This window comes from Mustelus asterias, chromosome 3 (genome assembly GCF_964213995.1).
Source record: "Mustelus asterias chromosome 3, sMusAst1.hap1.1, whole genome shotgun sequence".
Lineage (NCBI taxonomy): Eukaryota > Metazoa > Chordata > Chondrichthyes > Carcharhiniformes > Triakidae > Mustelus > Mustelus asterias.
In genome coordinates, this window is record NC_135803.1 from 108,469,161 (window position 1) to 108,541,249 (window position 72,089).

Sequence of the window (72,089 nt, forward strand, 5' to 3'; positions counted from 1 at the left end):
CTTATGGCCTTGGGTGACTGGAGTTTGCACATTCTGCCCATGTCTGCGTGGGTTTCCTCTGGATGCTACAGTTTCCTCCCACACTCTGAAGATGTGAGGGTTAGGTTGATTGGCCATGCTAAATTACCCCTTAGTGTCCCAAGATGTGAGGGTTAGGGGGATTAGTGGGGCCTAGTAGGATGCTCTGTCAGAGAGTCAGTGCAGACTCGATGGGCCGAATGGCCTCCTTCTGCACTGTAGGGTTTCTATGATTCCATGACTGTTAGTAATCTTCGAAAAATCTTTAAATTCTTGAAAAGTTCCTGAGTTTTGGAAAACTGCCAATGTAACACCTTTAGTTAAAAAAGGAGGGAGACAAGATAAACTAACTATAGGTCAGTTAGCCTAAATTCTGTCATTGGGAAAATGTTAGGTTCATTATAAAGGATGTAATAACAGAGCATTTAGAAATGTATAATATAATCGAATAGAGTCAGCATGGCTTCATGAAGGGGAAATTATGTTTGTCAAATTTATTGGAAATATTTCAAGAGCAGGATAAAGGGGAGTCATTAGATGTAATATACTTGGATTTCCAAAGAGCATTCAGTAAGGTACCACATAAAAGGCTGCTTAATAAGATAAAAGCACATGGTGTTGGAAATATTATATTAGCATGGATAGAGGATTGGCTAACTGATGGAAGACAGAGTGAGGATAAGAGGGGCATTTTCAGCATGGCAACCTGTAACTAATGGAGTGCCACAGGGATCAGTGCCGGGCCACAATTATTTACAATATATATTAATGACTTGAATAAGGGAAGTGAGTGCCAAGTTTGCAGATGACACAAAAATAGGTGGATAGGCAAATGTTGAGGCTAACACAAAGAGCCTACAGAGGGATATAGGTGAGTGGGCATAAACTTGGCAGATGGAATATAATGTAGGAAAATGTGAAGTTATGCACTTTCGTAAGAAGAATAAAGGAACAGAATATTATTTAAATGGAGACTGCAGAAAGCTGCAGCACAGAGGAATTTGGTGGTCCTCATGCATGAATCACAAAAAGCTAGCATGCAAGTTCAGCAGGTAATTGGGGAGACAAATGGAATGTTGGCCTTTATTTCATAGGGAATGGAGTATAAAAATAGGGAAGTCTTGCCAAAACTGTACAAGGCACTAGTTAGATTACACTTAGCATACTACGAACAATTTTGCTCCCCTTATCTAAGGAAATATATACTGGCATTAGAGGCAGTCCAGAGAAGTTTACTAGATTGATCCTGGGTATGGAGGGATTTTCTTATGAGGAGAGGTTGAGTAGGTTGGGACTGTATTCATTGGAGGTTAGAAGAATGAGAGGCAACCTTATAGAGGCATGGAATCTTAAAGGGCTTAACAGGACAGATGCTGAGAGATTGCTTCCCCTTGTGGGAAAGTCTAGGACTAGAGGATATAATCTCAGAGTAAGGAGTCACCCATTTAAGGCAGAGAGGAATTTCTTCTTTAAGAGGGTAGTGAATCTATGGAATTCTTTACCACAGAGAGCTGTAGAGGTTGGGTCATTAAGTAGGTTCAAGGCTGAGATAGGCAGACTTTTAATTAGTAAGGGAATCAAGGGTTATGGGGATAAGGCGGGAAAGTGGAGTTGAGGATTATGCCAAATCAGCCATAATCTCATTGAATGGTAGAACAGACTCATAGAATCCCTACAGTGCGGAAGGAGGCCATTCGGCCCATCAAGTTTCAACTGCTTCTCTGACAAACTATCTTACACAGGCCCTCTTTCCTGCCCTATCCCCATAACCCCACACATTTACCATGGCTAATTCCCCTAACCTACTGTTTGGATACTAAGGGGCAATGTAGCATGGCAAAAAAAACCTCGCTGCACATCAAATACCACACACAACATGGAACTTGATCATTTTGAAAATTTGGATCTGGACGTTGGATCCGAATTGATTATTTTATTCTACTTTTGAATGAGTCTAATGTGTTATACATAGAAGGTTACAACACATTCGGCCCAGATTTTTAATACATCTGCTGTTTATAATTTAAAATATGCCATCTTCATTCAAGAACTTTATTGGGATTGATATTTTACCTCTTTTGCCTCCTTTTTTAAAATTAGAATACAACCAAGAAAAATCTGAAATGAATCAAACAATGGCACTATTCAGAACATTGTTCCTTGGTGCTGGTGGATTAAACTCAACATAGTGATCACAAATTTGTTAAATGAATTTCCAGTTTTAACAGGGCCTTTAAGTCGAGCAGTAAGTACAAGGGAGTTGTTTTCTTCTGTCAGTAAAGGGAGGAACATTCCATGCCTTTTGTGCTAATCTCCTCGCCTCTGGTTCAGGAATCGAACAAGCTGAAGCATAGAAACAGCTTGTACTCTTTGTTGTGCAGAACAAGGAGGTAGACCTTGAAAAGTGACAAAAGAGTCTAAAAAAGTACAGTTGACATATTGTCTTGATGAAAAAAATAATAATAGTCTACTTGGTATCATGATTTTTGATTACTCCTTGTTCTCAATAATTGTGGTCACTCTTTACGAAATAGTGTGTATCTTTCAACATGATTTTCAGGGGATCATAGAATCCCTACAGTGCAGAAGGAGGCCATTCGGCCCATCGAGTCTGCACCAACCACAATCCCACCCAAGTCCTATTCCCATAACCCCTCATATTTACCCTGCTAATCCCCCTGACACGAGGGTTAATTTAGCATGGCCAAGCAGCCTAACCCGCACATCTTTGGACTGTGGGAGGAAACTGGAGCACCCGAAGGAAACCCATACAGACATGGGGAGAACGTGCAAACTCCACACAGACAGTGACCCGAGACTGGGATTGAACCCTGGTCCCTGGCGTTGGGAGGCAGCAGTGTTAACCACTGTGCCACCCCACAGATGACAGATAAATATGTAAGTTAAACTCACAGGTGAACTCTTTTAGGGGTCAGAAAATTCATAAATTGAGTAATTTGAGTTCTACGAAACATGAGGTTTTCTCACTTTATGTTTGGATCACTTTTACTGTAATAAAGGAATGTTATCATCAAAAGATGCAATACAGAAGGTGACCATTGGGCCCAACCTGCCTATGCAAACTTAATGATAGAGCTATGCAATTAGTGCCACTCCTGCATCTTTCCCCATAGCCTAAGTAATTTCCTTTCCTTCAAATAATTAGGAAGTTCCCTTTTGAATGTTACCACATAGTATACTTTCATCACACTTTCAGGCAGTGCTTTCTAGATCACAACAACGCACTGCCTAAAAAATTATTTTCTTACATTGCATCCAGATCTTTTGCCAATCATCTTAATTGGTTATTTTGACCCTTCTGTCATTGGTAGTAGTTTCTCCTTATTTAGCCTAGCAAAACCATTTCCTAATTTGAATACCTCTATCAAATCTCTTCTTAGTCTTTCTTCTCAGTTCTAAAGTGAATAAACCCAGCTTCTCTGGTATCTGCTCATAATTGAAGTACCCCATCCCTGGAATCACCTTCCTAAATCTCTTCTAAAACCTCCCGAAGGCCTTGACATCCTTTGTAAAGTGCAGTGCCCACAATTGAAGACAATACTCACGCTGATACTTCACCAATGTTTTATGAAGGTTTGTGAAGGCATATCTTTTGTGCTTTTGTACTCTATACATCAGTTCATAAAACCAAGGATTCTATATGCTTTTTAACAGTTTTCTCAACATTCTGCAACTTTCAAAGATTTATATATATATATATATATATATATATACACACACACACACACCCCATCCCTCTACCCTGCATCACATTTAACATTGAACCATATGGTTTATGTTGGCTCTCCTCATTCTTTCTACCAAAGTATATAAGTTCAAATGGCTTTTGTTACTGTTGTTGTTGTCAATTCGTTGATCAAGGATAATTCCCATGATCATCAATTACTCCATTAACATTGGATCATAAGACAACCAGAAGGGAAGAAGGTAAATTAAATGGATCTCAGTCTTCCTTCCATTTCTGTTTCTTTAACCATTAACATTGGCAAGGCCAGCATTTGTCCCCCATTCTGAATTGCCCTTGAACTGAGTGTCTTATTAGGCCACTTCAGAGGGCAGTGAAGTGCCAATCACATTTCTGTGGGTCTGGAGCCACATGTAGACCAGACAAGGTAAGGATGGCAGATTTCCTTCCCTAAAGGGGCATTGATGAACTAGGTGAGTTTTTACAATAATTGATGATAGCTGTTGTTCTCAGCATTACTGAGATTGGCTTTATATTCCAGATTTATTAATTCATTGAATTCAAATTCTGTCATAGTGCGATTTGAACCCATGTCCCTAGAGAATTATCTAGGCCTCTGGATTACTACTCTGGTGACATTGCCAGTATGCCACCATCCGCTCCCAAATGATGTTGGTGTTTATCAATCCAACAATATTTATCAGGCAACTTGATGAGAATAAAGATAAGTATCTTTATTTTATCTTTATTTTCGTGTCCAGGGAGGTGCAGGTTAGGTGGATTAGCCATGGTAAATAGTTACGGGGGTTGGGTGAATGGAAGGCACCTGGGTGGGATGCTCTTTCACAGAGTTGGTGCTGATTCAATGGGCCGAATGGCCTCTTTTTGCACTGTAGTGATTTTATGATTTATCTAATATGTAATGTTTTAGTTTTCCACTGCAGGCATGAATCACCTTTAGTTAATGCATCTTTCAGCATAATTTTATTAAGGGGCTGAATAACCTGTTTCCAGTGACTGCATGGTCACTTGGCACATCTTGCGGATGCATTTTCATGACTAGAAATCCCCAGAACATTCATTTCATAATTTAGCCATTGTATTGACAAGGTTAAACTGTTTCAGTGAGTTTGTGACAAAAATAAAATACCAGAAGCACAAAACTTTTACCATATTAATTCCTGTATAGACTGATATTTCTGAAAAAGAAAAATACTGGCGTATTTTAGGGATGCATCTTATATATGAAACATTTTTAATGCTGGGAAGAGTGGCAATCTAAATGGTTATCGATCCAGTAACAAGACTTACATGTGGTGTTATGGCAACAGTACACATGATGACGACTGACTTAGAGTCAACACATTGTTTGCATTACCTTTAAGGTCATTAGCAGAGAGTTGTTATGAGCTGGAATTAGCTTTGCCAACTCTGGTTGGACATATTGCTGGAGTTTTAATCACATAACCTCCCACCTTCAATTGCCCCAAGCAGACAACCAGATTATGTTTCCATCACCAAAATTCTTAAAATTCAGAAAAGAAATCAAAGAAAATTAAAGCAACACAATTTTTAATGCCCACATTTTTTTCTGCTTGGTTCTTCATTGCAGTGTCCAGGAGAGATTAATCTTCAATTCTTGGAGAGTCCAGGACAATCCTGGAGGTTTGGCAACTCCATGCTTTCCCTGAAAGGGAGCCAATTCAATATTAATTTTCAAAAGGAAACTGTAAAGCTTTAAAAATGAAATAATTTCACGGTTGTGGGGAATCAGAGTTCTTTCAACGAGAATGCACCATGTTAAAAGTGTCTCATAGATTCAATCAGAACCACAGATGCGCCTATTGTCTTTGGCCCTCCATGGTTGTAGCTGGAGAGTGGGGTTTGCAGCACGCTGTCATACCCGGGACAACCTCTTGGGGGCGCAGGCAATCCCCGCACATCTCTGCGCATGCGCGCCGCGCTCCGAGTGCGTGTACCCCCCACAATGCACTGCGATAAACAACCAAGATGGCGGAGGAAGAAGACGGAGGAGGTGATGAGCGGGACAACCGGCTGCTGCCGGTGCCGGGTAATGACCGCCGCCCCGGGAGCAGCAACAGGAGGAATGGGGATGAGGGGAGGAATGGGGATGAGGGGAGCACTGGGCCCCCGAGAGATGACAGAGGGTTTGGGACCGAGTGAGGCTGCAGATACCGCCGACAAAGCGAAAGGGAAAGTGCTTGAGGGGGAAGGAAAGATTGGGGAGAGGGGGAAGGATCAGAGTGGGACGGGAAGGAAAGCGGGGTGGGGGATCAGAGACAGGGCATTGGCAGGAAGGGGATGGAGAGAGAGACTGGCGGCATTGGAAGAAGGGGAGGGGGAAGGAAGGAGGCGACAGATGGGGAAAGAAGGGCAGTGGAGGGGGTCAACAACAGCAGGAGGGACAGGGGATGGAGACAGGCAGAAAGGAAACGGGAGGGGACAGAGGTTGGGGAAGATAGGGTGGTTGAAGGAAGGAGGAGGGCACAGATAGGATGGGAAAGTGAAAGGATGGAGGGGAGAAGAACAGAAATGGGAAGGATGGAGGGGAAGGATGGCTGAGAGTGGGGAAGGATGGGGACGGGGGGATAAAGAAGTACTGGAGAGTGTGAGACAGGAGGAATGGTGTGGGAGTAGTGATGGAAGAAAGATGGGGAGTGGTGTCAGTCTGGGGAAGGAAGGTGAGGAGGGGTGGGTTCTGGGGAAGGAAGGGGGAATGTAAGGAGTGAAGGTGCGAGTAAAGGAGAGGGGATTTGGAAAGGGGAGAAGTGCATTGGGGTGAGGGAGAAAGGCAGTCCTTTGCTACTTGCTGCTAACACATTAATTTGTGTAACCATTGAAATATTTCAATGCTAACAGGTCTCGACGCTCAAGGAATTGGTCAAATTCACAGTTGATTTTATTAGTGATAATGAATAATTTTGTCTTCAAATTCATTGAGGTTTGGAGATAACCATGTCTTATATTTCCGAATATGCTAAGAAGAGGATATTGTGCTAAGGCAGTCCATTGATAACTGGTGTCGTTACATTGCTCATTAAGATCAAGCATAGCTCAGATGGTAGCACACTCACTGTGGCTAGCAACAGTGGAAGTTGAGAAAACCCTGGGATCTAGGTAAACAGATCATTAAAAAGTCATAAACAGGCACAGCAAATAATCGGAAAGGTTAGAAATGTGCGGGTTAGGTTGATTGGCCATGCTACATTGACCCTAGTGTCAGGGGGATTAGCAGCGTAAATGAGTGGGGTTACCTGAATGGGGCCTGGCTGGGATTGTGGTCGGTGCAGACTCGATGGGCTGAATGTACTGTACTGTCGGGATTCTATGAATGCTGCCCTTTATGTCTAGAGGGACAGAGCACAAGAAGGTAGAAGTCATGTTTCAACTACACAAATCCCTACTGATCAGATCACATGTATGGTATTGTGAGCAGTTCTGGGCAGCACAGCTGAGGAAGCATATATTGGCCTTGGCGGGAATGCAGTGTGGGTTTATCAGAATGATACCTGGACTCCAAATATTAAACTGAAAGTTTACAAAACTAGGGGAGTACTCCGTGGAATTAAGAAGGTTTAAGGGCTGATTTGATTGAAGATTTTAATCTGAGGGAAATAGAAAGGTTGGAGAAACTATTTCTGCAAGTTAGGAAGTCTAGGAGCCAGCCATTTCAAGATCACGGTAGGAAATGCTCCTTAGAGGGTGGAAGTAATTAGGAACACTCTTTGCACTTAACAATTGATCTAGTATCAATTGTTAACTTTAAAACTGAGATTGATAGATTTGTTTTCAGCCAAAGATATATGCCAAAGGAATATGGGGCATGGGCAGGTGTTGAATTATGGAGCATACTCGAGAGGCTAAATGGTCTACTCCTCTTCCTATGTTCCCACTTTGGAGTCTTGAGCACTACTGTGCTGTGTGTGCACTTTCAAGGTGTCATCTTTCAGATTGAAGGTTGACAGTGAGACCCTTCTCTTGCTCAGATCAATAGAGAAGGTCCTCTGATCAAGATCCCTCTAATTTTTCCTTGTTGTCTGACATTATTTAAGTGCACTGGCCCTTCACATTTTTTTGTGCGGCCATGCATGCTAATTTAAAGCGACTGATTTCTGTTTGGTTTGCACAGAAACGTTTGGGTTGCTGCACGACTGCGCCACCTTTTCTCCCTCATTCAATGTTGCTAAAACAAAGATAATCCATTCGTTATCACTTTGTCAATATTTGTGTGGAAATTATGATTCCACTCTCAAACATGTTGCTTATGACTGTAAACTTGTTAAGGCATCCTAAAGTTGTTTATCACTTGGTGTTCAAGTTCTATCAGAACAGATATTGGAGCACCAGAATTTATTGAATTGCCTTGGCTAAAATTGAGGAAAAAATCAACTTGTTCCCAAATCTAATTGCTTTAAACATTGACTGAAGATAGAATTTGGATGAATGTAATCTGCATTCTGTCAAAAAGATAGCTAATTTGGTCAGAGGTTGACCTGTGAAATTATACTACAAAGTTCAGAGCGGAGGACAGAAAATATAGTCATTTGTAAATTATTGCACAAAAATCTAGGAGTTCTTTGTTTTTACTGGATTCTGTCTATATTTGAAGAGCTGGCAAAAAATACTCAGATTTAAATTGTGTAATAATTTAGGGTGGCACATTCAGAATATTAAGTGTTTTTAGCAAATCAATGTGATTTCAGCCATGCTTTGTTTCTACTTAGTTACTTCAAATTCGGACTTTTTGCCCCTCTCCATTTCCTTCTGAACTCCTGTCTCATTTCCTCTGTTCTTGTTTTTTTAGTCTAGATCTATCTCCTCTTCTCCTGTACAGTTTTCCCAACCAAAAGGTTTGGCATTTTGTGACGTGCATGTGTGTATGTCTGCGTGTGAGTGAGTGGGTGTCAACGGCTGAAGATTTGAAAAAAAAAATTTCAATTCTTATTCTATGCTGCACATAAAAGTACAGCTTCAAGTCATTGTGTTTATAAGAAAGGGAGAGAAAAAGGGAACTATTGCCTAGAAGTGCAGCAAAAATATTTCAAGGGGGAAAAAGACTGATGTGCAAGGCAGTACTTTGGAAAACCTTGAACATTTTGATCTCACCATAAAAACCCATTGGAAATGAAAGTTCAGTTATTATGCTGACTATGTTGGGGGAGGGTTATCAGTGGGAAGTGAAATCTCACATATTAAACCTTACCTGGAAATTATCAACTTAAAAGGAACCATTCCATGAAGTGTAGTTTGCTGTAGATAACTTCACCTATATTGGAAGCACAGTTTCCAGAAATGCCAGTGAGATAGCAAATATAACTGTTTCTGCAAGAGACTGTGAAGAAAATGAGATATTAAATTTGCAATACAATGGACTGTGTTCAAATCTGCAGTAATATCTACCCTCTTGTAAGACATGGACTACCCACTCCAGACATATTAAGCTGTTGGCCAGGTTCCAAATGAGGTACATTGAAACATCATGGGCATGAAAAGAGAAGACTAAGTGCTCAACACTGAGGTACTTCAACGAGCAAAAATGTCTAGAATTTAAGCAGAGCTTAAATAGAGTGATCATAGGACAAAAGACTGATGATAAAATCCCTAAGGTGGTCATGAATTCATCACTTAAACCTGGACTTCTTGTAAGGGAGGCAAGATTAAGGTACTCTGAAGCTGAATCTCAGGAAATGTGGCATTTCCACGAGACTGGGAGAAAAATACACAAAAAAGGACAACCTTGGAAGTGATTTCAAGTAGTGGCATTGTTTCCTTTGAACAGTAAAAAATACAGGCAGTTAAGGACAAAAGGCAAGCTAGAAAGACTGGGAAGTCCCAACAAAATCAGAGTTTATCCTCACCCACACTGAAAAGCCATGCAGGTCTGCAATTAGGCTCCACAACCACATTTGAACACGCAACAGAATGACTGCGCCTGCTTTGACAACAAATGGAAACTGATAATGGTGAAAAGACCATGAGGCAGAAGTATACATCGTAAGCAGATTGTGATTTTCAGTAGATTGCATTGCTGATTTGACTCTAGCAGTGCCACTTTCCACCTGAATACTGCTGTTGATGCTTATTCCGAAACACCCCAGAACCTGAGCATATTTTCAATGGCAGGAAGAACAGGCTCACCATTATGTAAAGGGATCGTCACCCACTTTCAGGTTAGTTGCTGATTGATTTTCTACTGGCTGTTGCTGAGCTAGTAAAACTTTTTCAAGATTTCTACAGTTAATTCTAAATTGCTAAAGCCTATATGGAGTGTTGTGGCAAGCAGAGAAGGTTTGGATCATCTTTTAAGGATTCTGCTCTCACTACTTTCTCCCAGTCAAGGGTGGTGTAGTTTTTCCCTGGACTTAAGCATTTAAGGGAGATTGAGCAATGGCAACACGAGGATGGCAGGCTGCTCAAAGAGCGAGGGGGAGGAAGGCTCTCAATAGAAGGCCATATTGACCCAGGATTTTCCGGAAAGAATTCTTCTTCCGCAATGACAAACAGGAGATGTATGTAACATCTCGCTTCATTAAGGAGGTATCTAATGAAAACCACCTTTTCCAAGCAAATCAGCAGCCTTTGAAGATGGGACTGTGTGTGACTGGCCATGATGTCTGGCTTCTTCCAGACTGAACACTTCCAACACTTATTCAATATTAGCACATCAAATAATTGAGGGTAGATGTTACAAGTATAGTCTTGTTTCTAGTATTTTATGTAATGCTAACATTTTGGATAATTGAGATGTGATTTGTAGTTTGCAACTGCTGCAATCACAGTATTCAGGAGTGATTACATCAAAGTCTCTGTATTCCAGTGTTTTCTGGGTACAACACGATGAATTTATAAAGGAAATACAATTTTTGTGATTGTTTTAAAATCAAATATTAGTTTCCGTCCACTAAAAGTTTGTTGAATCTTTTTGCCCATGCTGCTCAGTATACATATTCCTACAGAAGGTTTGTGGAAATCTTTCTGAAGAAGTGACAGGGCCTAATTAGTTATAAAAACACTTTGGAATGATCTGTGGTCACAAAAGGTGTGATTCTAAATGTAAAAATGTTTTTTCCACCCATCCTGTTTCTACCTGGATGTAGCCCCAGTATGAGGTTTTTCCTGATCTGTCCTCTGGTTTGCATATGTGAAGCATCATCTATTGCTTAAGTAACAATGAGAGACGGTCTTATTTTACGATGGAACGACAGTTAATGTGCAATTTGAAGAACTGGAGGGAGAAATTAGTTGGAAGGAAAGGCTTAGAGTGTCGTGTTACTATCTAGTTTAATAAGGATTGGCTGTTCTTTACTGGATATTTCCATTACTGTAGCTGTGTTCCCATCACTTAAAATTGACACATCAGTTAAAATTAACTTGTGTTGAGGATTGGGATGCAGTGGTGAAATCACAGCTGACAAATCTTTACCATGTACATGAGGTAAGGTGAGGATGTACCAATTCGAATATTACTGATGTTCTGCAAGAAACTGCTATATCCACAGTAGCCACTAGATGAAGTCGGTGTCATTTTAAACAAAATATTTTAAAGCTGTAATTGAGCTGTTAGAATGCATTAAACCCAACAGCTAAGTGTATGAGATAGTGGCAGTGTTGCTTGATGCACAATTCAACCCTTTCTTTATAATACCTGTTTTCACTTCAGTCATGTGTGGATGTGTTCTCTTCAAAAATAAGGTTGTATATTATATAGAAACTCTGGTACAATAGATGCAGCTGGCTTATACTTAGCTTATTTCCTTCAGGGGTAGGTGGTTGGGGGGAGTGCAGCTGATCTTTTTGATGTTCCCAGGTAAGGAAATAGAAAATCAACCAGAATTTTCTCTCTCATCGCTACTGTTGTGGAACAGGTTATTATATGAAATAATCTCTGGAGACCCAGCGTAGAATGATCATTTATTAGCCAACTTGTTGGGAGAGCACAACCTCCTGAGAATGATCTTCTGAGGCAGGCTCTCCCTAGCTGAAGAACCATATGATATTTATACATTGTAAGTCATGGAGGCAAGACATTATATGCATTCCAATATTGTCTGGTTTAGGTTTTACATTAAACAATTTGTGGATGTTTATAAGGCAGGATGTCTACTATCCCAAGAACTATGTCTGTCTTATCTCCTTTTGGTATCTCTAAACCTTTTCTCAAGTGTTTCTTGCTACCAGGCTTGGCCTTGCACTGCTAGCTTTGTTTGTGAATTCAGGCCATCTAAATATTACAGAGGTCTTCAGGCATACTAGCTAGCTGTTCACCCACATAAGCAGTCTTTGTTTATATCAGCATGTTATTTTCCCCTGATTGTGGAATTTTGAGGCCCCATCGACTGTGAGATTGCACCATAACCTTTTTGCAAATTATTGTGACGTTTTGGTACTTTCACTGGGGATTTTATCTGAAAATTATTTTATGTAGTCTTTGCACGTTTCAATTGCATGGTTTTTGCAAGCAGAATACATTAACACTTTTTGGTTTGCATTTGTGCTTGCTTGTTTAAGCAATTTGTTTCCGCTCTTAAGTTTTGTTTGGGTCATGTGGGCAAACACAACTCCAATCTGCTTGCAGCAAGGTCCAACAAACAAGATAAATGGGCAGTTAACCACAGTGTCTCTTCCATCCATCTATACAACTGGAAGGGATTTTGGTTTCATGTCTCATTCATGGAACACTTCTGACAATGCAACATTTGAATTTCTGCATTTAGGTGTCAATCTGAATTTTGTGCTCAAGTTGTGGAGCTTGAGCCCACCATCCTTCTGATTAAGTAGCCTATGTTTCTACCAAAGAAAAAGAATTGAACAAATTAAAGCATTGTAAGATACCTACTTTTGTGAATTCCAAAGATAAGACCATAAGACAAAGGAGCAGAATTAAGCCACTCGGCCCATTGAGTCTGATCCACCATTCAATCATGGCTGATATTTTTCTCATCCCCATTCTCCTGCTTTTTTCCCCATAACCCCTGATCCCCTTTTTAATCAAGAACCTATCTATCTCTGTCTTAAAGACACTCAATGACCTGGCCTCCACAGCCTTCTGTGGCAAAGAGTTCCACAGATTCACCACTCTGGCTGAAGAAATTCCTCCTCATCTCTGTTTTAAAGGATCACCCCTTTAGCCTGAGATTGTGCCCTCTAGTTCTAGTTTTTCCTACTAGTGAAACCATTCTCTCCACGTCCACTCTATCCAGGCCTTGCATTATCCTCTAAGTTTCAATAAGATCCCCCCTCATCCTTCTGAACTCCGAGTACAGACCCAGTGTTCTCAAACATTGCTCATACACCAAGCTCTTCATTCCAGGGATCATTCTTGTGAACTTCCTTTCCAAGGCCAGCACATTCTTTCTTAGATATGGCGCCCAAAACTGCTCACAATACTCCAAATAGGGTCTGACAGAGCCTTATACAGCCTCAGAAGTACATCCGTGCTCTTGTATTCCAGTCCTCTCGACATGAATGCTAACATTGCATTTGCCTTCCTAACTGCCAACTGAACCTGCACGTTAACCGTAAGAAAATCTTGAACAATGACTCCCAAGTCCCTTTGTGTTTCTGATTTCCTAAGCATTTTCCCATTTAGAAAATAGTCTTTGCCTCCATTCCTCTTTCCAAAGTGCATAACCTCTCACTTTTCCGCATTGTATTCCATCTGCCACTTTTTTGTCCACTCTCCTAACCTGTCCAAGTCCTTCTGAACCCCCCGTCCTTCCTCAATACTATCTGTCCCTCTACATATCTTTGTATTATCGGCAAACTTAGCAACAGTGCCTTTTTCCAAATCGTCAATGTGTATTGTGAAAAGTTGTGGTCCCAGCACTGACCCCTGAGGCACACCACTAGTCACCAGCTGCCATCCTGAAAAAGACCACTTTATTCCCAGTCTCTGATTTCTGACAGTCAGCCAATCCTCTATCCATGCCAGAATCATACCCTTAACATCATGGGCACTTAACTTATTTAACAGTCTCCTATGCAGCATCTTGTCAACGGTCTTCTGGAAAACTATCTAAATCACATCCGCTGGTTCTCCTTTATCTAACTTCCTTGTTACCTCCTCAAAGAACTCTTAACGGATTTGTCAGACGTGACCTCCCATTGATGAAGCCGTGCTGATTAAGTCTTGTTTTATCGTGCACTTCCAAGTACTCTGCGATCTCATCTTTAATAATGGACTCTAAAACCTTGCCAATGACCAAAGTCAGGCGAACTAGCCTGTTTGCTGCCTCCCTCCCTTCTTAAACAGCGGTGGTACATTAGCTATTTTCCAGTCCTCTGGGACTGCCCCCCCCCCCCCGCCTCCAGTGATTCCTGAAAGATCATCACCAATGCCTCCACAATTTCCTCAGCTATCTCTTTTAGAACCCTAGGGTGTAGTCCATCTGGTCCAGGTGATTTATCCTTTCAGTTTCCCCAGAACCTTCTCCTTAGTGATGGCCACTATACTCACCTGTGTCCCCTGATTCTCCTTGAGTTCTGGCATCCCACTGGTGTCTTCCACCGTGAAGACTGATGAAAAGTAGATGTGCAGGTTAGGTTGATTGGCCATGCTAAATTGCCCCTTGGTGTCAGGGGGACTAACAGGGTAAATACGTGGGGTTACGGGGATAGGGTCTAGGTAGGATTGTTGTCGGTGTAGGCTCGATGGGCCGAATGGCCTCCTGCACTTTAGGGATTCTATGAATTCTACCAAAACATACTGAATCATTCTTTTGTGCACCAATTATCAATGAAAAACAATTGCAATGAAACAAATGAAAGTATATTTTCCATATCTAATGTGGATTTGAGAGTTTAGTACTGAATAGGCTTAAATACATTTGGGCCAATAAAATGCTTCTAAATTCAATGGTTATGATTACTGTAATCTTCATAAAATATATTCCAAAATTTCAAATTGCTGCTAACTTCTCTAATTCCTACAATCTTAACAAACAATTTAATTGTAATACTGCAGTCAAGTAACTTGGAAAAGGAGAAAAGGTTCACTTGTCATAAAGGTTAGGCAGGTAACTTCTGTTCAATCTGGGTGAGGAAATCTGGAATGAAAATAGACCATTCAAATTGAATTGGACATTTTTACAAATCATAGGTGAATTGCCACATTATGGTAGTCTCTTTAAGGAGAGCTTTGTAAAGTTCTGTCATGTGGTTTCCACCAAAGCTCAATACAGTGAAGCCCAGAAGATGTATTTTACCATTTACCTTTAAATTATTCAGTGACTCATTGCCTTCTGTGGATGATATTTCTGTGGCATACCAGTGCTATTATATCTGTGTTTGAGCATTGCTATCAATATTTGTCCTTATAAACTGTTATTCCTCACCAAAAAATTCTGTTTTTTTTCCTTTCCTCATTTCTTTCATCTATAAGTTTGTTTGTTTATATTTTCACCCGCAGATCTCTGTGAATTGCTTTTACAAAGAAAGTTAAGTCTTATAAAGCACCTCAACTCACTTTTAAAAGGTGCACAGGGTGACTTGCCAAGTAGCTGCCGATTTGTTGGAAAGAGGAACTCGGCACAGAGATTGATGATTTATGGTTTACAGTAGTCGAGACCTTAGTTGTTATCACCGAAGGCCAAGAGTCCAGTGTTCACAAGTTCAAATACCACTGTGACGAGTTGTGAAATGAACTAATACCATATGCAAACCATGCCATGTTGCTTTAATGGCCCAGATCTTCCAGTCAGTCTAGACGTATCCCAGATGATGTGCTACAGGACCCCTCAGTAGTCCCAACACATTTACCCTGTGAGAATTGTCGGCCAATTTTGAATTTCTGAGGGAAATTTCATGGGACACCCTGAAAATGCTCCAACTCAAATTAGAATGTGAGACTCTGGACAGATCCAAGTTAGTTTCCTGGATGGTTACTCACTCAGGAAATGTTGGATGGATTGAAACCTTGTCAAGCCCCTGGGTAATGACTGAACTGACCATTGCGCCTCTCTTTTAAACACACCCCCCCCCCCCCCCCCCGGCCCAAAACATCCGGCTCTCTGTTTGACCTCCCCCAATCTGGTGAGACCACATTTGGAATATTGCGAGCAATTTTGAGCCCCGTATCTAAAGAAGGATATGCTGGTCTTGGAGCGGGTTCAGAGAAGGTTCACGAGAATGATCCCAGGAATGAAAAGCTTGACGTATGAGGAGTGTTTGAGGATTCTGGGTCTGGAGTCGATGGGGTTTAGAATGATGAGAGGTTTTCTCTGTGAAAATTACAGAATATTGAAAGGCCGAGATAGAGGAAGATGTTTTCATTAGTAGGAGAGACTAGGATCCGAGGGCACAACATCAGAGTAAAGGCGCAACCCTTTAGAACCGAGATGAAGAGGAATTTCTTCAGCCGGAGGGTGGTGAATCTATGGAATTCGTTGCCACAGAAGGCTGTGGAGGCCAGGTCATTGAGTGTATTTAAGAGAGGTAGATAGGTTCTTCATTGGTAAGGGGGCCAAAGATTACAGGGAAAAGGCAGGAGAATGGGGTTGAGAAACATATCAGCCACGATTGAATGGCAGAGCAGACTCAATGGGTCGATGGCCTAATTCTGCTCTTGTATCTTATGGTCTTATTCCTGGATCCATTTTCTTAAATCTTTCCTGGAGCCTCAAAGCCTTCACACCCTTCTTAAAGTGAGGTGCCCAGAATTGGACACATTGTTCCAGTTGAGGCGGGACCAATGTTTTACAAAGATTATCTTGTAACTGTTCAACAATATTGTGAAGTTCTCTCTTTCTATTATTAGACGAAGAAGATGACTTTGCTGAAATGGAGGTGGAAGACCATGACAGTGAAGAGGCTGAAAAACCAAGCACCATCAATTTTGATCCTAGCTTACCAACTGCACATGCTGTATGTACAAAAATGCAAAACATTAAAATTGTAAGAGTGACGGGATTTGTTTCTGTAAACAGCTGCTTTCAAGCTTGCATCCTGCGTTGTAATATTTTGAGTGTGGGAAACAATGGCCCAAAAGGTCCTGACATTGAAAATCCGTGTAAGTCCCTTGTATTACTGAGTAAAGTGAGCAAGAAAAGAATGCCTTACTGTATCCTCAGCATGACCCCAAATTGCTACAACTAGGTTGTTACTGACTACATGACTTGAGATTTTTGCCGTAATTCATTGCTGGCAGTGATCTAATTATGAATCTTGTCAGTTTTCAAGTGGGGAAAAAAATCAAATTAATACTTTGTGTGCAATTTCTGTTGAAATACAATTTTTCCACTTTCTGCATGGTTTGCTATAAATTGGATTGAAAAATTAGGAAGTAAACTGCATTGAGAATGAAAATCCATGTGGCGTATTAACAATCATTTGGAAACATCAACTCTGAATTGCTCATTAGCCTGGGTCACTGATCCAGTGACATTACCACTATACCACCTCCAATTGGTAAACATAAAGTAGGCAGGGAATAACTTTGATCAACTTCTGTTTCAAAAGTTATGTGCAAGTGGAAAAACATAATGCTGATTTTACCCAAGGTGCAGTCTAAGGAGGCTTGGTGAGTTCCTGCAGTGCATTTTGTACATGGTACTCCCTATTGCCAATGTGTGTCGACACGGAAGGAGTGAATATTTGTGGATAAATTGCCAATCTAAGTGGGCTGCTTTGTCCGGGATGATAATGCTTCTTGAATATTGTTGCAGCTGCACCTACCCAGACAAGTGGAGAATATTCCACCACACTCCTGACTTGTGTCCTGCAGGTGGTGGACAGGCTTTGGGGAGTCAGGAGATAAGCTAATTGCTGCAGGATTCCCACCCTCTGACCTGATCTCATAGCCGCAATATTTATATGGCTGGTCCAGTTGAGTTGTCGATCAATGGTAACTGCCCCAGGATGTTCACAGTGGGGAATTCAGTGATTGAACGTCAAGGCATGATGATTATATTCTCTCTTGTTGGTGATGGTCATTACCAGCAATTGTGTGGTGCAAATGTTACTTGTCATCCCAAGCCTGGATATTGTCTACGTCTTGCTGCATTTGACCGTGGCCAGTTTCAGGATCTGAGGGGTTGCCAATAGTGATGAACAATGTACAGTCATCATAGCCACTTCAGACATTATGATAGAAGGAAGGTCATTAATGAACTATGATACTACCCTAAGGAACTCCTGCAATGATGTCCTGGAACTAAGATGATGACTGACCTCCAACAACCGCAAACATCTTCCTTTATGTTAGATACAACTCCAACTGGAATTGATTCCAGTTTTGTCTGGGCTCCTTGATGCTGCACTCAGTCAGATGTTGATTTGATGTCGAGGGCAGTCATTCTCACCTCACCTCTGGAGTTCAGCTCTTTTATCCACATTTGAACCAAGGCTGTAATGAGCCAAGAACTGAGTGGCCCCGGAGCAAGCCAAACTGAGCATCAGTGAGCAGGTTATTGCTATTGCTGACCCCTTCCATCATTTACTGATGATCAAGCATAGACTCATGTGGCGGGAATTGGCCAGGTTGGATTTGTCCTGCCTTTTGTGTACAGGACATAACTGGGCAATTTTCCACATTGCTGGGAAGATGCCAGTGTTGTAGCTGTACTGAAACAGCTTGGCTAGGGGTTCAGCAAGTTCTGGAACACAAGTCTTCATGCTGGAATTTTGTCAGAGCCTTTGGACTTTGCAGTATCCAATTACTACAGCTCTTTCTTGATATCACATGGAGTGAATTCAATTTACTGAAGACTGACATCTGTGATGCTGGTGAGATGGATCATCCACTCGGCACTTTGGCTGAAAATTGTTGCAAATGTTTCAAATGCTGCAAGTTATGATTCGGTGGGTATAACAATATCAGGCTTTTGCTTGAATGGTCTGTGGGACAGCTCCCAATTTTGGCACAGGCCCCCAGGTGTTAATAAGAAGGATTTTATAGGGTTGGGTGTTTCTGGTGCCAAAGTCAATGCCAGGTGATCTGTTAAGTTTTATTCCTTGACTTTTCTGCAGCTGTTTGGTACAATTGAATGGCTGGCTTTGTAAGTCACTTTAGAGGGCATGTAAGAGTCAATCACATTACTGTGGATCCAGAATCACATGTAGGCCAGACCCTAAAGAATATTGGCAATCTAAATGGATTTTTACAATAATTAATAATAGTCTCAGTTAAGGTTGCCATGAAGCTATCTTTCAATTCCAGATTTTCTTCTTATTGAAAAGTTGAATTAATTAAACTTTGTTTCAAATCCGACCACAGCTGCTTGAATCGGTGTCCCAGCTCATTAGCCTGGGTCACTGATCGACTGACATTGCCACTATACCACCTCCAATTGGTAAACATAACGTAGGCAGGGAATAACTTTGATCAACTTCTGTTTCAAAAGTTATGTGTAAGTGGAAAAACATAGTGTTGATTTTATCCAATCGTTACTAGCAAATGAAACGGGCAAAAGAAATGATCAGAATTTTATTTGCAAACAACAAAAAATGTAAATGTCCTCATAACATATAAACAATTGTTAGCATTTTCATGAATAAGTGCATCTTTACTGTTGAATTTTGTGGGAGTGCATTAGAAATATAGCATTTCAGAATGTAAATTTAATTTTAAATGTATAATTTTTTTTTTGCTTCTTAGTACTTGGGGACTGAAATGGAGGAGTTTCACGGCCGGACCGTGCATGATGAAGATAGTTGTCCAACCTTCCCAGTTCTCCCTCATATTGCAGTTATTCTGATTCCTGGGCAAACCTTACCACTGCAGCTCTTTCGTCCTCAGGAAGTATCCATGATGCGAAACCTGATTCAAAAAGACAGGACATTTGGTGTCCTTGCCTACAGGTTAATTCTTGCATATTCATTAAGTTTTAATAGCTGATCACTGCTAAGTTTGATGCAACTCTAGAAATTACAGAACAGATGCTTTACTTAATTTGGAGGAAGAAAGATCTATGAAATAAATTATGGCAAACCACCACAGCACACCAACACCTGAAATCCTTTCACAAATTACTGAAAGAGCAAGCTATCTGTTGGTTCTTCCAAAACATTGCAAAAATTTACATTACAGATAAACAAATTATTTTGGTTTCTGCACTTAATGTTTCCCAGCTGAATCATTGTACTTGAGAAAGATATAATCTACTTTTGAAATTGCATATGTTCAGCACTTCCTCCTAGCACAGAATAATTTCCACCCGCATTCAGTTAGCTTTTTTATAGCTGGCTGTTTTTTTTTAAAGATCTGAAGGCAGAAAATTATAAAACGAGAACAAATGCCATTTAAGAAAATGAAAGTGCGAATGATGCTCAAAATATGTATTTACAGAATACCTTTTCAATCAGAAATGTTCTTAAGTGCTTTAGTTATAACTAATTACTTTGAGATTCAATGACTGTTATGCAGATAAACACAGCAAGTTCCTAAAGCAGCAACTACATAAGCAGTGAAATTACCTATAAGGTTTTGTTTCGTAGATGTTGATTAATTGAGGAGCATTGGCCAGGACACTGGGAAAAATCCTTTCTCTTCAAATAGTATCAAGGGATCTTGTAATTACAAGAACAGGCTGCTAGTGTTGCTGTCATACCTGAAGATTAGCAAGACTCCCATCAGTACTGCTTTAAAACATGAATGCTCCCAAATACCGAAATAGATTTGGAATTGGCACTTTTTATTTCACAGGAAAGTAACTAGCTAAGTCGAACTAATGTGCAAAGTCAATCGATCTGATATTCAGGAACATCACACAAGGAAGGTCATTAGGGGATTTTCACAGTAACTTCTTTGCAGTGTTAATGTAATTCTACTTGTGACTAATAAATAAACTTTAGTTTTCTGTTATCATAGAAAACAAGGTTGTGGAATGCAATTGCCAATGTACAGGTAAAGTTCCAGACTCATGTAGTTAGAATGGAATTTTCAGCGTTCTGCTTAACTGTTCCAAGTGATAAACTGACAACTATAAATCCAGATGTTAAGTTGCACATACATTACATATTTTGTTTCGGGCCAAACTGTCTTTCTCCAAAATAGTGCAGGGAAAGTGTAAAATCCACATATTTCTCATTACATGCTATGTTTTGTAAATGGTTTATTTATATAAATCTATTCTGCCTTAAAATTTCCACATGTAGCATGAAATTTTCCTTTAGCATAATGTATCTATGCAGTGCTTTGTCACATGAAGTTTTCACCAGTAAATCATTTTGTATTTTATTGACATAATTATGACATTACTTTTGTACCTGGTAGCTCCAGGGGTGGCGTTATGGCTAGTGAATGGGTATTGTGACACAAAGGGCTGCATTTTAACACCCAAAAAAGGTGGGTTGCGGTTGAATTTGAGGCTAAAATTTAAGAAATCTCAAACCCACCTCCAAGCTCCCCATTTATGGATTTAATGGATGTGAACCACGGAGTAGGAAACGAACCTAAACGAAAAGATAATTTGTTGAAGTATGTCCTTGCATTTCTCGGTATCCAGGAGATGGGTTGGCAAATTAAAGTTTTTAATGAGGCTGGCAGCCTCGTGATTGTTGCGGATTTGGCTGTGGCCTGTTGGGTTTCCCAGTAGCTGAAGGGAGAAGAGAACAGCTTCATAGAGACGTTAAGTGCCTTTACGTCACTGCTTGTAGCCCTGGAGGAGGTTGTGGATTAGACATCTGATTTTCCAATCTGCCCCAGAGTTGTTATTCCCAAAGGAAAGCCAATCCTTTCAAGCAGATTTACTTAAGTTAGGAATCTGTCAAGGACAAAAAGTGCACGCTGTGAAGCATGAAATTCAAGCTCCACAGCATGCATGGAAACTCATTTTATATTCCCTATCCGAAACTTTGATCTTCTATACCCACCTATGCAACTCCTCCACCTTAATATCTCGACCAAAGTTCCATATCTACTGAAGTGCGTAAGCACACACTGTACTTCAACATGTGATCCTTTAGCTTCCTTCCATTCCCCATTCAACTAGATCAAACTGGGGAATTGACCCTTCAATTTGAGGCACCCCGGTGTCAGTTCATTTTACTTGGGGGTCCCAAAAGAAATATGCGTTCCATCAGTTTAGGCAAGCGTTGAACCCAAATCCCAAAGGTGAAAGACCACTCTAGTAGCAGTTTCTGCTGCATTGCTTTCCATGAACACAACTGAATAACAAATGCTCCATTGGAATGCATTGTATGTGAAACTCTTGAAACAGAGCAATTGACACATTTATCCTACTGTTCATTGTAGGGCTAAATTGATTTTTTTTTTCTTCTGAGAATTTTTTCATCAGAATAAAGAAGCTATTCTACTGTCTTAATGTTCATGTTCTTTTTTAGTGATCCTTCTGACAGAGCTCCAGAGTTTGGAACAACAGCAGAGATTTATGAATATCGGGAAGAGCAAGAATATGGCATTGAAACTGTAAAAGTGAAAGCAATTGGGCGTCAGAGATTTAAAGTTCTTGAAACAAGAACGCAAACTGATGGGTAAGATGGTATTTTTGAGGCTGCCTTTCTACTCTTTTTACCTTTGTCTCTAGAATGAGTTTAAAAGTGGTGCAATTAGTACTTGAATAATATTTTGGGTGCTAAGAGAAAACATTGATATTGTTAAATTTCCAGTTTTGGTTGTTAGTGTTTCTCTAAATATTTGGAATTTGTTAATTATTGACTGCCTTTCAGTGCTGAAATCCAAATTGAAAATAAAAAATACTCATAGAAAATTTACCATTGCAAAAAAAATTACCTTGTAGATTTATGCCTAATAAAATATCTTAAAAGTTTCCCTGATAACACACCTGGTTAGGGCAATAATATTCAGGCTTGATGTGCTGATTTTAGCTAATGGGGTAGAGGTAGGAGTGCTGGTATTATTGTCACAGTGTTTAATTGGGAAATTTAGCAGATTTATCATTAACATGCAACAGTAACTTGCATTTATATAATGCCAAAAAGAGTGAAATGACCCAAGGCACTCCATGGGCCTTATCAAAATTTGACTCTGAACAACAACATGAGGTATTACGGCAGATGACCGAGAACTGGGTCAAAGAGGGCGATTTTAAGGAGCTCCTTAAAGATAGAAAGCAAGCTGGTGAGGTTTAGGGATCAAATTCCAGGGCTTGGGGCCATCACGTTTGAAGACACTAATAGAGGATATATTGAAATTGGTGATGTTCAAGAATCTAGAATTGGGAAAATGCAGATATCCCAGACAGTTGTAGGGCTGTCGGAAGTTGCAAAGATGGGGAGGGGCAATGCCATGAAAGAATTAGAAAACAAGGATGAGAATTGAAGTGTTGCTTAATTAAGAGCCAGTGTAGCCCATCGAGCGCGGGGATGATTGTTGTAGGTAAAAAACCTCTGACACTATTAGTAGATCAAAATGCAGGTTTATTTTCACAATTGTGGGAGAAGTGAGGTTCCTAACAGTGGACCCCCAGCCTTCTCATCGAACACAAGTAAGAACAGAGTTTATATATGTCCCTGTTCCCGCCCTCATTACATTGCAATTCTCTAAGATGCCTGTCATTGTTCATGGTGAGATTCTTGTTGGATTAGCAGTATCTTCCTCTGCGTAGTTTGTTCGATCTCCAAGGCCACGATTGTTCGTCATTTATATCCTTGAAACAACATCACAGGTTTTGCACAAACAAGTTAACTAATATACATACAGGTTTGTATAATACTTTATATCAGGATAAGATGAATAACGTATGATGAATATATATATATGAATCTATGGTTATACGATCACAGAAGGCACACATGTCAACTCCATCGTGTTAAACAAAGGTACATAAAAATGGAGACTGTTTAGCTTATTTCGAGCTGGGTTAATCACATTTCTTAATAACAAGTGGAGACAGCAAGAATAGCTGTTCCTCTTATCTGGCACAGACATGGAAAACACTGAACTCTGACGAAAACATGAACTCTGCAGTGTTCTCAACAAAATCACAGAGTTCGGGTCTTAATGCTTAAGTGTGACAAAGTTCATTAACCCATTCCCGACTTCACTGATGGATGAATGGAACATGGCACAAGTTAGGATATGGGCAATAAAGTTAAGGATAAGCTTCAGTTTATTGAGGGTGGAAGATGGGAGGCCAACCAAGACTGTGTTAAGTCTACAAGTAACAAAGGCCCAGATGAGGGTTTCAGGAGCGGATGGGGAGCTGGGGCTGGAGCAGCCACAAGATGATGGGGAAATAGGTGGTCTTGGAGGTGCTGCAGATATGTGATCAGAAGCACAATTGGGGTCAAATATGATGCCAGAATTGCGAGCAGTCTGGTTTAGCTTCAGACATTTGCCAGGGAAATGAATAGAATTTATAACTATGGAATGGAGTTTGACAGAATGAAGGCAATGAATTTGGTCTTCCCAATATTTAGAGAAAATATCTGGCTGGTCAATAAGCAGTCTGACAATTTAGAGCCAATGGAGGGGTCAAGAGAAGCGATTGTGAGGTTGTGCTAACTACAATCAATGTACATGTTGACCTTAATGTGTTTTCTGAAGATGTCACCAAGAGGTAGCCATGCGGGAGGAGTAAGGATGTATTCTTGCAGGAATTCCAGAGATGATGATATGGGAGCAGGAAGAAAAACCATTGCAAATGATTGTCAATGACTGGATAGATAAAATTGAAATATGGCAAGTCTACTCCCACACATCGAGAAAATGGATATGAGGAGTAGGAGAAGGTAGTGTGGACAACCACATCAAAGCCTACAGGTCAAGGTCAAGAAGGAATATTCAGAAGATGTAGTAGGTTTGTAATGTTTTGGTAGTCCTTGAGCTGATTTTTAAAATGAAGCAGTGGGATTGGCCTATCAGGTTGCTATCAAGGGCTGAGGTATGTTGTGCAAATTATATAAAGCTGTTGGTGTTGCTACTTTGCCACTTTCAGATGTATGAGGTGCTATTAGTGGGTAACGTAGAGCAGCAGCTTTTCATTTTTCTGAATATATATATATTTTTGTGGAGATGAAAGTTTTGTTGCAGGTTCTGAACCGCCGTCAGGCGTTCAAGCATGACACCATTTGTGTTTCTGTTGTCTGTGTTTTTGAATCTTGACTGAGTGATACCAAGTGTAAAATGACAAGAATTCTTCCCTTTTTCTTTCCCTCCCTTGTCCATTCTGCATTATGTAGATATCACAACAGAGGCAATTTATTGTATGCTGACAAATATTATTTAAATTTGTTCCTAGAATTCGAGTGGCAAAGGTTCAGATTCTACCAGAATGGGTCCTTCCTTCAAGCATATCAGGAGTACAGCTTAATTCACTCAACAAACTTCACATGTTTGTCTCAAATAAGCCCCCTGCAAACAGGTTAAAACAAAATCAGAGATGGTGGCAGAAATATCAGAAGGTTGGTTCGATATTCTATTTAAATGTATCACTGTCCAAGTAGTCGTTTTCACCAGCAAATGTGAAGCAGGTCTCAACGGTTCTTGGATGACTTAATTTCTATTAATGATTGACTTCATACAGATATTGATTCCGTATCTGAATTGAAAATTCTTTGTTTCTGCAGCAAATGCAACTTATGTTCTTTGCATATTGCATAGCATTTGCATTATATAAACAGACCATTTGACCCAACAAGACTGTAATAGAAACAGAAAAGGCTGGAAATACTCAGCAGGTCAGGCAGCATCTGTGATGAACAAAACAAAGTTAATGCTTCAGAATCAGATCAGCCATGATCTTGTTGAATGGTGGGGCAGGCTTGAGGGACCAAGTGGCCTACTCCTGCTCCTAATATGTATGTTCATGGCAATATTTATGTTGTACTCAAGCCTCATCTCTATTTACTTCAGCTCAACATGTCAACATAAACTTCTTCTGAGACTGAGTAGACTTTGACTATACATTGGAATTTAGAAGAATGAGGGGGAATCTTATAGAAACATATAACTAGGGAGCATGGCCTCAAAATAAGGGGGAGCAGATTTAGGACTGAGTTGAGGAGGAACTTCTTCACACAAAGGGTTGTGAATCTGTGGAATTCCCTGCCCAGTGAAGCAGTTAAGGCTACCTCATTGAATGTTTTTAAGGCAAGGATAGATACATTTTTGAACAGTAAAGGAATTCAGGGTTATGGTGAGCGGGTAGGTAAGTGGAGCTGAGTCCATGAAAAGATCAGCCATGATGTTATTGAATGGCGGAGCAGGCTCGAGGGGCCAGATGGCCCATTGCTGCTCCTAGTTCATATGTTCTTATGTTTTTATTTAGTCCTTTCTACCTCGTATTTATTTAGTTTCTCCTTAAATATATCTCATGTTACTCACCTTAACCTCTCCCTATGGCAATGGATTCCACATTCTAACCACTGTCTGAGTAAAGAAGCTCCTCCTGAATTCCAGAATGGATGAAATCTTATTCTAAATCTTATATTTTATAGACTCTAAATTTGAACTCTCCCAAAAATGGGAACAGCTTTTCGATTTTTACCCCTCAAACCTTTTCATAATTTTAATGGCCACTCTCCAGTCACCTTTCATTGTTTTCTATAGGAAGAACCTCCAACCTGTTCGGTCTTTCCCAATAGTTGTACCCCGTCCATTCTGGTATCATCCTAATAAATCTTTTCTACAGTATCTCCAGTACCTTCATATCTTTTAGATAATATGGAGACAAGAACTGTGCTCAGCACTCAGAGTGAGGTCTGGGCGGCACAGTGGTTGGCACTGATGCCTCAGCGCCAGGGACCCTGGTTCGATTCCCGGCTTGGGTCATTGTCTGTGTGGGTTTCCTTCGGGAGCTCCGGTTTCCTCCCACAGTCCAAAGATGTAAGGGGAGAGATATAAAAGGGTCCAGAGAGGCAATTCTTTCACACAGAGGGTGGTGAGTGTCACGAGCCACCAGAGGTAGTAGTAGAGACGGATGCAAGTTTGTCTTTTAAAAAGCGTTTAGAAGTTACATGGGTAAGATGGGTATAGAGGGATATGGGCCAAACGTGGGCAATTGGGACTAGCTTAATGGTTAAAAAAGGGGTGGCATGGACAAGTTGGGCCGAAGGGCCTGTTTCCATGCTGTAAACTTCTATGACTCTATAACATTGGCATTGAGCCAACAAATGGGCACCGAGCCTGCCGGTGTGGGGAATGGGACTGGCTCAAAAGTTTTACCCCCAGTGGCTTCCTAATTGGCTGCCTATGGGCTCACCACTCAGTTAAGGATACGAGGTGAAATCGTAATGCGGCCGGCCAAAAACAAAGGACCAGCAAAACCACCAGGTGAAGTGGGTGTATTGAGGCAGGCATGAGACAGATATGTAAGAAGTTAATATTTTGGTGATCAAAAATATGGTCCATAACTGGGGCCTTAATTATGAAAATCAGCCAGCCTCTGTCAAATGAACACCCGAGCCTCTCCACTGCCTGCTGTTTGAAACTTTCCAGGGGCCAGGACAGTGATGGGGCACATGTTCTCCACTATCTTAATGGCCAAACTGAGTTTGTTTCATTACCAGGTGCTGGTAAAATTATGCCCAGATATTCAGATCAATCATCTTATGTCAGAGTTCTCCATGTTTGTGTTCCACACTAACTTCCTCATACTACTTTTCTACCGTCTTTGACATATCCTCCTTTTCTCCCTCGTATGTTCATCTAGATTCCCGTTAAATGCAATGATTTTCATAGGCCAAGGAGTTTCTTAAATAAGACATGAACAGTGGTTTTGATGTCTGTCGTTAGGTCATCTTAATAGGGCTCAATATCTTTATAACCTTATCATTTGAAATGGACTCTCTTTGTAAATGAGTGTTTGAGCCGAACGTTTGTCGGTGCTTAATAGGGCAAAATCTCACCAGCTTGACATGTACAATCTATTGATTCTTTAACATTGCAATAATTTTCATAGGCCAAGGAGTTTCTTAAATAATACACTATTATTCTTGAAGGCTTCCAGCTCAGCAAGGTCAGTCCTGTCAAAAATGTTGACGAGTATACGAGAGGAACCCAGGATGACTCTTCCACCAGCGAAGCAACAAATCTCTGCTTGGCATCTCTGTTAAACAGTTCCCATCAAAAGTTCAGCAAAACATTTTGGATGCAAACTAACCTCTTCCGATCATACTCATCCCAACAGATAGTAAATGTATTATACTGATCACTCACTCAGAAAAGGTTATACCAGTGCAATCATATATGTTAAAAAATCCATGCCTCTTTAAATACATTTTTCCTTAAAAATCTTATTTTAGTTTACCATGTTTGGATAAATTGAATGCAAGTTACAGTGCTGCATATTCCACAGATAAAGAATGTGAATAGAACAAACGCAAAATAATTTTCTTGACCAGAGCATGATTAGGATGTAGAACTTACTAAAAGGAGCACTAAAAAGCTAGTGTGTACAAACATATTTGTTTTATTCACATTCTTTATCTGTGGAATGGCTGGGTCAGTAACTGGTCTTTGGTTATTGCCTTCTCTCAGGTACCCTTTGACTGAGAGATCTGTCATTGGCATATCCCTGCAGAAGGCTGGCTCAGTAACATGTTATACTATCCAGTCAAGCTCCAAAGCTCTACCTTTCCTGAGTAATCTTATCAACTATGAGAAGATTCAATCCATCCCATCCATTGACTCTGTCTACACTTCCCGCTGCCTCAGCAAAGCAGCCAGCATAATTGAGGACTCCACGCACCCCAGACATTCTCTCTTCCACCACCTTGCGTTGGGAAAAATATATAAAAATCTGAGGTCACAAACCAACCGACTCAAGTACAGCTTCTTCTCTGCTGCTGTCAGACTTTTGAATGGCCCTACCTCGCACTAAGTTGATCTTTTCTCTACACCCTAGCTATGACTATAACACTACATTCTACACTCTTTCCTTTCCTTCTCTATGAACGGTATGCTTTGTATAGCACACAAGAAACAATACTTTTCACTGTATACAAATACATGTGACAATCAAATCAAGTGTTTGTTTTGGGGATTAATTTTACATAAATTCTCATGAGTTTTAATTTTCATTGTTTGCTGTCTTTAGAGAAAGTTCCACTGTGCAAATCTGACTTGGTGGCCTCCATGGGTGTACTCTTTGTATGATGCAGTGAGTATAAATCTAAATTTCCTTTATGTAATTTTGTAGTAATCAAAATGACAGATGTCAATATTGCAAAGTGGAATGCTATTTCATTTTAGTTATCGATTGTTGGCATGAAGAATCCTTAAATCAGATATATACAGTGTAAAGTTCCCTCTGTACCACCAAGGCTACCTCCTGTGCTGTAAGTTTCTTTGATTTTATAAGTTTCTATGTGCCTTAAAGTCCTGTGGCAGCTTTGTTTTTTCACTCAAGTCATCCATTGTGTGTGATTGTTGTGAGGTTGTTCCTACTGCAAATTAAATTAAAATATTCTAAAATAGTCTCGCACACTACAGCCAACAATGCAAAGACTTGTCTTATCATTCTGGGCAGGACTCAGGAGATGTCTTAAAGCTGAAGGATCTGTGTACTTAAGGCAATGATATACAATCTGTTGTTTTCAAGCCAAGTTCTTATGTGGGACAGGTTGAACGTATTCAAATGTCTGTACTGAAGTCTAGTAGAGTTTCTGAGGTGAGCTACAAGAATGTTTAAAAGCATTTACCTTTGATAGAAGCAGAAAAATTGCCCATCTTTGAACACCTGACTGGTGTTAAAGACTGAGTCTGATCTTTGTAGTTAGCTGAAACCAAAAAAGAACCTTTGGACTCTATCCCCAATACATAGTTGTATCATGAACATTGCTTCCCACTGTCCCAGACACCTTAACCATCTTTAACCTGGCTACTCTCTTGAGTCTGATTCTACTGCCAGCTGATGCTTCTGACTCAGCCATTCAACTGAGCCCTATTATGTTATTTTCACTGTCTGCTGAAAGAGAAAGAAAGCATAAAACGTAAAAGAGCAAGACAGCGATAGGCAGTAATGAAAGCAGATAGAAGAGGTAGAAAGCACAGGGATGTGAAGTTAAAGCCTAAAATGAAGTCAAAGTGAACAATTTAATGTTTAGAGATTTTTTTCCAATACGAGCAAACCACGCTGAAGTTGGGGTGTGTGCACCCTTACTCAGTTATTCATTGCACCAGGAGGATCTGGCCTATTATATAAGATTTTAATCACCTTGTGTTAACCACAAAATTAATTTTTTGTGATTTAGTATATTATTTGTTGTAACATTCTGGTTATATTTTATCCCCTTTCATGTCTAGACCTCAAATATATTTCAGAGAAATGTGTTGTTGAGGATAAACTGAAAGTTATGTTTAGATTGATAAACAGATTTCCAAACATAGAGAGGTTTTCCATTTAAATACACCACGGAGGTGTGTTAACTCACTATTTTAAAATCCTGTCAAGTGATTCAACATGCTCCCAAGTGAATTTTCCTGAATCATTGCACCATATCTTGACTATTATGCCTCTACAGAAGTCTATATTTTGTGGATGTCTGGTTGCCACGGAACGAGAGTTGGATATGATGGTCTGCCAGAATTCATTGTCTAAGCTTTCACAACTACTGGCAATTTTAATGACGTAGCAAAGGCATGCTGGGGAATCTTTCAAGATGAGAGGGGAGAAGATTAATGGAGGCTTTTTTTTGCCAGAAAGCTTGCTTTCAGTTCCGTGCAGCAAGAAGGACATAGAGCAATTGTTGTAAAATGCCTTGAGAAAATGAATAGAATTGGCAAGGGGATAATTCAGACAGTGTTACAATTGTGTTCATTAAAATACCTGTTGTATAAAGCATTTTCTAAAGTGTGATCAATGATTTTTGGGTGCATGCAGTTTTTTTTACTTTTGTCCACTTATAGGAAATATTAATGGAAAGAATGAAAGTACAGCTGCGTGAGTGGGATGAAAATCTCAAGGATGATTCACTTCCTTCAAACCCTGTAGGTAAGAATTAATTAAATGTCTTTGGTTTCATCCTTCAGCTTCAAGAAGTTGTTCTTCTGTAATGCAAAACTGAGTTCAATTTTTAAAAAAATAACTTGGTTCAAGGTATTTAACTGCATGTCGAGAGGGTTAACAATCCCATTTAAACAGAATAAACTGAAATGAACTCTATCATTTAAGGATATGGGACAAGTGCAGGAAAATGGGATTAGTGCAACTTTAGTGGTAGTTATTGTAAGTGCAGACTAGATGGGCCAAAAGGCCTTTTCTGTATAACTCTAACTTATCGCTCTTGCTACTTCCATTAAAATATTAATGGATCTTCCAATAAATATTAGGTCTAGAGTATTTAAATTTGCGCATATTGAGAAGATAGAAGGACTTTGGAGATGGAGGGGAGCGAATTTGCTATCATTTCATCAACAGAAATGATTAATTACTGTGTTTAGATTTTTCTTACAGAGTTGCTGCTTGTTTACCTATTGATGATGGCTTAAGAATCGAGCTTCTAAAAATCGGTAGTGCCATTCAGCGACTGCGTTGTGAATTGGATCTGATGGACAAAGTAAGTGCAAGAAGATTGAATGTTACTGGAATGAATCAAAGTTATGCATTTAAGTCGGCCTAACTAGTAAATTGTGCTGTATTGCACCAGCTACAAAAGCCAAAGAAACAATTCTGCTATATAATTAAATGCTAAAAAAAATGCTGCTGCCCTTCAACTGATACCGCTGTTGAAACCAATGTCCAATCAGCAAAGGCTGAGTTTGGTGATGCCACAGGTGCAGAGGGCGCACTCTCGTCACGTATGGTTGAAATGCCTGTGACATCACTTGGAACAATGTCCCAGGCAGCTGCTTGTATCAAATATAGCAGGAGGAAAAACACAACCGGGAAAGAGTTGCACCTTGAACTCAAAGCTGCAAACAATACTATATCCTCTTTTTTTTAAATTGCCTTTTTTTTATAAGAATGGATAGTATGCTGCTTTACTCTATATCAAGGGGGAGACGGAAATGTAATGCTAATGTCAATGGACTAGTAATTCAGAGACCCATACTAATGCTCTGGGGGTACAGGTTCAAATCCCACCATGGTAGCTGGAATTTAAATTCAATTATTAAAATCTGAAGTTGAATTTAAAACCAGTCTCAGTAATGGTAAAAGCCACTGTCCTTTAGGGAAGGATATATGCTATCCTTATCTTGTCTGTCCTAGATAATCCACAGTAATGCGGTTAACTGTTAACTGTCCTCTGAAATGGCCGAGCAAATCACTCAGTTCAAAGGCAATTAGTGTTTCATCCATAAAATGCCCACATCCCATAAAATAAATAGTAAAAATCTAATCCCTGTTGTACTTTTCGGGGGGTGTGGATAATGTACAGGGCTGTTTACTCAGTAGCTTATCAGTGCTAGGAAAAGGGTTGTGAGTGAGAGGTAGGAGAGGAAAGGAAGAGGGGAAGCAAGAGTTCAGGATAGGAAAGGAGCAATGAAAGAGAGTCTTAGGCCAGTGGCACAATAGACAAGCAGTGGAGGAAGGAGAGAGGGCCAGCGTAATGAGGGCTTCACCCAGTGGCACACTGGACGCTACAGACACAAACCAGTACTGGCACCAACTGATGGGAGCATGCCGGTGATGTCAATTGTCAAACGCTGACAGATGTCACGTGCACAAGTTTTCTTGGCACCTGGGCAGTGGACGTCAGGAGCTGGTGTTCAACAAATCAGATCACCAGAACAATGTAATCAGGAACTGTCTTGGATCGGCCAATTAGGTTTGCTGGTGTTCCTTTCCAGAGACTCAAATGAGTTGCAGTCTTCAGAAGGAGGGAGGTTTTTTTTATGCACTGCAGTATGTAGCATAAGTAACAGGAATTATCATATACTGAAGTAAATATATATTGAGTGCCGTCCTACTGTAATGTTCTTGTCAAATACGCTAACAGAATTAAAATCTTCATTGATTATAACCAATTTCTCATTTACAGTGTACATCTCTTTGTTGTAAAAGATGTTACCACACAGAAATAACCACCAAAAATGATATTTTCAGGTAAGTTTCCCTTTTGATGCCGTCACGGTGGGATTTTACTTCTGTAACAAAGCATGAGATCCTGGTCTGTTAGTAATGCTAACATCCAGAACTGCATAATTGAAGTTATGATTATGCAGAACAAAAGATGTTGATAATGTTTAAGTCAGAACATTAAATCAGTTTCATTTATTTTACTCATAGTTTTGGTACAATTTTTAATACTAATACAATTACTGAAGCCTCCATCATCATATTGCAAAGGTGCCATTCAAAAGGTCAAAATTGACGTCCAGCCCCCATTTCCAAACAGCTGAAGTCCATCCACGAATTAAATTTGTAATTCATCCTTCAGTTCCTATCCACAGATTTCTTGCACCAAATAATTCCCCAATATTGTCGAGCACTAACAATATCGCCTTAATTCTGTAAAATGTCAGGGTCAGTTCGAGTACTACTAAAGCTGAGAGTCAACCAGCTTTCCCATAATATTGGGAAAAAATCTGTAATTCAAATCCCAAAACATCAGTTTAAAAGAGAACCTTTTTTAAAAAATCATGTTCAGTCACTGCAAATGAATGTTGAAGTTATCTCTTACCAGGCCTTCCATTAGGAAACTGCATTTTCCAGCTCATTGTTGCACTATACAAAACATTTTTTAACAGTTAGGATATGGTTATTACTTGAACAACCCTAATAAGGATGGCCATTTTGTTCTGGGACATTTGAAAGTACAAAGAGGAGGAGGCCATTCAATCTCTTGAGTGAATTTCCCCATTCTGTTTGATCATGGCTGACCTTCACTATTCATGTGCCTTTGCTCCTTATCCCCTTAATACTCTTCCTTGTCTGACAAAAAAATTATCCATCTCGGTCTTGAATGTCAGTTGATTAATCCCACGTCACATGGGGAGAGGGTTCCAGACTTCCATTACTGTTTTATTCTTTCCTCATTTCACTCCTAAGTAACATTGCTATACAAACAACAAAGAATAGTACAGCACAGGAACAGGCCCTTCAGCCCGCCAAGTCTGTGCCAACACATGCCTCTCTAATCTAATATTTTATTGCCTTTGTGTGGTCTATATCCCTCTATTCCCTGCCTATTCATACATCTATCCATATGCCTTTTGAACATTGTTATAGAATCTGCTTCCACCACCACCTCTGGCAGGAATTCACCACCGTCTGTGTGAAAAACTTACCCCTTGCACCTCTTTTAAACTTTCTCCCTCTCACTTTCAACCTATGCCCCTGAGTAATTGACCCTTCGACCCTGGGAAAAAGACTCTGACTATCCACTCTATCCAAGCCTGTCATAATCTTGTAAACCTCTTTCAGGTCCCCCCTCATCCTCTGACGCTCCAATGAAAACAATCCAAGTTTGTTCAACCTTTCTTCATAATCCATATCCTCCAAACCAGGTAGCATTCCAGTAAATCTCTTCTGCACCCTTTCCAATGCATCAACATCCTTCCGGTAGTGTGACGACCAGAATTGTACACAATACTTCAAATGCGGCCGAACCAAAGTCTTATACAGCTGTAACATGATTTTCCAATTCCTATACTCAATTCCCTGACCAATGAAGGCGAGCATGCCGTCTTAACCACCTTGTCCACCTGAGTTGCCACCTTCAGGGCACTGTGGATCTCCATGCCTAGATCCCTCTGTATACTAATATTTCTAAGGGCTCTACCATTTACTGTATGCTTTCATTCTGCAGTAGACCTTCCAAACCATATCACCTCACATTTGTCAGAGTTAAATTCCATCTGCCCAGGCCTCCAGCCAATTTATATCCTTCTGTATCCCCGATAATCCTCCTCACTATCCACTACTCCCCCAATTTTTGTATCATCTGCAAATTTACTAATCAGATCACCTACATTTGCCTCCAAAACATTTATATATATATATATATATATATTACAAACAACAGAGGCCCCAGCACTGATCCTTGTGGAACACTGCTTGTCACAGACTTCCAGTTAGAAAAGTATCCTTCCACTGCTACTCTCTGTTTTCTGTGCCCAAGCCAGTTTTGTATCCATCTTATCAGCTCACCTCGGATCCCATATGACTTCACCTTCTGTATCAACCTGCCATGAGGAACCTTATCGAAAGCTTTACTAAAGTCCATGTATACAACATCCACTGCCCTGCCCTGGTCAATTTTTCTTGCCACTGCCTCAAAGAACTCAATCAAGTTTGTAAGACATGACCTCCCCTTCACAAAACCATGCTGTCTAATAAGCTGATTCTCTTCCAGATGTGAGTACATCCTGTCCTTAAGAATCTTCTCCAATAATTTCCCCAGCACTGATGTAAGGCTCACAGGCCTGTAATTTCCTGGATTGTCTCTTCTGCCCTTAAACAGAGGAACATTGTTAGCTACTCTCCAATCCTCTGTTACCTTGCCCGTGGCAAAAGAGGATACAAAGATTTTGGCCAAGGTCTCAACAATTTATTTCCTCGCTTCTCTCAGTATCCTGGGATAGACCTTATCTGGCCCTGGGGACTAACATTTCAATTTAATGTTTGCCAAACCCTCCAATACCACCTCCCTTTTTATCTCAACATGTCGTAGAATGTCAACGTCCTCCTTTCGACTCTCGCCATTCACCACATTCTTCTCCTTTTTGAATGCTGATGCAAAGTACTCGCTAAGGACCTGACCCACCTCATCTGGCTTCACACACAAATTACCTCCACTGTCCTTAAGTGGACTTACCCTTTCCTTAGCTACACTCTTCATCATTATACACGCATAAAAAGCCTTGGGATTCTCCTTAATCCTGCCTGCCAAGGACATTTCATGGCCCCTTTTTGCCCTCCTAAGTCCCTGTTTAAACTCTTTCCTGCTAACATCAATTTCCTGAAATTTATGTATGCCTCCTTTTTCACTAAGCTCACAATCTCTCTTGTCATCCAGAGTTCCCGAATCTGGCCACCTTTATCCTTCATTTTTGCAGAGATATACTCGTCCTGAATTAACAACTGACTTTTAAAAGATTTCCGCATTCCCTATATTCCCTAGCTCCTGCCTAATACTGTCGTAGTTAGCCTCCCCCCAGTTTAGTACTTTCACTCTGGGACTACTATCCTTTACTACAAGTATCTTGAAACGTATAGAATTGTAATCACTATTCCCAAAATGGTCCCCACTGAGACATCAATCACCTGTCCGGGCTCGTTTCCCAGAATGAGGTCTACGGTAGCTCCTTCCCGAGTTGGACTATCTACATATTGCCTCAAGAAGCACTCTTGGACACACTGAACAAACTCTGCTCTGTCCAAGCCGCTGGCACTAAAGGAATCCAAGTCTATGTTGGGGAAGTTAAAATCACCCATCATATCAACCCTATTGTTTTTACATCTTCCCATAATTTTCTGATATATCAGTTCCTCCACTTCACGCTGGCTGTTGGGAGGTCTCTTGTACAACCCCAAAAGTGTGATTGCACTGCTCCTGAGTTCAACCCATATGGCCTCACTGCATGATCCCACCGAGATGTCCTCCCTCTGTATAGCTGTGACATTCTCCCTCGTCAGTAAAGCAACACCCCCACCTCTTTTGTCACCCTCTCTGTCTTGCCTGAAGCATCTAAATCCTGGAATGCTAAACTGCCAGTCCTGCCCTTTTTTTATCCAAGTCGCTGTAATTGCCACAACATCATAGTTCCAGGTAGTAATCCACCTTACCTGTCATACTCCTTGTGTTATTGCAGATAGGATTTAACCAGGATTTTCTATAACTCAAACATCACTTTTAATTCCAACATCCTTAAGATGAAGGCATAATCCTGTTACATGTTTTCATTACATTTCATACCTATTCACTAGATTTTAGCGATTTGTCAATCACCATTCATATTCCAATTTTTCTCAGGTCCAAATTGGGTGGCCTTGCATCTCCCCATGTTGAACTCCATCTGCCATTGTTTTGACCACTCACTTGGACCCTCCATTCTTTTGTAATTTCCTGGCCTCATTTACACACTTCCTGTGATTCCTAATTTAGTATTAACTGAATTTTTTCATGCATCCAAGTTATTGACATATATGATGAAAAGTTGAAATCCTCCAATTCTTGTAGAAGCTGAACTACTTCTGGGGTTGTATGTTTTCATTTTGTTTGCATAGTTATTCACCGCTTGACTAGTTCTTATCTGCTTTTTTAAAGTTTATCCTTGTATGGACCCATGGCTGCCTATGTGAATCCTCATGGTTATGTACATGAAACTCTCACCGTATATAAAGCTAACAACCTGAACTTAATTGGTCGACCATCAACTCAGCATAGCTGGTTCCCTGGGTAATCTCTTAGTTAACCATGTCATTTACAATGTCAAATTTGCCATTTATTGCCTGCTGAATTACAAAGTGTTCCTGTTCTACTGTCTAATTTATTTGTAAATTTTACTTTATTTAGCAATGCTTTATGTTAGTATCATGACAGCACATCACCATTTGATCATATTCCGTTATGTAGCATTGAAAATATGTTTGACTTCATTTTCTGCAGAGCTGTAGTCAAAAGAGTTGCACTTATTTAAATACTGGTGTTTATTTATATTGAGTAAGCAATATTCTGAGCTGCAGCAAATCCCACTTTGAAGTAGGTAAACTTTTGGGTTATTAAAGTGGAATAAGATCCTAAACCACTTGCTTGTATTTACTGTGACACAAAATATAACTTGCTTAGATAATGGAGGATTCAGCATTCGAAAGACGCATTCAATTGATAACAGCCTCTAAGCATACAGAAAATAAATCACTGGAGGATATCTGCATTGATTTGGAAAATATTAAATGTATAAATGCTTCTCAGAAAATGATATGTGGGACAGAGTGGTTTTGTTTGGGGCGGGGGGGGGAATTGTGTAAATTGCAAGTGTATAGAATGTTTTATGGATGAACCAGAAGAAACGAATTAGGGCTTAGGCAAGTTTAAAAATTCTATAAAAATTAATTTTTCACGTCTGACTTTGTTATAACAAAAGTTGTAATGTGCAATTCTGTAACCTCCATTAAAAACTTATTGATAAATATGAAAATGCAAAAACAAAAAAAAAATTGAATGAAAGTAAAATTACCTTGTAAGGGATATGAACTGTTACTGACATTCTCACAAATGCCAATTTTAATTTATATCCGCAAATGATTTACAGATTTCTCATATTTCATTTTCGTTCGAAATATTTTGCAGGTTTGCATGGACTATAGCTCAGTGTCGTACCTGTGGAAGTCATATGGGCTGGAAGTTTACAGCAACTAAGAAAGATATGCTGCCCCAAAAATTTTGGGGATTAACGCGGTCAGCTTTGCAACCCAGAATTCCAGAACTGGATGATAATCAACAGGAAGGAAGCTGGCGACCATGTCTTTAATACACACACATACATACATATATATATAATATACTATTATATATATATTATACATGTGGGTGTATGTAAGTATGAATGAAAGTGAATAGCACTGTAGTTACTTGTGCCAAAAGATGAAATCTCTAGTTCTGCTAATAACAGTTATTCAGTAAAATAGCAAGCTGTGAGTGGCAGGCACAACATGACTCTGGATCTGATGATTGCAAAATCATTCAGGTTTAAATTCAAATAACTGACATAGCACTATTTGAAATAAGCTTGCACATTATTTTCATTAAGTGCAAAATTATAATATTATTGTAGGCCAACGACCAGATCAGACATGATGATTTAATAAATGCAGACTTTGGGGGAGGGAAAACACCATTTTTTTAAATTAACCTGATGGGCATTATTATAAAATGTTCCTTGCACTATGGGTAAATTGTATTTTTATTTAGGATGGTGAAATTCGCAAATGTACCATGGGATGATTAGCTGTACCAGTTTGGGTAAGGCTATTCACTAGCATTATTTTCTTTCTCCTTCAGGTTTGGTGCATCATGTATATCTTTTTTTTAATGGGGTGATATTCCAAGCTTCTAGTTGCAGCAGTTGATTTTTGACTCAAAGTTACGGGTTATTCATTAAGATAGTATTTCAAGGAATACTCCAGGACAAGCAAAACATTACCGCTGCATGAATAACCATGTCCCAAACTCTTGCTTTGCATCAATTGGCTTCTTGACTAGGAGCAGCAATTCAATTGCATTCCCAAGAATGGATGCTAAAAGAAGATGTTGCATTGCCTTGATTCCCCAACCACTGCTCTTGCAAATGTAGGAAAGGGAAGTTGAGCATGAAATTCTGGTAGTCAATTTTACAAATTTGCAGTTCTAGTCAGAGGCCTCCTCCCATGCTGGGTACGTCTCGAGTTTGTGTGCATGGTCTCTCTGATTCTTCATCCATTCACGTTTGTGAGTTATGAATGCTCACTTACTGATTCAAGATATGTACTCCCAACGGATGAGTTTTTAATGTCCAGGAGTAATTGCATAAAATCACCCCCATCAATTTAGTTTGCATCCTTGAAAGCAAGATAGTGTTAGCAATCCAATTACGAGGGCATAGTATTTGAATTTTACATAGGGGTGGTAATGAATGAGTCTGTTGAGCATTACCTTCCGGTGTTCTTTTAAGATGCTCGCTGACTTCCAGAATTTTATATTTAAAATATTAATGTTTTATAGCAAGAAAACATTAAGCAGTCCAATTATGCCTTTTGATAATCATTTTGCATAAATCTGGGAGCTGACCTGTAACAAGATTATTGTAGCAACTTAATGAATGCTTCATTTGTAATTTTGTTCAATAAATCTGCAGTTATTGGTCTGTTGAGGCTGTTGCAAAAATTGTCATCTGCTGTAAGCATTTCAAAGTAGTAAATGTAATATATTAGAGCAGAATTTGATAAAATGCTGTAGTGATGTGATCAACTTGTTAATAAGGCACTACAGTGCTGTTCTGTGTCGTCTTTCGTTCTGGCAAATTACTTAGTTTCTAAGTAAGAGGTGTTCCAATGGATAGGATTTATTTTTCTTGGAAACAGTCTGTAAATAGAATTTACTGCTTGTTTAGTAATTGAGAATCATTGCGTTGAAAGCATTGTGTTAATTGCAGGTGTTCTGAGAAGCAGTCCTCTTTTCAGTAATGCTGGCTTGTTCTTGCCTTTTTTCTCTTGAAACAAAGAAATTATATTCTTTACAAAGCAATTAAAAATGAATGGCAATACACTGAACCCATTGAAGAAATTTTGGAAACCTGACCTTAACAGTATTTTGCAGTGTTCTTTTATGATGCTAACCTACTTCCATAATTTTGTTTAATGAACAAATTAAAGTATTAATGTTTTATAACATGGAAAGATTATGTAGTACAATTTTGCTTTTTGTTAAATCAAATTGGCAAAAATATAAGTTTTTTTAAAAAATGTAGAGCAAGAATTGATTTAAATTTTACACTATTTTTGGAAGGCACATTGAATTTTATAGAATCCCTACAGTGCAGGAGGAGGCCACCCGGCTCATCGAATCTGCACGGACTCTCTGACAGAGTATCTTACCCAGGCCCCCTCCCCCATCCTTTCCCTGTAACCCCATACGTTTATCATGGCTAATCCACCTTCCCTACACATATTGGGACAATAAGGGGCAATTTTTACCATGGTCCATCAACCTAAACTGCACATCTTTGGACTGTGGGAGGAAACCGGAGTACCCGAAGGAAACCCATGCAGACACGGAGAATGTGCAAACATCATCCAAGTTCAGAATTGAACCCGGGTACCTGGAGCGGCAGCAGTGTTAACCACTGTGCCACCATGCCACCTATTTAAAACCATTTTGAAACCGACACTGGTAATCATGACACCACCTAGAATATAACTATTCCATAGTAACATCCAAGGCATCTAAAATGCAAAGTGCAAGTTTCATTTATGGCATAATGAGTGAAAAATATACAACTGCTGCATTTAATAGAAAACTTTAATTTATAGAATCTGAGCAGTTCAAAATATGGTGAATTGATGTCTCAATTTTATTTGTTAATTTTGCACTTCTTTGATGTTTAAAAGTAGAATGGCTATAAATGCAATTATGTTCAAGTTTATCATTTGATACAACCAACAAACATTTCAAACACTAGGGTCTGGCAGCATCTGTGGAGACAAACTACATTTTGGATGCATCTTCAAAACCTTTTTTCTCCAGATTTTGAACGATCCATGTTAAGTTGTTTCTTTATGCTGAGGGACGCCTGAACAGCTGCTGGACCCTCGTCTGTTGGCGTGGCTACTCGAGGTGCTGATACTGATAGAGGGGCTGAGGGACCGCCACCCATACAAGGAATGTCCTGAGATGAGCTCCCAGATGTAGGAGGCAGACGTCTACCTTCCAATCGACCTGAGAAATATGAAAACCTAGAGCAGCAGTCATGGCCTGAGCAGACTCGCCCATCGTCCATTCCATGGGGTACACTTAGAATCTGGCACCTCCATCTTCAAGTTCAGTTTTTCAATTCTCGCTACAGCTCGTAAGTTCTGTGTTGCCGATGAATCCAGAGGCACATTATTAGCCTGGGTCTGAAGGAGAGGACACTTAGATTGATGGGTTTAGAGTTTCCTATTGTGTCATTCCAGCCATCCCTACTGTGAAGCACCATGTGCTTGAGTGTGCCTTCTGTGCCCGATGCACACTTGTGCTCCTGGACTCATTCACTCACTCTTACATTGACACTCCTTTGCCATCAATGATAGATTAACTACCCTATTTCCCTTCCAGTTCGATGGAGGTCAGGTTAGACTGTTACAGCACACTTCTGAATGTCTTGGCCCTTTCCCTAATGCTGTGGGCTATCTTCTGCAGGCAGAAAAATAAATGTGCTCCATTCCAGGGAAATAAGCAAACATCTATGAAGGTAGGAGCCTAGCAGTCCATGACTGACATAAATGCCTCCTCCATACGGTTGCTCTCAAGGGAACTTGTAAGAGTATGGGAGAAGGGCAAGGATGATAGCTGGGTGTCTGTTACCGAGAGTGAGCCATGTTCTGACAGGATATGGTACTGCCCAGCCCCCTTGCCACCAACAGGCTTATTACTCCCTCTCCACCAAATGCATATAACTTGTGTTGCTATATGCAAGCCCCAAAGGGAAAAGTAGTATGGAATCCTCACACACTTGGAGTTCTGGATCCAGGTTCTTGTGGTGGTTCATGGCTGCTGACGTCTGACATCCTATCTTATTCATTCATGGGACATGGGAGGCGCTGGCTGGTCAGCATTTATTGTCCATCCCTAGCTGCCCAAGAACAGTTATGAGAGTCAACCACATTGCTGTGGCTCTGGAATTACATGTAGGTCAGACCAGGTAAGGAAGGCAGATTTCCTTCCCTAAGGGGCATTAGTGAACCAGATGGGTTTTCCTGACAATCGATAATGGTTTCATGGTCATCAGTCAATTCTTAATTCCAGATTTTTAAAATTGAATTCAAATTCCACCATCTGCCATGGCAGGATTTGAACTCAGTTCCCAGAGCATTAGCGGAGGTTTCTGGATTAACAGTCTAGCAATAATAACACTAGGCCATTGCCTCCGTTTGAGCCAGAAGGATAACCTGCAGGGAGTAATCTTTGAAGTGTGGTGGTGCCCAAGGCTTTTGGCCATTGTGACTGATCTTAACCAGTTGATAGAGAAATAAATGCAATTGTCATGTTTTTCCTCTGGATAGTGATTGTAAGCTTTATTGATTCAGTCTAACAACAGGTTATGAAAAAGAGTTTAAGCTTTTTATGGGCTTCTCGACCATGCCGTTCTACCAAGACCCCCACACTACATCCTACAAAATACCAGCTGCCAAATCTAGGAATGTAAGTAATCATCTTGGCCCTATTGTCCAAATTCTCATCATTATCTTGGACCTATTGCAGTGACAAAAAGTCAGTTGACAAGAATCTCTTGTCCTGCGCTCTCAGCAGCCACTAGATAGCAGAGTCAACTAAACTGTACCCCGGCACATTAAAAGCTAAATCATCTTGAAAAGGAACAGCTTTAACAATTTCTAGCTACAATACCGATCCATAGCCATTCCTAAGTAAGATTTTTGATTTTTAATTAGATTAAACCTAATCCTAATCATGTCTACACATGCCTTGCAGTCACCTCTTTATGGGTGAGGAAATAACCTATTAATCCTCGCAAAGCAACAATCCCTGCATCGTTTTTTGATTGTTCATGCTAAATATCTAAGCTACTCACCTTCAAATCTACCAAACACTAACTTAGAATTGCTGTCAATGTGAAAACATCAAGAACAAGCTTCTAACATTTGTATGTCAATTTATAACTCATTCAATAAGTTCTAGGTAATCCTTTTACGCAACCATTCAAGTTCTTTTATAGCCAAAATTTACAACTATTGAGGCTTTGTCTACAGGGTAGTGTTTATTTAAATGCAGTTGTCAATAATGCCGTTTAACAGATTTTTGACTCTCAGAAAAACTTCCATCCATAGTCACTTTGAGATCAATTTTTAATGATATTCTAATATCATGTCCCCTTTGAGCCTATTTATTCCTTTAAACCAGGATTTTCCAAACTGGGTTCCATGGACCAGGGATCCAGTTGGATACATATAGGGTTCAGCAGTAAAACAGGCTGATGAATAAGATTTGAAAAATGTTCTGAAGCTGCTTGTCCAATCAGAGGTTGGTTTCTACCTTTGGCTGCTGAAAGGCTCACTTGAGCAGCGATTGGAGCGAGCCAACCTCTGCATGGAGAAGCTGCGAACAGTGGTGAAAGTAAGTCCTCAAGGTCCAGTCCAAGGTGAGTGTGAGGAAGAGAGCAGAGGGTGGAGTGAGATAGGCAGCAGCCATAGTGTGGGAGAGGAAGTGGCCATAACGGCAGCAGCCATGGAGTGAGGGAGGTTGTGTGTGTGGAGTGAGTGTGTGAGGGAGGAAGAAAGATATGGTACTTACAGGAGAAAAATAATACGCAGCTTTCCTAACCACAGTTTGGAAAGAAAATTAGGCAAAGTAAAAGAAAATTAAAAAATAATATAAAAATACAACATAAAAGACTGTATATGTATACATTACAATTAAATAAATGAGGAGGAGAGTGTCTATGCTGAGAATCCAACTGTCCAGCAGCACTCCTAATATTAAACAAATTTGTAAGCAAAAGCAGCAACACCATGGTTCCCCATCCAAAAGACTTCAATATTCTGTTGAATAGATATTTTTTAATTATAATGTATACATATAAGAAATAGAAAAATAAAATTTTTTTGTTTGTACTTATTGTGCAAAACAATTGAATTTGTGAGTTTAACTCTTCAACGAATGTTTCTCAGGGGTTCCATCAGTTAGGAGGTCAAAAAGGTTTTGAAAAAGTTTTGAAGACCCTGTTTTAAACAAACCTTTTAATTATTTTCATATTGATGTATCATTTGCTCAGTCTTTTGTATTTTTGTATATTTTTTAAATTTTCTTCGCCTAAGTTTCTTTCCAAATTATGCTTAGGAAAGCTGTGTATCATTTATTTTCTCCTGTAAGTGTAGAGTAACGAATAATATTCATGCCATCCTTTCAATCTAAAAAGAAATAACTCCTCCGTTAAGGTTAGAATTTAATCAGTGAAATTTATGAATAGGAAATATGAAGTGCTTTCAATTGTTAGAGGCACTGAAACAATTCCATTTATAATTGTTTGAAGGTAACACTCATTAAAGGGGTTCTGGAGCTCCTTTGGAGGTTGAAAATGTAAGAGTTATTTTTAAGTTTGTCTGATTATCTTTAAAATCCAAAATATTTTAAGATCTCAGTCTCACTGTTTTCTTTTGGCTACACATTCCTTTCATGAACTAGTCCAAAGATGTGCAGGTTAGGTTGATTGGCCATGCTAAATTGACCCTAGTATCAGGGGATTAGCAGGGTAAATATGTGGGGTTACGGGAATAGGGCCTGGGTGGGATTGTGGTCGATGCAGACTCAATGGACCGAATGGCTTCCTTCTGCACTGTCAGGATCCTATGATTCCATGAATCCACCTCAAAATAACAAGATTAAGAGGGTGACCGTGAGGGTACTAAAGCTTTTCTCATTGATATTATGAATGGCTTTGGTTGATTGAAACTTTTATGAAGTTATAAGTTACGAGAAGTTTGTTTCCAAAGGAGATTTTCAAAGCCTCTTTGTTATTGTGCAAGTTTCAGGAGCATTTCAAAGACTTGCCAGATCTGCTAATGGCTCATTGGTTCTGTACACAATGGATACTGGGAGAATAATTATGAAGGATGCTTGGGGACATGGCAGTAATGGAAGGTGGTGGAGAGGCTGTCGTGTACGGAGTGGATTTGTGGAGGAATGGGAGGACCACTAGGCTTATGAGGAGTCATGGAGGGGGCATAGATATGGGAGATATTGAGAGGAAATGTAGGTGAGTCGTATAGAGTGGGGAGGCAGATGGGCTATGGCACTGAACCAATGAGCTTTCTAACCAGCCAGCCTCATCACCCCCTGCCTCTGTTACTACTTTAGGCCTGCTTTTGGGGGGAGGTGGAACTTGGTCTACTGCATTTGCTCCTCTCAATGGGGAGACTACACACAAACTGGATGACTGTTTTGCGGACATCTTTGCTCAGTCTGCAAGCATGACCCCAACCTTCCTGTTGCTTGCCATTTCAACTCAGCATCTTACTTTCAGACTCACACTTGCATCCTTGGCCTGCTGCAGTGCTCCAGTGAAGCCCAACGTAAACTGAAGGAAGAACACCTCCATTTCTGATTAGGCATGTTACAGCCCTCAGGTCTCAGCAGTAAACCTGATGTGTGGGGTGGGGTGGGGGACATTTGAACAATCTGGAGAAAACAGATGGGACAGTAGAACACTGAGTGAAAAACCCAGACTGTCCCACCCAAACCGGGCATCCAGTTACCTGACGTAACACTCCACTCGCAGCATCCTGAAGATAGCTTCCACCATCTGATCCACCATTCGAATGCATTGAATGCTGTAAAGAATATCAAAACAAACAGACAAAAGATTTTGTCTCATATTTTGGGACCAATGTTGCTGCCTTTTGTAAAAAAAAATTAGACATCTGTATAGGCATTAAGAAAATTAAACATTTTCAGGCTTCACGAGCTCTGGTACTGAAAATGCCCCAACATCTACGTTTGCACAAATAATCCAACTGAATGTTTAAAATAATTGCTCCTCAAAGGACATGGAACCAAACTGATTTGTTTCTGTCCCTTACATCAACAGACAGAAATAACATTTGCAGGTGATGAACTGAGGAGGCAGTTCAAACAGAAAAGAACAAACCATGTAGAAAGGCATCAGACTAGATTAGGAAGGTGGGTTGATGAGCAGTTAATGTGCATTTAAGCTAAACAAAGAGGAAAACATAATGAGAGTAGATGTTAAATGGCTCTTGACTACAAGGGCATTACACAGTAGAGCAATATTACACAACAGACCAATATTTGATAGACCCCCCCGTATCCAACAGCACAATGTGCAACAGTACCGTGGAAAGTTGCTCAGTCTTGGAGATGTATAACAAGTAATGAGTTTGTACAGGGCACTGTCCAGCCACACCTGGAGAATTCTGTTCAATTCTAGTCATCATACTTTAGCAAGGATATCCAGGCCGTGCAGAAAAGACCAACCAATCTAATACCAAGTTTAAGCAATCTGAACAATTTGAAGACATTTAATAGTTTGGGATTATTTATTCCAGAAGCGGGAAGACTCAAGATGGGACTCAAGTAAAAACATCATTTAAACTCCATTAATCTGTTAATGATTTTGAGATGGGCCAGATAGAAGAAACTTTTTCACTCACTTCCCCAAAACAACTTTTCCCTCCTCTACCGTATGCACCAATATTTCTGAAAACTATTTTGGGCTATTTAGTTTTGTTATGCTTTCAAATGGAAGGGAGAAAAATGGGTAGAAAATAAGACAGGCAAATGAAAATAAAGAAACCCAAGACACATTGCAGAAGGAGAAGTATGAACAGCAACTAAAGTCCAACCATGCATAAGCATCACATTGCAGCATCATATTCAGGTGTTCTGAGGCATCATTGGATTAAATTATTCCAATTAAACTATCTCTCTTAACTTCGGTAAATATTTGTGCCAATATGATCTTGGGCAAAAGCAAACCTGGTACAGGAACAGAAAAGATGGACAAATGAAGATAAATAGAAATTGTTGTGACTTTTGCCCTCTGTCAAAGCTTTCATGTCAAGGTCATGGTAAAATGCAGTTTCAATAAAGCAGACCTATATCTCCAACATGTTAATTACCCTTTCACCTTGGTAGTTTGAATTCAAAATTAGGTGCATTACCACCATGTTCTGCCACTGGTTCTGAAGATAGGAAACATGCATTCAGATCCTATCATTCAGGCTGAATTGACAGGCAAATTAATTTACAAAGAATATAATTGTATAGAAGGAAAAGAGTACAGAAACACCGTACTTGGCTGAAAATATAATGAAGCGTTCAAAGTCTTAATTAGCACCGTTTATAAAATGTTTTACTTGAATCTCGGATGACATTATGTTCCAAAAACTTTCAGTGAAGCCCATTTTTAAATCCAAACAGAGAAATGATGAAACAGAAAGCACAGATCCATAATATGATTCATCTGAGATTTCAAGGCAAATTGTAACATACATGACAATCCCATTCTTTCCTTCTAAACAAGTGATGTCACCTATTCAAGCACGGTCGTGAAAGGTAACCTTCCAGATATGCTATCTATGTCAAATATCTCTCCTGCTCCTATGCCATTACTTTTACAGAAGCGCTAATGGCTTAGTGCTTTCGCTCAGTTGCATCAGATTTTGAATTCAATTTGGCCTAAATCCAAAAAAAACCCATACAAAAGATCACAGAATTTTAAAGGCAAATAACATATAGCACAAATCAAGTTTGTTAAAAAAATAATTCCAGAAGCCAGCCTTACCATGCCCCAATCATATTTATTACTCTATACAAGTTTTCACTATTTGTCCTTGATTCTGGGCCTTCAAGGGGGCTTTTAAAATTAAGCTGCCCTTTGAGCACAAGAATGGGGGAGACGCAAGATACATTTTCCCCTTTATTCACCTCTTGACTGACCACACAAAGTATTTTTGAGGAGTGTTTTTCCCCTTTTTAATGCTGTGACTTTAAGGAACAGACACAAAACAGGCTTTCATGTGAGTTTAAATTAAAAGGATAAGCATTTATTTTTCAAAACACTCAAAATGTAACTGAAATGAACACCCACTCCCCAAACACATAGGTACTCACAAACAAGAAAAGATGATTTCTAAAGATATAACATGCACTTAAATTACTAACAGAGTAAAAGAAAACCAGTCACTTGTTTACCTAGTCATTAACTGAGGTTGAACCATTGCAGGCCTGAAGGATTCTCTTTTGGTTCACTGGAGACAATGGTGATTGAAAGTTTGTGAATGTTTCAGACAAAAGCGTGGCTGAGCTGTAATGAAGAAATATAGTCTTGCATGTAAAATGATTAAGCCTCAATTCTCTGCCTAAGATTAATCTTGAGGGAGGGTCCTTCCTTGTGCATGTGAGAAATGGGTTCCCTCTGGTCTTTGTATCTCAGACTGACCTGCTGGGCATTAACAAGATGTTGGCTCTCTCTCAGCTAGTTTCAGCCATACGATGACAGTATTGATGCATTCTATTGTACACACAACGATTGAAGCCAATGTAAATGTCACAGTAGTTTGCACTGTTGTCTAACAGCAGCAGGGGCCCAGGTTCAATTCCCCACTGTCTGTGCGGAGTCTGCACATTCTTCCCATGTCTGTGTGGGTTTCCTCCGGGTGCTCCGATTTCCTCCCACTGTCCGAAAGATGTGCTGGTTAAGTGTATTGGCAATGCTAAATTCTCCCTCAGTGTACTCGAATAGGCACCGGAGTGTGGCGACTAAGGGATTTTCACAGTAACTTAGAAATCTTAGAAACCCTACAGCACAGAAAGAGGCCATTTGGCCCATCGAGTCTGCACCAACCACAATCCCACACAGGCCCTACCCCCATATCCCTACACATTTACCTGCTAATCCCTCTAACCTACGCATCCCAGGACACTAAGGGCAATTTTAGCATAGCCAATCAACCTAACCCGCACATCTTTGGACTGTGGGAGGAAACCGGAGCACCTGGAGGAAACCCACGCAGACACGAGGAGAATGTGCAAACTCCACACAGACAGTGACCCAAGCCGGGAATCGAACCCAGGTCCCTGGAGCTGTGAAGCATCAGTGCTAACCACTGTGCTACCGTGCCGCCCCTTCATTGCAGTGTTAATGTAAGCCTATTGGTGACACTAATAAATAAACTTCAAATTTTAAGCAATGGGGGAATGGAACCATAGAATCACGACAGTGCAGAAGGAAGCCATTCAGTGCAGCAAATCTGCACCAACTCTCTGAAAGAGCATCATACCCAGATCCACCCCTTCCCTCATTTTCAAATATCTGCCATTGAAATTTGAGGGATAGTTAATCAGTACCTGGGGAAGCTACTTGCATTTTAAGTAGCTTCCCAAAGATATGAGTCGACATGCCTGCTTCTCATTTGTACTCAACCATATCAGTCACTTGACTCTCTGGAATTCATTTTGTGATGGTACCGTGTCATATTTCCTTGTGGTATTTTAAAAAGGTTAATCTTGCAATAAGCTATGAGGGTATATGATGTGACTGTAGAATAATTTTAAAAGATTTTGAATATATTTTTTCTAATTTACTAACAACCTGACTACTGTACTGTAATAAAACTTGAGAATGATTCTGTATTCAAAAGTCATTTTTAGTCATTTAATATTAGGTCATCTAGAGATAGTAATTCATTCGATTTCCAATTGCATTAATCAAACTGCATCAAGTTACCATTCTCAAGTATATCAAATAATATTTTAAAGTCATTTTTAAAAATTATGTTAGAATCATAGAATACCTATAGTGCAGAAGGAGGCTATTCGGCCCATCGAGCCTGCACTGACAACAATCCCACCCAGGCCCTATCGCAATAAACATATTTACCCTACTAATCCCCCTGACATCCGTCTAACACTAAGGAGCAATTTAGCATGGCCAATCAACCTAACCCGCACATTTTTGGACTGTGGGAGGAAACCGGAGCACCTGGAGGAAACCCACGCAGACACAGGAAGAATTTGCAAACTCCACACAGTCACCCAAGCCGGGAATCAAACTCGGGTCCCTGGCACTGTGAGGCAGCAGTGTTAACCACTGTGCCCCTGTGCCGTCCTGTTCCAAAGCTCTTTCCAATTGTGCTGACTGATGGAAGACTTTGCGTTTGATGATATATAAATGATTCTGAAATACAACTTTTAGGAAAATACTTCTCAATGGGAGTGCAATTTTGTCCAGTATTAGTGCCTATTAGTATCCAAGGTGGAACCTCCACACCAATTTGTTTTAAATAAATGGGCATGCTCCATTACAACTGGGTTGCATTTTAATATTTGTGCAACAAAGTCAAAAGACGTTAATAGTATCCACAAAAACAGGCATTTACTTCAACAGTTGTAAGATTGGAAGCAAATCCATGATTAAAATGAATTAAGTATGCGAGTTAGGACGTGTATGTTCACCTCTGGTTGACCGATAGTGGAAGGGAAAGTTGGCCAGCCCAGGCTTCAAAGCTACATTTTCAGTTTCGAAACGCTGCAAGGAAACACTCACTTTCAAGGCAATTGCTGACAATTCTGTCACAGGCTGGAGCTCACTGAAAATGTTTAATGGCTCACATGAATACTGTATGCAATAAATTCACCTTTCACAACATGTTAAACTTTAAGAAAATTAGTAGCAATTTGTCACAAGTATTCTCAGCAAGGTAGTAATAAATTATGACCCTGTGCTGGCTGCAGTTTGCATATTCTGCAGCTTTATTATTCAGTGCCTGGAACAGGATGGTCTGACTATCTCTGACATACAGCATCTTTCTGCCTCAGTCATTTTGGTCATTTCTGCTGAAGTTAATCTCACATTTGAGGAAGAAGGATTTACATTTGCCGTCCATGTCATTTTTTCATTCTCGTACTCCAAATCAAACTTGGTATCTGCAAGATGTCATTATCTGTTTAATGCACAGTGGAAACTGCCATAAATCACATTCCTGTGAATTGAGATTGTCTTGGTTTCCATCACGTCTGCAGAAGCAGTGATAAGAGTGTTTCAAAAGGGCCCATAAATAAACTGAGACATCATCAAAAAAGATTATCCCTGTTGCTTTTACTTAACATCTTATTTTTACTACTCTTCATGTAATCTACTAACAGAATTTGAGCAACACAGGATGGGTAGCATTTGAGGACAGGTAGCAAATAAATCAAATGAAGAAAATTGCTGCATCAAGTGATAAAAGTTTCTGAATAACCAAACACTAAATATAATATTGGATATTTAAATCTAAAAGCTCCAATCTGTGACAGAATTGTCAGAAACTGACTTGGAAGTTAATGTTTCCTTGCAGGATTTGGAAAGGAAAAATTCAGTTTTAAGCCCATCTTGATTGACTTATGCAACACCCCCAGATACGAACCTACTTGTTCTGACTCTGTTTAATTTATTTTGATAATGGTTTCGCTTTCAATTGTTACGAATATGAAGTATAAACACAATTGATTTAAAAACAGCTTGATATGATTGTCTTCAACCTTGTGGCACAAATATTAAAATACAGACTTGAAAAGGAGGCATATGTCTGTTCAGAGAGACAGAAAGAAAAAAGATAAAATCTCAAAGAACAATTTACCAAGAAATGTGACTCCTCGGATTACATTGCTCAACTGGTGGGCTGGCAATGTAGGCTACGTGACCAATTATCTCTTCTGAAGAGTCGTCATACGGATTCAAAACTCTATTTTCTCTCTCCACACTTGCTGCCAGATCTGCTGAGTTTGCTGTTTTTGTTTCAGATTCTGGCATCTGCAGTATTTTATTTTTATTACTAATTATCACATTGTTAAAAAGGTACATGTGATGTTCATTATTAGATGTAACTTTTCGTGGTTAAAGAGCAAATAATGTGATCATTGTTCTTAAAAGGGGCGGCACGGTGGCACAGTGGTTAGCACTGCTGCCTCACAGCACCAGGCACCCGGGTTCGGTTCCCAGCTTGGGTTACTGTCTGTGTGGAGTTTGCACATTCTCTCCATGTCTGTGTGGGTTTCCTCTGGGTGCTCCGGTTTCCTCCCACAGTCCAAAGATGTGCGGGTTAGGTGGATTGGCCATGCTAAATTGCCCCTTAGTGTCAGGGGGACTAGCTAGGGTAAATGCATGGGGTTATGGGGATAGGGCCTGGGTGGGATTGTGGTTGGTGCAGACTCGATGGGCCGAATGGCCTCCTTCTGCTCTGTAGGATTCTATGATTCTATGCAAACAATGAGGGGGCTAAAGATGAGATGCCATTTCTATGAAGCAAACCGTAGAGTGGAAGTAAATTGACCAGCATGTTCTAAAGTTTCACAACTCACAGGAGATCTCTTTATCCCCTGGACATGTTGACCATTTACATGTTAAGAACAGTCTGCATTGTTACCTTGATCTTATTTTTCCTGCAGGATCTGACCCCATATTACCAACAATTCAAAATAAAAAGGTCCCATGCTTTGTATACAACTGCATTTCATCTGCCACTTACCAAAAAAGTAAAATTTTACCCTAATACTGATTCATTACATATTCTGAATTCATTCCCTGTTAGCAGGGTTCCTATGTATAAATAAATCAGTAATAACTTTTAAAGTAAATTATTTGAAATTACATTCTGAAACATTCCCTGGTTATGCTGAGATAAAAGCAAAATACTGCAGATGCTGGAATCTGAAACAAAAACAGAAAATGCTGGAAAATCTCAGCAGGCCTGACAGTGTCTGTGGAGAGACGAGAGCCAACATTTTGAGTCAGGATGACCCTTCGTCAGAGCTGTCCCTGGTTATACTGGTTACAGATTTTGCATTTGAAAAATGCAATGAGTTTGCATAGAAACTCGAGGGAGAAAACACCTCTTAAAACTAGTGCAAGTTTTGCCCAGATCACTGATTGCACCAAGAGTGGAAACTCCACACAAATTGTTTGCTTTCTTTGAATCAAAATGCATGTATTGGTAAGACCTCTGGCTAACAGTTCACAGAGTATCAAACACTGAAGGCTTCTCTATGTAAGACAGTTAACTCAGATCTCATCCTCTGTTTCACATATGTTAAATATATCATAGCACTATTTGGTAAGGAACAGGACGGTCTTTTATGCAAGCTTCAACTAATACCAAATGTAGATTAACTAGTCATCCATCCGATTGCTGTTTGTGGGGATTAGTTTTGTACAAATCCCGACAAACAGCAAAAAGGCAGACAGGATTAAGGAGAATCCCAAAGCATTTTATACATATATTAGGAACAAGAGGGTAGCTAGAGAAAGAATTGGTCCACTCAAAGACAACGGAGGGAAATTATGTGTAGAACCAAAGGAAGTGGGTGAGATCCTTAATGAGTACTTTGCATCAGTATTCAAAGAAGAGAGACATGTTGATTGATGATGTCTCGGAGGGGTATGTAAATCCTCCAGAGCAAGTCATCATTACGAGGGAGGAAGTGTTAGGTGTATTAAAAAGCATTAAGATAGACAAATCCCCACAACCAGATAGCATCTATCCCAGATTATTGAGGCAGACACGAGAGGAAATTGCTGGGCCTCTAATAGAAATCTTTATTTCTTCGTTGACCACAGGTGAGGTCCTAAAGGATTGGAGGATAGCTAACATTGTCAGTGATAGTGAAATTGTTGGAGAAGATGCTTAGGGGTAGGATCTATACACATTTGGAACTGAATGGTGTTATTAGCATAGTTTTGTATGAGGGAAGTCATGTCCCACTAATTTGATTGAGTTTTTTGAGGAGGTGACAAAAATGATTGATGAGGGAAGGGCCGTGGATGTTGCCCACATGGACTCCAGTAAAGCATCTGACAAGGTCCCTCATGGCAGGCTAGTGCAAAAGGTAAAGTAAAGTTTATTTATTAGTCACAAGGAAGGCTTACATTAACACTGCAATGAAGTTACTGTGAAATTCCCCTAGTCGCCTATTTGGGTCAATGCACCTAACCAGCACGTATTTCAGACTGTGGGAGGAAACTGGAGCATCCGGAGGAAACCCACACAGATAAGGGGAGAACGTGCAAACATACAGACAGTGACACAAGCCAGGAATCGAACCTGGGAGCTTCGCGCTGTGAGGCACCAGTGCTAACCACTGTACCACCCTGCCGCCCTAAAAGGTTTAATCACACGGGATCAGGGATGAGCTAACTAAATGGATTCAGAACTGGCTTGGCCATAGAAGTCAGAGGGTAGCGGTGGAAGGGTGTTTTTCTGAATGGAGGTCTGTAACTGGAGGTGTTCCACAGGGATCAGTGCTGGGACCTCTGATGTTTGTCATATATATAAGTAACTTGGAAGAAAATGTAGCTGGTCTGATTAGCAAGTTTGCGGATGATACTAAGATTACTGGAGTTGCGGATAGTGATGAAGATTGTCAAAACATACAGCAGGATACAGAAAGGCTGGAAACTTGGGCGGAAAAATGGCAGATGGAACTTAATCTGGACAAATGCGAAGTGATGCATTTTGGCAGATCCAATTCAGATGAGAGCTATAAAATAAATGGCAGAGCCATCAGGAGCATAGACGTACAGAGAGATCTGGGACTACAGGTCCACAGATCCTTAAAAGTGGCAACACATGTGGAAAAGGTGTTGAAGAAAGCATATGGCATGCTTGTCTTCATCGACTGGGGCATCGAGTAGAAAAGTTGGCAAATTATGTTACAGTTATATTAAACATTGGTTAGGCCACAATTGGAATACTGTGTCCAATTCTGGTCGCCACACTACCAGAAGGATGTGGAGGCTTTGGAGGGAGTACAGAAAAGGTTTACCAGGATGTTACCTGGTATGGAGGGTATTAGCTTTGAGGAGAGATTGAATAAACTGGCATTGTTTTCCCTGGAAAGAAGGAGGCTGAGGAGTGACTTGAAAGAAGTTTATAAAATTATGAGGGACATAGATAAGGTGGACAGTTGGAAGATTTTTCACAGGGCAGAAATGACAATTACAAGGAGGCACAAGTTCAAGTAAGGGGGGAAAGGTTCAGTAGAGATGTGTGGGGGAAGTTTTTTTATACAGAGGATAGTGGGGGGCCTGGAATGTACTGCCAAGTGAGGTGGTTGAGGCAGACATGTTAGCAACATTTAAGACTTATCTGGATAGACACATGAACAGGCAGGAAATAGAGGGATACAGGCGGTTAGTCTAGATAGGACAATGCAGACTTGGTGGGCCGAAGGGCCTATTCCTGTGCTGTACTGTTCTTTGTTCAAAATGGGTGCTCTGTTTATTTACATAATAAAAGCCACTGACTTCAAAGTAATGCACTATTTGCGAAGTTCTTTGAGATATTTCAGAGGCATGAGAAAAAGTGCCAGGAAAATGAACATCTTTTTTCCTTCTTTAGATATTCACCTTCAACTTTAGAGTTGGAAAAATACAAATTATCGCAATGCTTTATTTAATCATTTCTGTTTGCACAAAGGATATTCAATGTCCAGTAACACACTTCCTTTAATATGTTAGAATCTATTAGAAAATGTGATAATTGAACACTTAGAATACAATGATATTATTGAGCAGAGTCAACATGGGTTAATGAAATGTAAATCATGTTTGACAAACCTGTTGGAGTTTTTATGAAGATGTTACTTGGAGCATATAATGACGTTACTTGACTCACCTGATGAAGGAGCAGCGCTCTGAAAGCTCGTGATTCCAAATAAAACTGTTGGACTTTAACCTGGTGTTGTGAGACTTCTTGGAACAAAGGTAAAGGAGAATTGGTGGACGTGGTGTATTTGGATTTTCAAAAGGCTTTTGATAAGGTCCCACACTGGAGGCTAGTAAACAATAATAGATCAGATGAGATTGTGGGTAGTATACTGGTATGGATTAAGAACTGGTTAACAGACAGAAAAATAGAGAGTAGAAATAAACAGGTCACTCTCAGGACAGTGGGTCCTGCAAGGATCATTGCTGGGGCCATATCTGTTCATAATCTACATAAATGATTTGGAGTTGGGGACCAAATGTGATATTTCCAAATTAGATTATGCCAGCAAACTAAATGGGAATGTAAGTTGTGAGGAGAATGCAAGGAGGTTTCGAGGAGATTTGGACAGGTGAGTGAGTGGACAAGAACATGGCAGGTGGAATATAATGTGAATAAGTGTGAAGTTATCCATTTTGATAGAAAAAAAAACAGAATGACGGAGTATTTCTTAAATGGTGAGAGGTTGGGAAGTGTTGATGTCCAAAGTGACCTGGGTATCCTTGTTCATGAGTCACTAAAAGCTAGCAACGTGGGTACAGTAAGAAATTAGGAAGACAATTTGTATGTTGGCCTTTATTGCAGGGGGATTTGTGTACAGGAGTAAAGATGTTTTGCTGCAATTGTGTAGAGAATTGGTGAGACTGCACCTGGAGTATTGTGTACAGTCTGGTCTCATCTGAGGAAGGATATACTTGCCTTAGAGGGTGTGCATCAAAGGTTCACCAGGCTAATATCTGAGATGGCAGGATTGTCCTATGAGGAGAGATTGAGGAAACTGGACCCGTACTTTCTACAGTTTTGAAAAATGGGAGGTAATCTTATTGAAACTTACAAAATTCTTATAGGGTGTCCCAGGGGAGATGTGGATATGTTTCCCTCGACTGGTGAGTTTGGAATCAGATGGAATCAGTCTCAGAGTAAGGAGCAGAACATTTACGACTGATAAGAGGAGGAATTTCTTCACTCAGAGGGTGGTAAATCTTTGAAATTCTCTATCTGAGAGGGCTATGGAAGCTCAAACACTGAGCATGTTCAAGACAAAAATTTATAGATTTCTGGATATTAATGACATTTAGGGATATGGGAATAGTGGGGGAAAATGGCATAGCAGTAGATCAGCAATGATCTGTTTGAATGGTGGATCAGGTTCAATGGGCCACATGACCTACCGCTGTCCTATGTGTGAAATATGCAGTATTCCATTTAGAAATATATCAAAAACTGCTACTTCAGACTTTTCCAACGGGTGTAACCAATTCTGGTTCACTGGTGACACTGCAAAGAGGATTTTTAATGATAATGTTATGTCATGTTAGCTACTGAAAAAATAGTTGTTCGCACCGTATCAAAGAGCCAGAACAGGCACCAAGGGCCAAATGTCCCCCTTTAGTGCTGTGTCATTCTACAATTCTATACTGTATGCAAAAGGTTTTCAGTAAAAGGACTAGCTGAATCTGCAAACAGTTGGCATCTTGATAGAATTAAGGAAAGAAGAAAAAACTTTTGCATAGGAACTTAATTTTGAGTTAATATTTCCTCTCTTCACTGGAGTTTTCACTCTACCTCCCTCCAAAGCTTTCTTTTCCCATAGCCTTTGTTCCACTTCAACCTTCTCAACGTGAGATATCCCACTGAGTCATCTTCTTGGTCAATCCACCTGGCACTCAACTATAACAGTTCACACTGCAGCTGGTATATTTCACCTACCACCACCACCCTTCACTTCTTCATTTTGCAGTAGCCATTTATCTCATTGCTATTAGTGGGATTTGCTTTGTGTTTTAATTGCTGCATTTCCCTACAGTGACATGATGGCCTTGTCAGTGGGACCAGAGGCCATTGAACCCCCCCGGTGGTCAGGGGCAGGGCCGGGCACCCTGGCACTGCCAGCCTTGCACCCTGGTGATGCCCACTACATACCCAGCATTTTCTGGTGGGCAGTGCCAAGGAGGCAGGGCCTAAGGGGGGCAGTGCCCAAGGTGCAGTGCCTGAAGGGGGTGTGGCCACGATGAGGAAATGGGGGCAGTTCCATGGCAGGGGGAGAAGGGGGAACTCTGTGATCGGGGGTGGGGATCGGCTGGGGCGGTGATCAGTTGTAGGGGTTGATGTCCAGGGTGGGGAGACTGGCACAGTGAACAATTGGCAGCAGGTCCTGCTGTCTGTTGGCGGAGTGGGGGGATAGTGATAGATTTCCCAGTGTACTGTGTACACTGTATGTATGCAGTTCACTGGGAGATCGAGACTCCTGCGCAATGGCACCCCTCAAGCTCAGCAGCTGGCTTCCCGGCGAGATTAGACTCCACCTTCTCCTCCTGTTGGCGAGAATTGCATTGTGGCTTTTATTTTCAACTAAGTGCCATACGATAGTTACTGGGAGCTCGCCCAAAAAATCTGTGTTGTTCTCTCCTGTTTTCACGCTCATTCAGCACTTAGAATTTTTTTGGTAAGATCACCCCCTCAGAATTTCATGTATATTACGTGTGCTTAAAAAAGCCGTAGACCAAATTTATTGATATTTAATTCCAGGTTCCTCTCTGTAGATAACATATTAATATTGTTGTTGGGAGAATTAATTGGACTTCTTACATTTTATTATAGTATCTCACTTTGTTTATAATGCCTCACCTTATTTTTCCATACAATAATTGGTTTAATGGGTTTTCCTGAGCTGCGATAAGTACACAAAAAGCTCCATTACATGAAAGTAACTTCTCAAAGCTGATGTGGAACCATACTTAGACTCAAGATGCTTCACTGCAATCAGAGATTTAAATTGCTCTTTCAAAGTTTCTTGCATCTATTTTTTTCTGTTCTTTCAGCTCAACTTATATCAACCTTAACCAAGCTTGTTTCACATGCGAGCAATTACTTTAATCATAAAATCAATTATTGAGTTAATATAAAATCATTCTTACTATGTTTCTCTAAATGGCTTGGCACTGGAAGATTGACTTTTATCCTTTTAGCTCTGCATGAACCACTTAAAAGTCTAATTAGTACATGTGTGTTGGAAAACAGTGGCCAGATGCGAGAAACATTTAGTCTGTATTACTGGGGTATTGATCGACTACATGAGTGGATCAGCCCTAATGCAGCATTTAATAGAAAATAAAACTAACTATAGAAATACTTTTGTGCATATGTAATGGAGCTTGTTGTCCATTATTCAAGTAAAGGGCCTCAATTGAAGAAATGACATCTGTGTACTTCTTCACAATGTTCCAAAACACTTTACAGCCAATTATATACTTTTGAAGAACTGAAGTACAATAGTATCTGGGACTCACTAATGATATTTAGATTAAGTAATAAAGGGCCTGAAGCCAAATTCGCTGGAAAAACAGGACCAGTAACATCGCAAGAGGCGAAAAACCGGCACAAGCCTCTTGCCCAATCTTACCAGCTCGCCACGCCGATCAACTGGCGGATGAGCCAGTAAGATTGCCCCCTGACTCTTGCTCACAGGTTACGCCCTGTGTCTTCAACTCAAGAACCATAATATTCTGGATACAGTTAGGTTCAGCTGAAAAATGTCACTAAAACAGTCCCAGATAACCAACTATCAAATGATATATCCACTTTATCTATGAATATCTTTCCTCCTTATTGTTTTAGTGAAAGCAAGATGATGCATATTGAAACAGGAAATGTTTCACACTTCCTCCTCTCAAGGAAACCTTATCAAAGGCGACTCAATATGAGTAATAATTATTGAGTGAATATAAAGTAATAATATTAACTGCTTGGACCTTCCTTCAGATATTCTATTATAACCCAAAACAGGTGTTACAAGTCTGCCGCATATTTGATGATCTTTGAAATTTCAATTTGCAAGAGGATATTGCTGCACTGGGGAAGTTTTAGAGATAAAAGGCTGAGGGAGATTCAAGGCTGAAATCTCCAAGTTATTGCAAAGCTGGACTTATTTCATCAAAAGGAATGATTGAAGAGGAGACATGATGAGAGTCTTTAAAACACCAGAAGAATGAAAAATGCATATATAACTCTTCTCATTTGTTCAGTGAGCACAAAAGTGGAGAAGACAGGTAAAATGTTAATGAGTGTCAAGCCCGATATGAAATTTAAAGTATTTTTCTCTCTAAAGTGTTAAGATACTTGGAATAGGTCCCAGATAAATTTATCGTGTCAATTCATAATTTTTTTAAAGAAATGGATAAATATTTGGCTGTTTTTTTTAAATGAGTGTCAAGAATATCTGCCTTTGCTTGGCCTGAAGTACAAAATCCAAGAATGTTATTGTAGAAGTGCTTAAGCACTGCACTACATATAAAACCACTCTTTGGGGTATTATTATAAAGTCTGCTGTCATCATGATTTTGATGCATCTTTTGAACAGATTAATCTCAGCAATTGTGGATATGTCAGAAGTGTGGATTCTCATTATTGGAGATCTTAAAAATATCAAATTTAAAATTACATTCCTTTTTAAGTTTTCTTTACTGTTTCTTTTTACTCCCTGTTAATTCAATCGATCTTTGTCTCTCTTTATTTTCCCTTCCATATCTGATTTTGGACTCACCCAAATCTTTTGGTTAATGTGTACAGTAGGTCACCAGCATTTTATGCTCAGCTTCTGTAGGCTGCCGGGACCTCCCTATCTGAGCTTTGCCCACTGCTCCTGACCCTGAGGCTGCTCAGCTGCCAGTCATCTGATTGGCTACTCAAGTCATTTTTTTTATTTCAGCATCGCCATGTATGAGCTGAGGTCTTTAGAAACTTGAGAAGACTGCTATTTCCGGGGATCTGCCAACAGTCTAAACTTACATTCGCAATGATTCATTTTTAATCTGGATTTGGAGTGACACTGCCTATCATAAAATCCCTACGGTGCAGGTGGAGGCCACTCAGCCCATCGAGTATGCGCCAACTCTCCAACAATATCTTATACAGGCCCTATCCCCATAACCCCATGTATTTACCCCACTAATACCCCTAACCTACACATCTTGGGACACTAAGGGGCAATTTAACATGGCCACTCAACCTATCCTTGTGCCAGATGAACTTAAGATTTTTTTTTAAAATTGAAACCTGTTAAAAATAATGGTAGGAAAATGGTGCACCAGAGGCACCTCAGCATTGTTTAACAATAAGCAATTTATCAGCAGTAACCTCCTCATGGATGTACAGTTTGGGTTCCACCAGGATCACTCCGCTCCTACCCTCATTACAGCCTTGTTTCAAACATACACAAAAGAGCTGAATGGCAGAGGTGATGTGAGAGTGAGTGCCCTTAACATTAAGGCAACATTTGACCAAGTGTGGCATCAAGGAGCCCTAGCAAAACTGGAGTCAATGGAAATCAGGCGGCATGCTTGCCTTTATTGGTCGCCTGAAGGGGCTTAAGGCTCCGAAAGCTTGTGTGGCTTTTGCTACCAAATAAACCTGTTGGACTTTAACCTGGTGTTGTTAAACTTCTTACTTTATTGGTCGGGGCATTGAGTAGAAGAGTCAGAATGTCATGTTGCAGCTTTATAAATCTTTGGTTAGGCCACATTTTTAGAGTATTGTATTCAATTCTGGTTGCCACATTACAGGAAGGATGTGGAGACTTTGGACAGGGTGCAGAGAGGTTTACTAGGATGCTGCCTGGATTAGAGGTGTTGCTATCAGCAGAGGCTGGAAAAATTAGGGTTGTTTTCTCCGTTCTGACGAAGGGTCATCTAGACTTGAAACGTTGGCTCTATTCCCTCCGCACAGATGCTGTCAGACCTGCTGAGATTTCCCTGCATTTTCTGTTTTTGTTTCCTCTGGAACGGTGGAGGCTGAGGGGCAAATAAAATTATGAGAGGCATAAATAGAATTAACAGACAGAATCTTTTTCCTAGAGTTGAACTGTCTAATACTAGGGGGCATTCTCTTAAGGCGAGAGGGAGAAAGTTCAAAGGAGATTGTGAGGGACATTTTTCTTTACACAGAGAGTGGTAGGTGTCTGAAACGTGCTGCCAAGGGTGGTGGTGCAAGGCAAATACGACAGGGGTATTTAAGGGACTTTCAGATAAGCACATGAATATGCAAGGAATAGAGTGATATGGACCAAGGGCAGGCAGAAGGGAGTTTAATTTGGCGTTAAGTTTGGCACAACATCGTGGACTGAAGGGCCTGAACTTGTGCTGTACTGTTTTATGTTCTATAACCTCCGCTGGTTGGAGTCACAACTGGCACAAAGGAAGATTTTTGTCATGATTAGCAGTCAATCATCTCAGCTCTAGAACACCACTGCAGGAGTTCTTGATGGGAGTGTTCTAGGCCCACACATCTTCAGCTGTTTCAATGACATTCCTTTCATCATAAGATCAGAAATGGGGAAGTTCGCTGACGACTGCACAATGTTCAATATAATTCGCGACTCCTCAGGTACTGAAACGTCTATGTCCAACTACAGCAAGACCTGGACAATATCCAGGCTTGGGTTGACAAGTGGCAAGTAATATTCACGCAACACAAGTGTCAGGTAATGACAAGGAAGGATCTAACCATTGTCCCTTAATATTCAATGGTCTTACCATCGCTGAATCCCTCATTATCAACATCCTGGGGGTTACCATTGGCCAGAAACTAAACTGGACTACTGTGGCTACCAGAGCAGGTCAAAGGCTAGGAATCCTGCAGCAAGTAACTCACCCCCTGACTCCCCCAAGCGTAGCCACCATCTACAAGGCATAAGTCTTATATTTTTCTATTTATTAGTCATAAGTAGGCTTCCATTAACTCTGCACTGAAAATCTCCTTGTTGCCACACTCTGGCGTGTTTGGGTACACAGTGGGAAAATCTAGCATGGCCAATGCACCTAACCAGCACATCTTTTGGACTGTGGGAGGAAACTGGAAGACCCAGAGGAAACCCATGCAGACATGGAGAGAACGTGCACACTCCACATTGACAATGACCCTAGCCGGGGTTGTAAGGCAGCAATGCTAACCACTGTGCCATCGTGAGTGTAAAGGAATACTCCCCACTTGCCTGGATGATTGCAGCACCAACAACACTCAAGAAGCCTAACGCTATCCAGGACAAAGCAGCCCAATTGATTGCTACCCCTTCCACAAACATTCAATCCCTCCACCACTGACAAACAGTGGCAGCCATGTGTACCATCTGCAAGATGCACTGCAGGAATTCACCAAGGTTCCTTCGGCAGCACCTTCCAAACCCACAACCACTACAATCATCAAATTTTCAATGAGTCATTTTTGCGCAAGGTGAGCAGAATTCCCAAGTTAACCCGGAAACATGCCTCAGAACCAGATGCAGAATTTTATGGGGGAAGGTCGAACAAGCATCCACACCTCCCCGTGCTCAATTGTTGTGGATACTTACTCGGAGCACAAACCATGCAGATCTGGGTTCAGCCCCACATGGATCGTGCTGTGTCTCTCCCCAAGACGATGGTGACCCAGAAGTAGCTGGTACCAGACTGTCAGTAGAGATCATCAGCTGATTAAAAGATACTGAAGCCACACAGAACACTGTCTGTGGACAGGAGACAACAGAGTATTTTGATTGCCTTAATCATCTCCCACAGGAGCTACTCTCTCCTCCACTACCCATTAGAATTTCTAGCCGAACATTTCACATCCCAGAACTCATCACATACACTAAAGCTTTATGTCACATAATTAAATGACAGTGTTAAATTTGTTACTGTACTTTAATTTTGAAACTCAGTACATTATTTTGATTCTTTGATTATTCCTTTTTCCCATTACCTTTTTCATTGACATAGTTCACACCAAAGTTTTAGTAATCTTTAAGAATAATTGTGAAGTTTTAAATAAAGACTTGTTATTTTTCTGCATTTTAAAAATTCTGATGCTATACAATTTTTTAAAAAATTCATTTGTGGGACATGGGCGTCGCTGGCTGGCCAGCATTTATTACCCATCCCTAGTTGCCCTTGAGGTGGTGGTGGTGAGCTGCCTTCTTGAATCGCTGCAGTCCACTTGCTGTGGGTTGACCCACAATGCCATTAGGGAGGGAATTACAGGATTTTAACCCAGCAACTATTTGCTACCAAGTTGAAAAATTTCAAATATATTTTATCAGCATACTAATGGAAGGATAATAATAAATAATAAACAAAGCCTTGTGGATGTTATGTATGCTGCATTCAGTAGCAGTAATTAAGAGAAATAGTCATGAGTTACCAACCAAACTACACACATTGTAACATATAAGCATTAAAAATGTTCATATAGTTCAACTTTTAAGGTTGTCCACCTGATCGGTCATTTACATGGACATGAGATGCGTAGAATCATACAGCACAGAGGAGGCCCAACATGTTTGTGTCAGCATCTGTTGAAAATCATAAGCTTTGCTAACCCATGTTAATTATCTCATGTTTCATTGCTTTTGCTTAACAAGCCTTTTGCAATGATGAAGATTAAGATGAATTGGCAGTTTGGCAGAGGAGTATTAACAATTGTCCTGCACCTGAAAAGGACAATAAAAGAGCATTTGCTCTTAATCAATGCTATCACTAATGTCCTTGTTTCCTGACAATAATGAATGGTGAGATAATCATCAGTCATTGAGAACCTGCCATATTGACACAGTTTAAGATCATAATACGCCTCAATTAGAAAGATGGATAGTGGTAAATTTCAAGCATGAAATGTGTGCGTTCAAGTCAGTAATGGAAATTACGTGGTGTTTGGACTCCTGCTACAATAGGTTAAGTTACAATCCTACACGTTGTGATTTTTGCATTTCTTGCACTCTTGGTGTAGATTTATTTAAGATTTAAATGGTAGAACACAATTTAAGCCTTTTTACTGTCTAGTGCTCCTCCTTAGGCATTAACTCTGAAGGAATGCAGTTCTACGACTATGGATTATTTATTGTATAGGGAAGCCTATTTGACAATCTGACTGTAGAAAATATCAAAGTCAAGTTAGCCCAGTCCTGCCACATCATTCATCGGTGCACTTTCCAGCAAGGGTTCTCTCTCCCCTTACCTAATCTCAAAGGCACAGATCAACTGCAGCTCCCTCAGTTAAAATAAATCAATCCAACAGAGATTTGGGATTTCCCTGGCACTTAAGACTTCACCAGTTAACCCTTTTGTATTTTTTTCCTGGAGTTATATTTTTCCCAAAATTAAATAGGGAATTGTTGTTGATCATCCAAATGCCGGCGGCTTGAAACAGAAGAATGCAAATCAGCTGAGAGCAGTCCTATTCTTGGATAACAAGTGCAGAGCTGTCGAAGGAGGATGGTGTGGTCAACCATACCAAAGGCTGTAGATAGGTCAAAAAGAATGAGGAGGGATGTCACATAGAATGTCATTTGTGATATAAGTACTGTTTTGGTACTGCGGCAAAGGTAGAAACCGAATTGGAGTGGGTCAAACTTGGAGTTCTGGGAAAAATGAAAATGTCATGGTGATAACACAGACCTGGTTCAAGATAGCACTGGGTCCTAAATATTCCTGGATAAAAGGTGTTCAGGAAAAATCAGGAAGGAAGGAAACAAGGCAAGGTGGGAGAATTTTTTTTTTAAGGAGAGTATTACAACGCTCAAGAGATGATGTCCTTGAGTCAGACAGGATTTGGAGTTAAGAAACAAGAGGTACCATCACACTTCTACATGATGGAAGGTCTGCCCACAGAGCCACACTCTCCACCATGGGTTGGCCAAGGAGAAAGATCATGAATCCACCAGCCCAGCCAGAACTGGATCAAGCCCCATGTTCCCAATCTGATCCGCACCAGCCATCTAGCCAAATATGAAAGCACATGGAATCCTTTAGAATGGGCTTTAGAAGTGGTATCAAGGGAGTTATGATGAGCCTTTATAAAACACTGCCTTAGCCTTATTTGGAGTAGTGTCCTGTTCTGGACACCACACTGTAGAATGTGAAGGTTGAGAGGATGCAGAAACATTTATGAGAATAGCTTCAGAGATTAAAGATTTCAGCTATATGGATAAGATTGAAGAAGCTGCAGCTGTTCTTATTTGAGAAGATTGAACAGATTTAATATTGCAAAATCATGAGGTCCAGGAAAGTAGGTAGACTGTTTCCTTTAGCAGGAGGGGGGATTGAGAACCAGAAGACATCAATTTAGGATGAATGGCAAAAGAGCCAATGATGACATGAGATAAAACCTGTTTATGCAGTGAAGCTAGGATCTGGATGTGCCCTGCCTGTGAGTATGATGAAGGCAGATTCACTCGTAGCTTTCAAGGGAATCAGATTACCAACTGAAATGATTTGCAGGGTTATGGAGAAAGAGCAAATGAGTGGGCCCCACTGAGGTGCTCTTGCGGAGAGCCAGCACAACAGCTAAATGGCCCCTTCTATATGACACTATTCTATGATTCCACTTGAACCAGAATCCTGAAAATTATTCTTTTTAGGCCATTTCTCAGATTTTGTCATCAATATTCTACTGGCAAATATTTTTCATTGATCTGATATTTATTAGGAAACATATTCAATGTTTGAATATTCAGAGTTAGTGTAGGAGTTGACTGCCTATAATTTTTTCATCAATAAAAATTAAACGTTTCTCACTGAAAGGATATGGATCACTTTTGGTCATTGTACTGCTCAATGTGACTGTACAAATTCAACTGAAGCATTTCACAGTAAATGTGCTTTCACTAAATCACTGGAGCATTTTTGGTGAACCAATAGTTTCTCAGCACTGTACAATTATCTTATAGTCAAAGTATTAACCACCTCACATTTTAAGAACCGACAGTATTCCTAGTTAAGTAAAAAATCAAGTATCTTATCTTTCACCACCCAAAGACACCCCAAAGCACTTTCCAGCCAATTAAGAACTTTACAACACCAATTACTTCTGTACTTGGAGAAAATTGGTCGCTAATTTATGCACAGCAAGGACTCCACAAACAGCAATCAGAAATGGTTGCTTAATCTCTTTTTGCTGCTACAGATGAGGGATAAACGCTTCCGGGATGGTTCCTTTCGTCTTCTTCAAACTTAATTTTTCATTCGCCCAAGGGCGTCAATGAGCCTTTGTTTAGCATCTCATCCAGAAGATGGCAGTTTCAATGGAGCAGAGATGAGAATGCTCCTAAGGACAAGGTGGGTAAGTGCCATTTGCATATTGTCATCCCATGACAATGTAAACTGACAAATTTTTAAACCTAGCAAATTATCAAATTGAATTTTAGACCAACTTCTTTCCATTAATTCAAACTAGTTTCAACGTGCACACACCATCGCGAACAACTTGATTATAGTTAGAAACTGCGTGTGCATCTAACTTCAGCTGTTCCCTCATCCCCTTCAACCACTCTCACCCACAGTTGCAAAGCCTGGGTGCAGTTTGATCTGCAGCTGACTTTCATTTTTCAGATGATCATTCATCAAGATTATTTTTTCCATCAAAGTGCCTCTGCCACTTCTTCCCTTCCATTGCCCTGATTCAAACTACTTTCATCACAACATTTCTAAAGTATATTACTCGACAGCCACACTTGGTGTTATACATTGTGGTTCATGCCTTATCTTGCAAACACCCTACATTATTTCTCACTTGTCAGGCTTCACTGGCTCATATTTGAAAAATAACTATAAGATCTTTATCCTCATATTCAAATCTCTCCATGACTTCACACCACCCAACCTTGGTGATCTCAATCTTGTGAGCCTCCACAAAGGTCAACTAACACTATTTACTACTCTGCACCAGTTCAACCACGTTTAAATAGTCACCGACATGAAAAGTTAACTTTTTTTCTTCACAGGTGCTGCCTGCTGAGTACTTCAAAGTGCTATACCTCTCTACACCAGGAAAAAAAAACATGAAAGTAGCAACAGAAGCTGAACTGGGAGAAGACCTGTGACAGGCTTCCTGTTCAGAAAACAGGTGCTCACATAAAACTTCTGCTGACTAAACATTCCACAAAACCACCTTCCAGCAATCGTTTCTACCCCCTCTGTATTTCTTCGTTAATACAATGCAGACGTTTCTTGACTAAATTTAAGCAGGAGCTTTCTTCTTTAATTATCAAACCATTGTTATGCAGGAATGAGAATGTGCTGTCATATAGTTTTGTAATACATGAGCATCCTTGGCAATAATTAGATGCCTATCAATACTTCAAAGTAATCAGGTCAACCCATAATTTCAGTTCAAACATGTTAATCTAGTAACACAATGATTAAGGATGATAAAATGAAAAGAAATGAGAAGTTCAGTATTTATGTTAAAGGTATTCATCAGTGCTTCAAATAACATGCAAATAAATGCAACAAGATGCATTCAAATGAAAACAAATTCTACAAGTTGAGATGAATAAACCATTCTCAACGCTTCCTATTATTTTTCCTATATATAGCATCTAACTATACCTTGAATTAAAAGGAGCCCAATGCAAAAATGGTGAAGAAGAAATGGTTACAACAGACACAATTGAGGATAAACATTGATGGAGATCTGGTTTTTGTAAGCTCTGCCCATAATGTACATCAAGCAGACTTCCTGGAGGCATTTGGAGCCACTGGAAACATCTACCATTTCAATACGAACTAAACAATAACATTCTGATATCACCCCTATTTCCCAGCATTTTCACTTGATATGTGTAAACCATGTCTAGACCTCTTATTTTGACAGCAAAGGAGAACAGTCCTGTGGCTCTAATACCATCCTATCTGTAGATGTATTTTTACCCGAATCTGTTGTTTGAGGACCAATTAATGCATTGCTAATTGGTAACAGTTACAAGGTCATTATGATGATTCAAACAGTGCAAATTCATCAGAACTGTGCATTACACATGAATAATTCATGGGAGAAGATAAAAGATTTACGACAAGAGTAAAATAATGTGAGAGATGAACATTTCAATTCAGTCTATCGTCTACAAGAACAACATTTGCTTACGAGCTCAGGTTTTTTTATTTTCTTTAAAAGACCTTCATACAGAAAGACTAATCAATAGGTTAGAGTAATAACTAGTGAACCTGAACTCAAATTTCATATTGAAGCAGATTTATAGATCTAGTCCTTCAGGTTGCAGTCAGTTATCTAGTACAAAGTGAACTAACTTTTAGCCATACAAACCGTTCAAACCTTGAAGGCCTAATTAGATGAAAATGCCACTCGGTCTTAACTGACTCTTGGTCATCTACACGATCCAAATCTACCCAATTTGTTTTAAATCCAATTATGTTAATTAATAAAACTAGTCACCATGCAAGTAAACTATAATGATCTTAGTGATAGAAAAAAACTGGAACTAAAAATGCAATAAACATGTACACAATGAATCCAAGGCTGATGACAAAAACATTTCAGAAGAACAAAAATAGTTTTCAACGCAAGTCTTTCTCTCTCCATTCCAAAAGTCATCAAGGTGTGTTTATGGATTCTTTACCATACTGAGCAGTTCTTCCTTATCCATCAGGTAACCACTTTTTTTCCATGCATTCCTAAGTTCCTGCAGCATTGTCCCAATTTCCTTTCCGGAAACAATTCCGATTCTCCTTAGATCATGACCACTAACAGGAAAGCGTGGAATGGACCACTGCTCCATAGCCTTCAGTAACTTCTCCTCTCCTTGGTACTTCAGCAATTCACACATTCTGTTTTGCACATCCGGTTCTCTGGACTGAAAAGTGAGCAAAAAAGATAAACCAAACCAATAGTATCAGTCTTTTGACCAAATACTCCCAAGCAATACCAAGTAGTAACACTAACCATTCAGCAACCAACTTAATGCAAAGTTACATGTGAACTCATGAACAAATAATATGAAAATTTGTGGTCAGATACTTTCAAGAAGATTGCAATTTCGAAATTATGTTGGCAGATTATTAAATGTGATCTGTCTGCTTTTACCATCTCAGTTAGACAAAAACTAAAATTGTTTCCATGTGGTAAAACATCCATTAAGTGTTAAAATTAGTGATGATGCTTAGGTGGTTAAGCAAGTTTAATATATGGTACCAGATTTTACAGATGCTTATTAAAGTGCCATAGAAGTCACACAGCCAAATTATTTTTTATATATAAAAAAGGGCTGAGTTTATACTACAGATACTGGCACCTGTTTAAAGCAACATTGGAGATATCAGAGCAGTTACGCTGCTGGTTCTGTAGCACTCTGACCAGAAAAATGGTGCTCAGCTCATGTTGTATTTCAATTTATTCTCCGGATTGGTGTAGAAGTTATTATCTGAATGTTCGTGACCTAATCGATCCCACACTCCACAAAACACAGAATTCTGAATTTACGTTTTCTATGTTTGTTACTGAAACAACTTTAAAAACGTCATAGGTTTAGATGTAAACAAGTCCTGGCGTGCATTAAATCTCTGTGACCTAAATATCTTTGCCAAAAACATCCAAATAGCTTGGCTGAAATTGGCCACCATTTTTCTAAAAATCACCTAATTTAGGCTGCGTGATCCCCTTAAATTAAAAACGAATGAATACTGCACTCAAGGCAGTCGGAGCCAATAAACCAACAAAGCCAGCGTGTTCACTGTTTCAGAACTCAAAAACTATGTGATGCAGTTCAGTTCCACTAGAAACTCCCATTAAACAGAGTAATCTGAAAGCTTTACTTACAGAAAAGTCAGACTATATAAACTTAACATTATAATCATGCTCCCACCTTTTTGATTTGAAAATTTTGAATTGAATTTGTTACTTACATCTATAATGAAATCTCTGTAGGGTTTTAATGGATCAGAGCCATCAGCTTTAATTAAATCTCTTCTGTATTTAACTAAGAATAAACCAAGTTGCTTTTCCTCTTTTGAAATTTTGAGTCTCAAGTCAAGTCTCAGAACATCATCTTGTATTCGGAACAGCGCTGAAAGGACAGTCATAGGTTTTGGAGAGTGGTGCTGCACATTTTTGCACACATTGTTTAGTTCTTCCAAGTTGCCATCAATTACTGGTAATCCTACAGGGGAAATTGAAGTTAAATTAAAAATAAATAGACAAAGCGGTCGTACTAGCATCTAGCAAAAACAAGGAGCTACGTCATGCATTGACAACTCTGCAAGGAACTGTACATACTGTAAAAGACAGTTATATGCCTACCAATATACTGGGCTACATCCAGGTCATACAGGAGGCTGACAAGATGAGCAGCATGGTTTCCAACTAGAGTTTTTTTCAGCTCTAACCAGATTCTTTCTCCAGAAATCCCAGCCATGCCCTTTGCAAATTGTTTGATTGACTTCAGTGTCTTTGGGTCATGGTCCCCTGACTCTTTGGCAATCTTGCCATAAAACCTAGAAGGCATAAAGTTATCAATACAATTACTAGATATTACAAGATTTCAAAGTTTATCCAACCCCCACAGTTGTTGCACCAGTCCAGCCACTCTTCCAGAGAGTCCGATGTTTTGATTTTATGTTTTAAATGGAGAGAAGGGTGAGTTTAAGTAGTTCATGGACTTGGGCTCTACATTTCAGGGGTCTCTCTGTTTACCAGAGCCTGTTCACCTTCAGCATTATGTAAATATTTTGCATGTGTTGTTGGCGGCATAGAACTAATGGTTATGGGGTTTCAAAATTCTCATTTGTCACACAAGTATAAAATTGATTTCCAAATGTGATACTTTTATAATCTAACAAGAAATAGTTCAGAGTTGTCATCAAGGTAGAATCTGATATGATTCTCAGGTGAATATAACGATATTGCTTTAATCCCCTAAAACTGTTGCTATAACTATATAACGTTGAATGCTTCCTTGGAATTACCAATAATTGATTTGCAAATATCTTCTGCGTGACAGCAACTTGCTGGTACCAGCAGTAGACAAGGAGCAACAGTGAAAATACTTTGCCCAATAATTTTTCTTGAAAAGTTGGAGACACAGAAAACAAAACATCAAGAATAGCTCAGTGCAAGGCCATCTGCTTACATTAAGAGGGCCACAATGTTTTTCCTGATGAATTGCCACTCAGCTCTCCTCAATCAATAAGTCTGTAATCACTTTTCTTTAAAGAGACAAAAGACTGGTTTGAAGGAAAACTAATTTATATTATATCTTCTGATCTATTGGTGGTAGTCTCACTTACAATCAGGGCAGGAAAACAGCACAAAGTCAGCATGGGATGTCAGATCTCCTGTGGATGTGGATCTGGGTGGAAGCACATACACGTACACAAATTTAGTTCAGTATATGGGTCAGAAGTAAAATACAGGCCTCAACCAGGCTCAAATAAATTGGCCTGGCGACTTGCAAGCTCCAACAGTGGAGATTATAAGCAAAAGGACTGTGTGTCAAATAGGTTTTATTTACTGCAGCACCTTGATGGCTGAGAGGGAGTCCACAAATAAGAGTCCTTGTTCAACGGACACTGTGTACTCAGGCCCTTCTCTCTGTAATTATATTTGTGAACTGTAATTGGCTTCTGGAGGAGTGACTGAATTTAGTATCACAGATCATGTGCGTATAAAAATCTCTACTGTAGCTTGGCATTCTATTTCAGTATTCTATGCCCTTAATGCATCATAACAGTGGAGAGGGTCCGAGAAAGCAGAATAGAAGGTTTTTCTAAAAATAAGTTTCTGCCATCATATCTTCAGCAAATATACATAACACAAATTGTATG

The 72,089-nt window shown here is 39.9% G+C and overlaps 2 protein-coding genes across 4 annotated transcripts in view; one reads left to right on the forward strand and one right to left on the reverse strand.

Moving 5' to 3' along the window:
- The first annotated feature begins 5,698 nt into the window (after positions 1-5,698).
- Positions 5,699-39,495, forward strand: crbn (cereblon). Of its 2 annotated transcripts, XM_078209431.1 has the most exons (12): positions 5,715-5,795; positions 8,550-8,595; positions 16,500-16,606; positions 19,338-19,540; positions 22,025-22,174; positions 24,904-25,066; positions 28,702-28,764; positions 30,513-30,597; positions 31,047-31,162; positions 32,588-32,652; positions 36,818-36,949; positions 37,844-39,495. In XM_078209431.1, exons 1-12 carry the CDS (start codon positions 5,763-5,765, stop codon positions 38,022-38,024), a joined length of 1,344 nt encoding a protein of 447 aa, XP_078065557.1. In that variant the 5' UTR covers positions 5,715-5,762; the 3' UTR covers positions 38,025-39,495. The 2 variants fall into 2 exon arrangements, with proteins under 2 accessions (XP_078065558.1, XP_078065557.1); XM_078209432.1 differs by lacking the exon at positions 8,550-8,595 and having other exon boundaries at positions 5,699-5,795.
- Positions 39,496-67,697: 28,202 nt separating this feature from the next.
- Positions 67,698-72,089, reverse strand: part of trnt1 (tRNA nucleotidyl transferase, CCA-adding, 1) — a 7,417-nt gene continuing 3,025 nt past the window's right edge. For both annotated transcript variants that reach the window (XM_078209434.1, XM_078209435.1), the window contains exons 5-7: positions 70,567-70,760; positions 70,173-70,426; positions 67,698-69,124 (exon numbers count right to left, since the gene is read on the reverse strand). In XM_078209434.1, the coding sequence (XP_078065560.1) occupies positions 68,876-69,124; positions 70,173-70,426; positions 70,567-70,760 (697 nt within the window). In that variant the 3' untranslated portion in view covers positions 67,698-68,875. The remainder of the gene's footprint in view (positions 69,125-70,172; positions 70,427-70,566; positions 70,761-72,089) is intronic.

What these genes read in the sequence shown, in the direction of transcription:
- crbn (XM_078209431.1), top strand. Translation starts at nt 5,763, where the DNA reads ATGAGCGGGACAACCGGCTGCTGCCGGTGCCGG. An exon ending in TTTGGTGTCCTTGCCTACAG is followed by an intron (nt 19,541 to 22,024) that starts GTTAATTCTTGC and finishes GTTCTTTTTTAG; the next exon opens with TGATCCTTCTGACAGAGCTC. An exon ending in ACTTCCTTCAAACCCTGTAG is followed by an intron (nt 30,598 to 31,046) that starts GTAAGAATTAAT and finishes TACTGTGTTTAG; the next exon opens with ATTTTTCTTACAGAGTTGCT.